The 72,089-nt window shown below is 39.6% G+C and overlaps 1 long non-coding RNA gene across 1 annotated transcript; it reads left to right on the top strand.

The window, feature by feature from the left end:
• Positions 1–27,943: 27,943 nt before the first annotated feature.
• Positions 27,944–71,206, top strand: LOC311433000. The gene is made up of 4 exons (XR_014690481.1): positions 27,944–28,150; positions 33,030–33,131; positions 70,073–70,259; positions 71,125–71,206. It is a non-coding gene; the product is annotated as an uncharacterized lncRNA (long non-coding RNA).
• Positions 71,207–72,089: the final 883 nt, after the last annotated feature.

Raw genomic sequence — 72,089 nt, 5'->3', positions numbered from 1 at the left:
CCTTCTTTGCCTCAGTCTTTAGCGGCAATACCGGTTGTTCTCTGGATACTCAGTACCCTGAGCTGGTGGAAGGGGATGGGGAGCAGGATGTGGCCCTCACTATCCATGAAGAACTGGTTGGTGACCTGCTACGGCACTTGGATGTGCACAAGTCGATGGGGCCGGATGGGATCCACCCAAGGGTACTGAGAGAACTGGCAGAGGAGCTGGCCAAGCCACTATCCATCATTTATCAACAGTCCTGGCTATCAGGGGAGGTCCCAATCGACTGGCGGCTAGCAAACGTGACGCCCATCTACAAGAAGGGCCGGAGGGCAGACCCGGGAAACTACAGGCCTGTCAGTTTGACCTCAGTGCCAGGAAAGCTCATGGAGCAGATCCTCCTGAGAGCCATCATGCAGCACTTGCAGGGGAAGCAGGCGATCAGGCCCAGTCAGCATGGCTTTATGAAAGGCAGGTCATGCCTGATGAACCTGATCTCCTTCTATGACAGAGTGACGCGCTGGGTGGATGAGGGAAAGGCTGTGGATGTGGTCTACCTTGACTTCAGCAAGGCTTTTGACACCGTCTCCCACAGCATTCTCCTCAAGAAACTGGCTGCTCTTGGCTTGGACTGGCGCACGCTTCGTTGGGTTAGAAACTGGCTGGATAGCCGGGCCCAAAGAGTCGTGGTAAATGGAGTCAAATCCAGTTGGAGGCCAGTCACTAGTGGCGTCCCCCAGGGCTTGGTGCTGGGGCTGGTCCTCTTTAATATCTTCATCGATGATCTGGACGAGGGCATCGAGTGCACCCTCAGTAAGTTTGCAGATGACGCCAAGTTAGGTGCGTGTGTCGATCTGCTTGAGGGTAGGAAAGCTCTGCAGGAGGATCTGGATAGGCTGCACCGATGGGCTGAGGTCAACTGCATGAAGTTTAACAAGGCCAAGTGCCGGGTCCTGCACCTGGGGCACAATAACCCCAAGCAGAGCTACAGGCTGGGAGAGGAATGGTTGGAAAGCTGCCAGGCAGAGAAGGACCTGGGAGTGATGGTGGATAGTCGGCTGAATATGAGCCAGCAGTGTGCTCAGGTGGCCAAGAAGGCCAACGGCATCCTGGCTTGTATCAGGAACAGCGTGACCAGCAGGGCTAGGGAGGTGATCGTCCCCCTGTACTCAGCTCTGGTGAGGCCGCACCTCGAGTACTGTGTTCAGTTTTGGGCCCCTCGCTACAAGAAGGACATGGAGGTGCTCGAGCAAGTCCAGAGAAGGGTGACGAAGCTGGTGAGGGGCCTGGAGAACAAGTCCTGCGAGGAGCGGCTGAGGGAGCTGGGCTTGTTCAGCCTGAAGAAGAGGAGGCTCAGGGGCGACCTTATCGCTCTCTATAGGTACCTCAAGGGAGGCTGTAGCGAGGTGGGGGTTGGCCTGTTCTCCCACGTGCCTGGTGACAGGACGAGGGGGAATGGGCTTAAGTTGCGCCAGGGGAGTTTTAGGTTAGATGTTAGGAAGAACTTCTTCACTGAAAGGGTTGTGAGGCACTGGAACAGGCTGCCCAGGGAAGTGGTGGAGTCACCATCCCTGGAAGTCTTCAAAAGACATTTAGATGTAGAGCTTAGGGATATGGTTTAGTGGAGGGCTGTTAGCGTTAGGTTGGAGGTTGGACTCGATGACCTTGAGGTCTCTTCCAACCTAGAAAATTCTGTGATTCTGTGATATTGTTCCATCTTCCTACATTTCTAAGTTTTTCCTCTCTTCTTATTTCTGTCCCAGTTTTTCTTGCTTATGTCTTGTTTGCTCCCAGATGTCATTGTAAATGGTTTTACCAGTATATTTTTCCTTTTATTGTGTCTTCCTATGTTGGTACCATCAAATATATGCACCAATACTTACTTTTTTTGTTTTTTGTTTGTTTGCTTTGTTTAAATGTGCTTTTCAGTCCCAAATGTAGTATGCAAAGTCATCTGGTTTTGATTTTTCTCCCAGTTCATTCAGTGTTTTGAGAGAGACTTTTTCTAGTTGTAGCATCCCTTACCAAACTTAAGCTGGGATGAAACATGCTCTGGAGACTGCTGTCTCCTCCTGACTATGGGAGGGATATAGCACTTCACTGACATGACAAGCGTTTAGGTGTGATGAATGGGCCAGTGAGACTGTAGCCATTTAATTAAATGCTAACAAAGAGTTACCTGTGTAAAGGAATAGTTTAACAAGTAATTTAAGCAAAGATTTCTTCTTAATATCTACACACACACAAAAAGCGCTCTGCATGCAAACATTGATGCTGGGAATGTTTCAATTTCATATAGAGCTGAAATCAGCACTGATCTTCCTAAATCTATCCCAGTAACAAGAGATATGTGTATCCATTGTATAAGAGATTAATCATGGTTCTAACAACATGATCAGGAGTTTCCCATCGATTTCAGTGAAGTCTGGGTCAAATTCTGAGCTACTAACTTAAGTTAAAAGCTTAGGTTAAAAAGCTACTAACTCAGGAACTTGATTTATTTCTTTTGGTTAAGTCAAATTTGATAAGGATTTAATCTGGTTTACCTTCTTCCTTTTTGTCATCCCAGCACTCATGCAGTAGAAATGAGACTATTTAGCTTGTACAGCACAACTTGTACAACATGTACTTGCCCACGTACACGTGGACAAGTAGAAGCAGTTTAGGGACTTCTCCAGATTTTCTATTAATTTATGTTAAAACTTTGGAAATACTAAAGTAGTTCTGGCTGAGGACTGACTGGCAAGTTTCATCCTGCTGTGTTGGTTGGGAAAGAAAGAGGAGAATACCATCTTCGTTTTCAGCCCAGGTTTGGTAGGCACCAACAGGAGACTTCCAGAATCCCCTCGAGGGTTTGAAATGTGTCAGCTCCAGAGACACTCAGCAAGACCTGCAGTCCCAATAAGGCAGTGCTAAAATGTCTCCTGAATGTCTGTTTCTTTTCTTCTAGTGATGGTGGCAGGTTGCTGATCACTTCAGACCAGAACCTTTGGTCAGCAAGGAGCTTCCTTTCCCCAAAGGATGAATTCCTGTCAACGAGGTGGTTCTTTGACATTCTGCTGTGAAGATGGAAGAAATATGCCTGTAGCAACATAGCAATGGCAAGGTCAGTGAAACCGAGGGGAGAAATAAGAGAGTTTGCAAGGCTTTTGCTCTCAGTGGGGGAAATTAAAGGTGGCTTATATTATAAAATATTAAATAGTGATTTAATCAGCAGTGAGATATGTAAGTGAGCTTAATTAGAAATACATATTATTCTTTGACTTTAAAGCACAAAATGAAAAATTAACGCAATCTTGGAGGATATGTAATCAGCGAGGAATAATATGTTGGAAAATGAGCCTGATGTTGTAATTGGTGTACGCAATTAAAATTAATTAATTTTAGTTAGCATACATGCATACAAATATGAAATCAATGAATTTCAGATATTAAACTCATAATTATAGCGATACTATTGCTAGAGCAAATGACAGAGGAATTGACTTTTCAGTGGTAAATACTTGCACTTCAGATTTGAGGTCTGTTCTCTTTGCTGTCATGTTAAGCTGAAATCTAATGATTAAGACTATCTGAACAACCATGATTTAAAAAAAAAAAAAAAAAAAAAAGTGTTTAGAATCCCCCTCATTTTGACTTTTACTTCCTAGAGTTTCAGCTATATCAGTCATGACCACCTATGGGATAACTGCAAGATACTTTTTCATCAAGTGCAATTTGAGTTTAAGAAGTTCCCACCCACACACTCACTGGTTGATGTGCTTCTCCCCCCACAGATTGCTCTCCTTGTCTCTGCTGATATAGACTTGCAGAACTGTGCTGTAAGCCAACTCACAAAATCATCCAGGTTTAAAAAAAAAATAATTAAATCCTTCTTCTGGTTTCTGTGCAGATTATTTCACTCTTTAATAGCTACTGACCACATAAAGCAATTTTATTTACTTTACCTACAAGTAAAACCTACTGTGTCAGCAATAGAATTGCTTCAATGTACAGAAATTATACAGAGTAGTAGCCCTCTCATCTCTGGTCAAATCTTGATTCAAGTCTTTTCAGTTTCTTGCTTTGAAGCCTTGACATATTGTTAGAAAAAGCTTCTGCTTCTCTGAAAGTCATCCAGGGTAACGTAGGAGCAATTTTAGCACATTATTATTATGTTGCTGTTGAAATGAATAAAAATTCTAAAACAGCAGAAGCATAAACCTGAAACTACAGCTATTGTTACATGTTAGATCAGGTATATCATGCTCTGACATTTTGGATCCACTTTAGCCTAGCAATCAGCACCACATTAATCCTCTTCAGATTATATATGCTATCCAAAACAGTAAGCAGACCTCCATTTGCTCAAAGTGTCATTTAAAAAAGAGGGGGAAAGAAGCTGTTAAAATAGCTTTAAAGTAAGCTTTCCTGTTCTCCCATGATATAAATGTACATGGAAGGAGAATTCAAGGACACTCTCCAAGAGAAACAGAAATGAAAGATACAATGATGAGTGAAAAGGAGGGCAGAGCTCTCCTGCTTCCAACCAAGTGTCCCCATGTACACAGCCTGCAGGGCTGCCCAGTGCCTTTGTTTTTCATTTACTTCAATATCCTCACCTCTTCTGGCATTGATATATTCACTGAAAATATATCCCCTTACCAAAGCTTCTAGCTACTTAAAAGCAGGCAGTTCTCATACATAAAGTATTTGTGAAGGGTTGCCCAGGTTGCAGGAATGAGGTCCGTGGGGAAGGTGTGGGAATCTCTGAAAAGCAATTACCCATGTGCTGTTGCTAGCACACTTTGTGTTATGCTCACTGCTTCTTGACTGAGTGAAGACAGCTGAAGCTGCTTGTACTCCAGGTTTCTCTGCCTCTTTTAGATACCTGCAGGTTTTTGTGTTGTTGTCCCTTTCCCCTCTTTTGCACTGTAGCATGTTTGTATGTGTTGTATATTAAATGCAAATTAATGTATTGAAAGAATGGTAATTAGGTGATGCAAGTAGCCTGTGTAGAAAGATCGCGTTTGTGTAAAAATGGCACCTTGTAAGAAGAGTTACACGGTCACCAGGAAAAATATCTGATTTGTCTAAACATTACCAGTTTTATCTGCTGCATGCAATAGCAACAGGAATCAAAGCAGCTAACTTTCCATCATCTCAGGACAAAGGTGCCTGTTTGATTCAGCTTCAAGGGCTGCATGCACAATCAGACCCCTGGAGATACTGAAAGGCAGGAACCAGAGAGATGCTTCAACACAGTTCAGAGGGAGGAAGCTGCCTGCCTGGAAAGAAATAGAATGAGAAGGGAAATGAAAAATGGGATGGGACATGAAGCTGCTCAGAGGTCACGGAAAGGTCTAAAATGAGATGACAATATTCAGAAAGACACTTAGAATGGAGGTATGGTTGCTATTAAAACAAAGCAGTCATTACTTAGGTTTAATGAAGCTGATTTTAATCAAGAACTAATCTAATTAATCTAATCAAGAACTGTTTGATGATTGCACATTGTAATGTAGTAGTATAGTGTGACAGCACTTTGCAAAATGGTGCAAATTCTGCCTCCCCACGCATGGAGGTGCAGCAGGCAACCTGCATAGCAGCACAGCTCCTTCCTCCGTATCAGGAGTCAAGGCTCTGGGGCCTTCCTGCCCTGGCAGGTGTAGAGCTCAGGTACTGGTATGGGGAGCAGAAGAGTGCCTTGGGCACAGTGTAGAAGTCAGCTAGAAGTGAAAAGAGTCAAATGGGGAGCAGCTGGGTGATTAAATCTCCTTTATTCATGAAGCTTCAGTGTTCTCAAATGATCTCTCTGCTTTTTTTTTTTTTTGCTGAGATGTACCACTCAGTCTCCCACATGTGCATTGGAAGACAAGTGTGGTCATCCCAAATTCTGGGTAAAGTGTGCCTGACCTTGTGCTGTAGAGTTCCTGGCATACAGAGGAGCAGACAGCTAGCTAAGAGGAAGTTTGGCACCCTGGCCACGTTGTTGTCACCTTTGACACCACAGAGTCACACTAAGCATCATCCTGGGAATCAGAACAGGGCAGACAGGAGCCCAGGGTGCACAGAGCAGTGGGGGCGGGCCTCAGCAGGGAGGTGCTTGAAAAATATGATAATGCAAAAGTAAACACACAGCTGCAATCCTCTGGGGTAAAAAGTCTAAGTCTGGAGGGGTTTTGGGGGCTGCTTGTTTCATGATAAAGATTCTTCAGTTTACTGCATTTGTGCTTACTTTAACTGCTCCCCTTCTAACAGTGTGGTTCTTTTTTTGCTGATACAAGGCATTGAAAATTATGTGCATCCATGAGCAAGTCCTACCTCCTGCAAGGTTACAGAAGGATTTGCAAAAAGTGTGCCTTAAGGCGGGAGGCAGCGATTCAGCTGTGCCAGTGCTACAGATTTGCTGCTCTGCCTCTTCAGGACTGGTCCTTGCTGCTGTGGGAAGGGAGTGTGTCCTGGTGCAGCTTGTCCTTTGGGTTAGCCTGCTGACATCTCTCACGGGAAAATAGAGTATATGAGGAGTGCCAGCTTGCACCATATTCCTGGGGCAGTAGCTTTTACTGATGCAAATAGATGGGTGAAGCTCCATGTTATATGGCTCAGCAGCCATGAAACTTGCATGACTGGAGTAAGGGAAAAAAGTTTAATTTGCCATGTTAAAAAAAATAGTGATTTTATTGTCTGTGTGGCTATACAATTTTTCAGATTTTCTGAAATTTCACTTTCACATGGCCCAAGGTATGGACACAGCTAGGTTATGTGGTTGTTGTTGATGTTTGTTTGTTTATTTGTTATTACGTGTTTGTTTGTTTGCTTGTTTACTAAGTGAAAACAAAGGGACCAGTCTCTGTTGGTTTAAGATGCAGATGTGCTACTCCCATCAAATGTTACTATCATGAGTCTGAAGGTAGAGTTTATGGCAGGCCATTATTCCAGTTTTATGCCCAGGTAACTTTTACATAGTTCCCTATGAAGGAATGCTTTTAAAGTCACCTTATTTTGCCCCCTCTTCCATCAACAACTGTTGTTGTTAGCTGCAATAAAAGCAAATTCTGATGTGTGAAAATAGCATGCTCTGTTTGCTTTTCAACATAGGGAGATTAAAGGAAATGGTGTGATAATTATTAATTTTGCTCTTTTAAGTGAATCTGCACATTTTTCATCTGTCCCCACTCCTCATTTTGTTGTAAAATATGTTTTCTTCTTAATTCACGTTCATCTGCAATCTATATTTTACAAGGCTGGGAATCCGTGTCCTGTTCCTTGAACCAAAGAATAAAATAAATGCAAGAGACAGAATCCTGCGTATCCATAAGGACCTGAGGAAGGAAGAGGTGGGTCAGCCCAAAATGTCCAATATCATAGCCTTTTATGGGATCACTGCCACAATTATATCAAGAGAAACAAGCTTTCCTTGCCATTTGTTGAGTCACCTGATCCCTCAGTCAATACCAACATTTTGTGTGTATGATCAGAAAATACTTTATTGTTTGCATCACATTGTGCTGTGACTAGTCATTGTTGAGTTTAATCATAAACTTCTAATGCTAGGAAAAAGATTATGTAAAGGCAGGACGCGGTGTCATTAGTTCAGTGGTATTCTAGGAATCTAGCTGCTTTTCTCCTGCAGAGGTTTTGTGTCTAAGCCTTTTTCTGAGGCCTTATTGCCATAACTGGGACTGAGGCTTTGGCAGCAACTAAGGATTGCTCCTGGAGTAAAAGGTGTCTCACAAGCAAGAGAGAAGTATTAGCAAAACAACATGGGGGAAATTTATATGGCTGATTGTACACTTATTCTTTGTGTATATCAAGAAGCCAGGTGATATATGTAAGTAGATGATGGATTTTGCATCAGTCAGGGATTGGAACAGACCCATATTTAATCACACTGTATTGTTACTTCTCAGAACATGAATCATGTAATGGCACTTTCCAAGCATATAGGCTGCAAGAAAAATAAGTTTCATTAAGTCCTCTTAAATTTGCATTTTGACCCTAGGTAATAGCGGAGAACAATGATGACCATAGATGTTGAAAAGCCAAACTCCTGCCAATCTAGAGATTTTCAAAAATCAGTTATCTTAATGTACTTTTCTTCTGCATATATAGGATTAAGTCTTCAAAGTTTTCTTTGTTTTCAGGACTGCTGGAGAGCTGCTTTTAAAAATGTGTTTAAATTAAAACTAAATGGATCATTTAATCAGGAGCAAAAAGAAAATGACAAGTATTATGTGACTAGTATTAAAAAAAAATAATAATAATCCATGAGTTGGCAGTTTAGTCTCTCCAGCCTGCACTTACTGAAATCCCTGGACCAGAATTGCCTTTTGGAGGAGGTACTTCCAAAAAGTGTCAAGAGTTGGAGATGAAGGAACACAAGTGGAATGTGTCTTGTAAAAGAAGGAACTAAGGATTAGCAGGGGAATTGCATTCCTACATGTATTACTGGCTGACTTTTAAGAGATTTGTAGGCTGGTTAACTAGTCTTGTGTGGTGTCTATGCCAGGATCCTAAATATTTTAAGCTATTCTGTTAATGCCACTGTTGATGAGAGGATGCATGCTTTCTTGACAAGTCTACATGCCTGACTGGACACACAACCTTCTAGTCCATGCTGCTGGAAGCCATTTATGCAGCTTTCTTGGGACAAGACCAATATGGGCCAGAATGCTTTACTGGTGCTTGAGGGAGTGTTCCAGCAGCTAAGTATTTCCAGAGAACAAAGGCCTTTTCTTTAGGGTGTGCTCTCTCACTAGATGGGCTTTGGGGCTGAGATGATGTTGGTGCAATATACCCCAGGATGCTGCTGAATGTTTTTGCGGGCAGGTAACAAGAGACAACCAAAGGATGCCTGGATGCATTTCAAGTGGCACAGTGCATCTTATATCTAAGTTATAGACAGGGTATTTTCAGCTGGTTAAAGCAGGTATACGGACCAGACTCTTAGCTGGGCAACTACAGGCTGATTTAACGTAATATAACTTCACTGCAGTTTTTGGGGCTGACACTACAAATTGTAGCTCGTGAGGATCTGGGGATCTTGCACTTCACATTCAGGGGTCTTAATAGCCTTGTATTGATTTAAGATGCACAAAATGATAGTAGTAAATCACTAGAAAGCCAACCAAACTGTACACAGGATTACTGCAGCAGTGATGGTTTATTTAAAGTGCATTATTATTGAACATAGAGGTGGCAACACATCCCTTTTTTTTTTTTTTTTTTTTTTTTTTTGTAATTTTGCCAATCTTCAGCAGTTTGGCAAAATTTTTTCATGCTGGGTGTCTGCCGCAGGGTGGTTTATTGATAATTTTGCTGGCACTAGGTTTTTGCTTTGTGTTATTTTTAAGAGGTTTATATACATTTTTACCTTCTCCTGCTGTGATGTTTCTGTTTGCATTTAAAGCTGAATTTCTTTTACTGTTATTATTGCATACAGAAAGAAAAGAAGGAAAGCCTTTCATTGTCACTTGAAGGTTAATTGGGGTGTTCTTTGGAGCATGCATCTTGGGACAGTGATGCCCAGATGACAAAAGAAAAATGTGCTCCTTACAAGGCAACGACCTGGTAAAACAACTGTTCTTGATTGAGCTGAGAATTTGGGCCAAATTCCCACTTTTCTTGAGACAAAGGGAGAATTCTCCAACTGCAATGCAGATTCTTTCTCATGTGTTAAATCCACCTCAAAGATCACATGCAACTCTGTTCATACTCCTGTTCCCATTTATCACCGCAGATCTGATCACTGCTACCATTTGGAGTCTTTAATGTGATAAAGCTGACAGAAGATGCTTATGCATACCATTAGGAAAGCAATATTCCATATGCTCTCTAATTGGTTTGGATTTATCCTATTATTTCAATATTTAAATGTTGTTGAACGTAATTTAGATGTGTCAGACTCATAAGTAAGCTCTGGTGGAAGTTCATTATTGAAAAAAGATGCATCCACCAAGACTTTATCTGGATCCAGGCCCAAACTCAGCATTTTGCTTACCTCACGTGTAGCTTTTGTCCATTCACTGTACTCCTATGTCCACTCATCTCAGACACATTTGTTTTATCATGTCCCTTTCATTATAATATCTTTCTCCTGTGTCACAGTGTGTGTACGTATATTTGTTTATTTGAGAGAGTGATAGCTGTTTCAGAGTGTGGAGTCATCATATGTGGAGTAGACAAAACACTTGTAAGGATGCTGAAAGATATGAACAGCATCATCCACTTTAGTGACTGCCAGTCTAAAGCTACAAAACTTTATAACTGCCATCTTCTAATCTGGCTGTAGGCATCAGCAGTAGTATCTAGCTAGGGAACCAACTGAAAAGTGAGCTCTTTCTTCCTGTAACTGCGATGCTAGATCTGTGGACGCTTCATGCTGAGAGCTTTTATTTCTTGTTAGTCCCATTTAATCTCTAACGTGAAGGGAAAAAATTGGATGGCAACATAAAGATTTGCAACTGGATATTTTTGTGACATATTTCTCTTATAACAGTAGAAGTCACCCCAAAGAAAGTCATGCACAATCACAGATCAGATGTATAAACTGCTAATGCTTTTGACATGTATGTACTCATATGACAAGGTGCATAACAAATGGCTTAAAATGCAAGGAATTCACTTATTCTCACCATGTATCTCTGTGAGAGAAGTTTTCCTATAGTTGTCTTACAAATATTAGTAAGCAGAATTTAATCCACAACTGCACTTTAAGGGTCCAAATGGTTTATACCTACAAGGCTTTATACAGCCTTCTCCGTTTATAAGGTGCAGAAATTCTGTCATGTGTTATGATCTTGCTTTGATCTTGGCCTTGGCCTTTGAAAGAGGAACCACTTTTCCTGTAGGCAGTTTCCTTGATTCCAGTAGGTTTGTGCAGTTTGTTCAGGACATGATCACAAGGCAAGCTAGCAGTAAGGGCAGCAATGCTATCTAAGGATGAATAAGTAAGAAAAGGTTTGTGTGTAGAGGTATGTATTTTACTAGACTTGCACAAAAAATGATTAAATAGGCAAGCGTGTGCCTGACAGCTTGCCTTGCTTACGTTGACTATCTGATCTGAAGGGAAGACACCTACAATAGAGGTGTTGTAGACATCTATAGAACAGTGACCTCACAGGCAGGCATGAAAAACGACAAATAGGACTTGTAAGCATGTTTCAGGCAATTGTATATGGCCTCAAACCTCACATATTTTTCTCAGATTTTTCCATTGGTTTAACCTTTTGAAGCGGGAAGAAAAGAGCTCTTGTTGGATGCTGAGAGGGAATATTTAACATACTTTCTGTCTTATCAGTGATCTTCTACCATACACCATATCAAGGAGTTACAATAATAAAAGCCTTTCTATGCATTTCTTCTTTTCTTGAAAAGGTTGATGTATTTCATAGCCTGCTTACCTCCATCTCTGGGCTGAAGTAAGCAGTCTTCATTGCTGAGTCTTCTTTTTCTCTGTCTTTGCTTCTCTTCAGCTTGACTCACTACTGTCAGTGACATTCTTATTAATATTTTACTTTCTTCTCTGGCTTGAAGCTCTGTAATAGTTAAATAGTTTCTCATTTTGTGCTTAAGAATAGAAAACCATCTTCATATTCAGGTAGAAAGCTTTTTCCAAACTGGTGGCCCAGCCAAGTCCTTTGAAGATAAACCCTTTGAAGCTGTTCACCTAAGCTGTTTCATCTTTGCCTGGTTTTGTTTATTTGTTGCTTGTTTCCTGAAGATTTCAACTCTTCCGTCCCTTTGGTTTAACTCTGGCCACACAGGTGGGATAATGTCACTTAGATAAATATGTGATATAGTTGTCCTCACCAAGTTACTTAGGTTCCACCAGTGAGGAGAAAAGATTTAGTACAAGTCTCCATAAGACTTCAATGACATACAGCCTTTTCTTTATATAAGATAGCAAAAAAACATTATATGATCTGTATTTGAAGTCACTTTGTATAAAAACTTTTGTTTCAAATGTCTTTTCTTACTGCTTGTATCATCATCTTTGACTAACCAATTTTATCTGCTTTATGCAAACTGCTTTTCTTTCCTTCAAATATATTAGAATGAAGTGCATTGCTTTTGAAAATGGAATAACAGAATACCACCACCATCATCCTTTAAATATTATATTTTAAAGGTTTTTCTCCCTCTTAGTTCATAACTAGGGCAATCTTTTATTTTTATTTTTATTTTTGTTTTTGTTTTTATTTTTGTTTTTATTTTTATTTATTTTTATTTTTATTTATTTTTATTTTTATTTTTTGGTTGGTTGTTTTTTTGTGTGTGAGTTTTTTTTTTTTTGATTGTTTCTTTGTTTGTTTTTAATTCTGAGAGGTGGATGTACTGGACATTTTGCAGGTAGTCATCATAGCAATAGTATCAGAAATCACAAGGAAGTGCAGGAACAACTCATTTTTCTCACCCTGGATAAATCTTCATCCCTCTAGATGCATTTCGTCATGTGTGATGTGTGTATATGAGTGGAAGATAAACCTATCAATAACTAGTTGTGATATATGGTAAGTTTGTAGTAGTAAAGACTGATTTGTACATTTTTACTTACATATAGCAGCATTTGAAAATCTGTTTTCCTGTGGGATATATCAACTGCTTAAGAATAAAATGACTTCTTCCTCAGCCATGGGGCAGGTTGCATGCTGCAGTAAATAATAGCAGAATTTAACTCAAGCAAATGGCTGGGAAAACAGATATTTTCTCCAAATAGCAACAGGTTGATCATAATATTCCAGGCTCATCAAGGAATTTATAACTCACTAAGATAATTAATGACTTTAAATGGGGGGAAAGAGCATTTCGATTTAGAACGAACCACAACTTAGATTTCAGTTTAAATTAATCACTGCTATTGTTTAAAGGTTTCAGTGACACTGGGGAAAAAGATGAACTTATTTGTGTTTGGAATTTTAATAGGAATTAGAATTATCCATAATAAACATAACCAAAATACTATCTCTTGTCAATCAAACTGACTAATGAGATAAGCAAGGGTGGATAGCCAAGGAACAATACCCTCTTGACTGACAGATGCCCACAAACTCTTTTGAGTATATGGGCAACACAAAGAGAAATTAAAATATTTTCTAATTCTTTAGGGAAAGGATTATAAGAAAATGTTTTCTTTATTCATAGTAGAATGACGCAAGTGAGGCTCATCTTAAACAGTGAAAGGTGCTTTTCCTATGGGCCTCCAGACATTTTGATCTCTTATATTTCAAGGATGTATTTTTGTACACTTAATCAAAATTCATCCATGGCAGAAGGGACAGCCCTCTAAGGAGTACTTACTTTCCCCATCAGCTTTTGCCCATGAGGTTGAAATGGCAGGAAGTTTTGTAGGAGCATGAGTAGAAAGGTGAAATACATAGGACCCCAATCATTTTGAGTGTACTGGCATTCCCAAAGTGACTCTGTGTGTGGCAAAATGTCTTTTCTAAATGTCATAAAATGGCTGGCTGGGCTTTGTGGTCCCATGAGTGGCTGCACAGCTCTTAGACAGTCCTGTATATTTCAGTCCTTGTGTTACCTTTCAGTTACACTGTTAAACACTCTAAACCTCGTAATGCAGCACAGGAAAAAAAAACACCCAAGCTGATGTATTCAGACAGCTCTATCTTCAAATAGTTCTGAATAAAAATGAAAATCAAAGCATTCCATTTTGCTTGGTGTCAAAGCAAATAATTTGCAGAATCATCAATATCACAGAATTTCCACAACCACCACCAGTATAACAGGAGCTGATTGAAATTTTTCTCAAGATTACTCCAATATCCTCAAAAACAAACAAACAAAACTACCAAAGTTGGCAAATCTGCTGTGACCTCTAAGATAATAAAAAATAATAAAATAAAAAAAGGATTTGACTTGTATGACACAGAAAAATCAAGAGCACCTGAGCCATGTGGTTCCAATCAAATACTGTTTTTTAATATAATCAGATGAAAGACCACAAAGTTGAAAATAAACATAGATCGACTGCATACTTCAGACTGTGAGCAAAGGGATGCACGTGAAGCACAGTGTAATGTCATAGGCAGAAAGATTGGATTTAATGTTGGTCTGTTTTATGATAGCACTTCTCAGACTGTGCATATCCTAGTAACACAGCCTCTGGCCCCAAATACTCATAATCTTAGTATAAAATGTGGGCGCAGTTCTTTGATTGCTGAGAATTGGAGTCATGAGCAGGGCTATGGAGGTGCTGTTCCCTTTGTTCTATAACATTTGTGAAATTGCTCCAGCGATCCAATCCCAGGTTAAAAAATGCAACTCTAATTACTCTTTCTATGTAAAAAGAAAACACCATAAATGTAATTGCAAGTAAAGCACAAAAAATTGAGAGCGAAGGTAATTAATCAGTGGGATGGATTGCTAAGGGCTGCAGTAGAATCTCCATGCTTTAGAAATTTTTCATCAAAGTTGCAGACTTTTAGGTATGTTATATTTGAGTTTAACTATGAAGCATTGGGCTTGATTATAGCAATTACTGGGAGAAATTTGATCTGACGCAGGAGGTCAGAGAAGTTGCTCTCAATAGTCTTGTCTAGCCTTAAATTCTGTGGCCCTATGGATTTTTCCACAGCTGCAGTGTGTGCAAACTGATGTAATCTTACTGATATTGCTTCCTGCATTCCTTCCTGCCACCCATGAATAAACATCTCCCTGACAGAGGATTTTCCAGTGCAACCAAATATGAGTTTATTTCTAAAAACTGAATAACTGCATGTGGGAAAACTGCTGTTTGGTTCCCGCTGGGAAGCTGTGACCACCCCCTTTCTGCCAGAACACAGGGTCCCGCCCTGAGGCTTATAAGATGCCAGCCTAGTGCACAACTGGATTTGTGTCTTTGTGAGAGCGGAGGTGGAGGAGAAACAGATCTTCATGAAGTTGCTCTGTAGGATGCCTTGTTCTCTCGGGAAGCGTGGGTTGGGAAGTGAGAATTAGTCCCATGGTAGATGGATTTGCAGCCCATCAAAGATTAAAGAAAGATGTGATACAGAACAGAGTTGTGCTGGCTAATTATACAGCAGTGTGATTGCTTCATCTCTCTCTCACTAGCCAGCCATTTGACATGTGTGTACATACGCTACCACGTAAATGCTTATTTTGTATGTACACTGCTCACTGGCAGAGGTAATAAACACTGACCTCTGTGTCCTCAGGTCACTCTTTCAGTGGACACCTAAGGACATAATATGGCATACAGCTTTGGAATAAGGCTAGCCTGTAAAAGCTGCAGTATAAAGCACATTGTGAATGTGAAATTAATTACCTTACTAAGGCTAATGCCAGACTTCATATTGGAAAGCTAAAGTAGGCCAAGGTGAGCTAAGGAAGTAATTACAATGGGGTTACAACTGCTGTTTAACTCAACAGTAAACCTAATAAGAGTCAAACTGCTGGTGCTGACACAACTGTCATAAGCAGTGTCCCGTTTTCTTAACCATGCATGAGGATGCAGTAGAGAATGATGGCTATAAATGAACAGATGAATTAAACATGGTCCTGGATTGAAATTGAGGTCTTCCTTTCCTGCAAACTTAATTCTTGTTAATAGTTTGCCATTTCTAAACTGTCATTGTTTCATTGTTTTGATGAAGGAATGCACTTGTGTTAATCAGGTTTCCAGTGTGTGTTTATGGCACGGAGGAAAACTCACTGTTTTGTTACCAGGTATGAGGTACCCTGGAGAACTGCAGGAGGTAGTGTGTATAAACAGATTTGATTTCCTCTTTTCTAAAAGAAAACAAAACAAAACAAACTATTGTTATTATGCTGTTTATTTATTCTTAATTTTGCTTTGTGTACATGTTCTTGCATTTCTGAACTTTAGTTGCAAATGTTACAAGAATATTTTTGGTGATAAGTTGCAGTTTCCAGTTCTTACCCAGTTCTAGATTGTCAGGGTATCTGTGGATGAACACGAGAATTAGGAAATGGGAGAGAAGTTTCTGAGAAGTGGTTTATACAGGAAAGACCATATTGGACTAACTGAGGTGTGGACAAAGACTTCAGCAATAAGGATATTTTTACATGATGAAACAAGATGCCTACAGATTCAATGAGATCTTAACTGAATAAAGCCTTTTCTCTGAAGGGACAAAATGTTCCTCTACACTTCTCCCTCTCTGTTAAGCAAAACAGTTCAGCTACTCTTTCAAACATTGGATTCTGGTTCACAATTTTAATACATTCACAGACCACTTAAGAAGATTTTCATTTTCATCCCCAACAGTTGCACAGATGTCATTGACTGGCGATACGAGGTTATGTCATTGCACTGTGGTGTTGCTTTTTGTCCTGCAAGAATGCCACTTACTTAAGCACAAAAATGTAACTGTTGTCAGGAAAACAACCATCTGCTATTCTGAGTGGATGTCTGGTGAACTGTTTGGTTTCTGTATGCCAGGAAAGGAGGATATATAGCCATGGATTTACTTGCAGGGGCAAACAATTTGCTATGTTGCAACAAGAAATAGAGCAGAGTCCTGCAAAACCAAACATTTGCCTGGATTAGTCTGTTGTGGTATTACTTAATGCATAGGTATAGTATACCTGGAAAATACATCATGTAGTCACTGTTGGAAAATGCTTCATTTCCAGTTGGTACCTCTACATAAATTTAGTCCAGTGCAGCATTTCCTGTGAATCCCGTTAGTCTTAATGTCCCTCCTCTCCTGTGAATAACATAATTTGTCAGGGAAAAATTGCTACGTCCTTCTGCTTAAGTGTTGTGAACAAAGACAGTACCTGCAGATTGTGCCCAAGGTCATAACGAAATGGTAGTGTCTGCTCAGGCTGCATTGAGTACCCATCTGAGGGATGTGCACAGGTAAGCTGCTTGTGACATTAACACCAAAAGTCTCAGTAGTGCAGTCCCCTAAGCATGTGAAAAAGCTCAGAGCTATTTTCGTTAGGAGTCATAAACTGAATGAAGTTTAGCCAAGCATATGCTGAAAACATTTCTACTCAGCCTGGACCATTATTAATTATGTGTATTTGAAGAAATGTGTTCATTGTACAACACTTGATAATAGAACTCCTGTGATATTTCTATACTGTTGAGCAAATACAGCTATTGTAGCTTCTCACTTGCATGGCTGACAACCAAGCTAAGCTGCCGTTGTCCAGTACTTCATGATATTTAAAAATAAGGTCCTAAAAACAAAACAACAACAAAAAAAGAAACAACAAAAAAAACCCCTGCTGCTCTGTCAGCAGAAAATTTTTCTTTGTGTGTAATGCAGCTTCCCAGAACAATGCAGCCTTGCTCTGCAATCACCAGAGCTGTGCTCATGGTTCTGGAAGATAGTCCTCCACACTTGGCATGAGTCCTCTCCTCTCAATATTTTTGCTTGGCAAAGTTGGAATTTTTCCAACTCCATAAAACCTGAGCCAGGAAGCTCTCCCCCCTGCCCCAGCTCTTGTCTCTGTGCATCAAATTATCATTTTTAAAAAGGCACAGTGAAGCAAGAAAACATTTGCTTTAGAATGTCATTCTACATAGCATTACTAACAAAGAGAAGTGCAAGCTAAAGATTTTTTTTTTCTCTAGGATTCATTCTGGGAAGGGGAGATTTTTATTTGGGGGGGGGGGGGTTATTTTATTTATTTATTTTCTTTTTTTAAAAAGAAATCAAAGTGTATGCTTCTGATGACTGCAAAAGAAACATTAAGTAAATGTCTCTTTTTTTAACCAAAACCTTTTTTGGTGCAAATTGCACATATGGTGTCAAAGAAATGTCAACTGAAAAAGTTCTGCTTTCATCAAGTTACAGGAAAGAATGAAGGGGAAGAGAAGGTGGTGCAGAGGGAAGGTTTGTGGTCCATGTAGCAACAATGCCAGGTGAGGTGCAAATTGTTTTAAGAGTTTATTTTTCAAGAGCATGGGTGTATTCCGCTTGCAGTAATGCTATTAGCTAGCAAGCTTCCATTTTTCTATATAGACATTTCTGCTGATGTTTTTTGTGCATTGACCTAGTGTGTTTCACAAGGGAGTAAGGAGATGCATTTGTCTTACATGATGCAATTTTGATCTCAGTGAGTGCCTTTCAAATTTGGGATTTAACTCAGGCACTTCAGCCTTGCCTAAAATTAAGTATAATTAGTGTAGCCCCACCAGCTGTACAATTAACTAACTAACACTTGTGACCTCTTCTCTGTCAAAGTTTGGGAATAAGTGTTTCTTCATGTGGTGTTCATGTCTGCAGCAAGTGGGTAGGAAAGAGCAGAGGAAAGTAAGGTTATCTGGTTAACAAATTAATGCTGCCCATGCTCTCAGCATCCATTCAGTGTGCATTGCAGGTTCCCAGCCAGCATTTAAAAACTTGCTTATCCTTTAAAAACACTGAGTACCACTGTTTGTTTCCCTATGGCTCAACTCGTGTTACCAAAACCCCAAGGAATTCCTGGCAGGAAGGCAAAGGCGCAGGCCGAGCAGCAGCCCTGTGCTGATGACATGGACTATACCTGGAAAACAGCCAGCGCGTAGGGTAAGCAGGAAGTCATGTTGACTCCCTGCAGGCTGGCTGCGGGTGGCTTGGTGCCCATTGACAGGCTGCCCTTACGCTGCCACTGCTGGGCCGAGTGACACTTTAGCAGGGCTTTCAGGTGCAAGAAGCAGAGCAGCAATCTGTTTCCTTCCCAGGCCCTCCTGCCCCAAGCAACCTGATTTCTTCTCGCTTGAGGCTGGAGCTCCTTGCCTTTGCTTTGTTTGCACATGTGAGTGTGCACTTCTTCCCTCTGTTATATTCTGTGACGTGTGGGTGGCACTGGGGGTCACCACACTAGCTCCTTCCCTCTGACACACACCAGGATGTGGCAATCCACCAAAAACTAGCCTGGCCAAAGTGTTCCATGGCCATGCTTCCTGCACCCTTCCACCTCTAGCATCCTCCCTGCCCCTGCTAGGAACCTAGGGCTACTTCCTTGGCCACTGTTGTCATAAAATGCTTGTTTGTCAAATATTTTGCAGAAATATTTTGCAGAAATGTAGCTCAGCCCCACTGTTGGTAGGGTGTTGTTTAGACGCAGAGTGCAGTGGAAGGAGGCTGATGAGGGGGCAGGCAAGGAGGTAAAAGGATGAGAGATGAGGGGCTTGGTGTCAGGAGATCTCATCCCTTCACCTTGCAGTTGCGAGTATGTGATTTTTTCAGGCACGGGTACACTTCATTCAAATACCTTGTGTCTCTGATTTTTAGTAAACTCTGGACATATGTGCATATGGACAAAGGAGGAGGAAAGGCATGGGAAATGATTCCTATTTTTTTCACAAATGTTTTTGAAAAATGGCTGTTTTTCTTTGCATCCCAGTAAAAAAAAAAATATATATGCATACATATACGTGTGTGTATATATATATATATTAAATATGTCCACTTACACAATAGGTATTGTGATAAAAGACCTAGCAGTGCACAGATAAAACCCATCATGGGTAGTCTGGAAGCAAACATCATCAGTCAAACACTTGCACATTGCTGGCATCCAGTTTTTACCATTGATATTAATGTCTGAAGTGCTGGATTGATGCTGTTTTCTTTGATTAGATATTATGTTGAAATTACATTTCCTAATCTAATTTTCATCGCTGAAGAGTATTTGAATTTTAGGGTTCAGGGTTTTTTTGGATTTTGTTTTTGTTTTGTTTTGTTTTGGGGGGATGGGAGTGGTCTTTTTTTGTTTGTTTAATCCTGAGATTATTACATTCCTGCTACTGCTTGATTTCACTGTGATCCAGGCTCTTTGTGCTACACCATTTTCAGAATTAAATTATTTAGGAATGTGCCTGGATTAGACTGCACAACTGCATTGTGTTACTCATTATGTAATTAATAATTGAAATTTCAGTCTTATTAATATTTCCTGAAATGCATTGTAAAGTTATAATTAACACTTTCACAATCAGTCCTGACTCCCTCTTTAGAACAAGTCATCAGGAGCATAGTGACACTTTCATTCTAATGACATATCAGGGGAAGAAATAGGCTTTTGGAATTCTAAAAGGACAGACTGTAGATATTAAATGCCTAAGATAATTGGTTAGTGCCATTTTATACATTGCATTATACAGGAGAAGAGGTGTACATTTGAATGGAACTTGCAATCAGAAAGAGAAGATGAATTCTGGGAAAAATATGTGTAACATGGAAACCTATATATTAGGGGATAAAACATTTTTAGGTCATCTGGCCCATCCATGAGATTAAGGTAGTTCTCTGCTGCACCTCTTTTAATGCATTCTGTCCTATACCTTACATATTTCCAGTGAGAGACTTCTCATAAACTTGTAGGGATTTTATGTGACAACATAATAGACAGCTAGGCTTCTATTATGCTGGTTTTCTAGAGAAATAATTTATGCTCTTACTGAAACAGTGGATCAAACTGTATAAAAATAAGTATGTGACTTGTTCTTCCCATGTGCTTCTTTGTTAAAGCTTTCTGATAGTCACTGTGCAGTGAAGAGCTGGGAAAAAAGCCATGAGCAATGAAGAAAAATGAATATAATCCATATATGCTAACTCCTAAAGATATTTGATGTAGTTTCATTGTTACATACTATTGATACTGGGCAAAGTTTCAAGGAATAGGGTTTCAGCTTCACATTTTGACATAGAGATTTTGTGTAAATCCTTGGACAACAGAGACATTTTGGAATATGTAAGAATGGCTAACATTCAGGAACAACCAGGAACAACCTTACTTATCTGTGCCTCTAGCTGAAAAAGGAAAATCAGATAATTTTAAGTGTACTATGACAAACATTCATCATAAAAATGACTGTAGCTAGCTTAAAAAATAATTGGCAGTTAATTTGTTCCCTGCTTTTTGTCATCTCGGTGGAGGTCAGGCAGCTGAGGGCAAACCACAGGTAAAAAATTATCTGTGTGGCTTGGAGATGGCAACAGTAGGCTGCCCTAGGCTGACGGAGAAACCAGGAAGTGACATCGTGTCCAGGGCTCCAGCCCAGTTTTTACTAAGTAAGTACCATGTATAGTAGTTACGTGTCTGCGTGGAAAATAAAATGACAGTTGACCCGAGGTGTCAGAAATGCTATTTCAAATGGCTTAGAAACTGCTTTTATTCCTGTCTCACCTCAAATGCCACCTAAATGGCAAAGAAAGTCTGTAACTAGATTCAGATAAACTCACTTTAGCAGTCTGTGCATCTTCTCAGTAACTGAAGCTGCCTTGTCAGATCGATATTCAACAGTAGCTCTTAGTTTGTTTAATAGCTCATTAAGTAAATCCATGTTCTTTTACCAGATCCTTAGTTCATTTCAAAAAACCTACTAAAACGACCACTGCTTTGACATTGCAACTGCCTCTGCATGGAGGCAGCAAGCAGTAGCCTCACAGCTATTTACAACCCAGTACAGCAGCCTTGTTCCACAGCATGCAACACACTTTGTATGCAGCATCGTGTTCCCAATCTTGCTTTCCAAACATGTTTCTCCAACAAAGTGCCCGGAAAAAATGGGTGTTGTACTGTACAAATAAAATGAAAAAACAACCTTGACTACTTTTACCTTCACCGGTTCTTAGTTCCTTTTCCAGTAGAGATCACCTTGCTGTCTAGCAACATGTTTTCATTTTTTGCCAGACCTGTGATTCAGCGTGTCTCACCATACTTGACATACCTGCTAAGACTGAGAGTTAAACGAGACATGTTTTGTTCTATAAATAAGAGCTAAACATTGCACCTGTGGACCTACTGTGTTTAGTAGCCTGCCGTTTTAGGGAAGGAGGCTGGTAGCAAGCATGGCTGGTTCCTTCTTTTAGGATATGTGACTGGGTGACCTGTGCTTCCCAAGTTATTGCTTCTCAGCTGAGGCATGGTAAATGGGCATGTCTGCTTACTGGCCAGTTGTGGAGTAAAACTGGCCTCATAAGCTATGCTAATGAGCATGCTGTGAACCACACCAAGGGAAAAGGTATTCTGCTTCACAGCTCAGATGAAAAGCACGTGTGCAACCAGTTTGTGTGTCTCAGCTGCTAAGCAAGGGCTCAGCTATTTTTGTTCAAATGCAGACTCTTTTCATCTTCTTCCACATAAAAACACTGATCTCTCCCAGTTGCAGGCAGTGTTTCTTCCTATACTATGTTATTTCTTTCAGACTAATAGAAGAAATATATACATGTATACGTACATACGTACATTCATACACATGCATACATTTGCACAAATATCTGTATTTAAATATATATAGGAAGTGTTAGGTGAATGTGGTATCTGAAAAAATCACATGCCAGATCAGATACTGGAACACTGCATTAATTGTGCATGCTTCTCTGAGTTTCCCTCAACTAGCTTTCCACACTGCTTTTGTCTATGAGTCAATAAAAGCTTAATTCTCCTGAATTTGATGGGTATATGGGAATGTGAGTCTTTTATCTGCAGAAGGCATGATGTACAAACAGCATCAAAGTAAGGATCCTTCCCAGGTTCTTTGAATAGGTGTGGCGTTGGAGCTGTATGGGGTTAGAATATGAGGTTGGCATTAACAAATAAGTTGTTTTTATTTTCTGCCTCAGCTGCTGAATTCCTCACAGCTCTCCAGTCCTGAAAGAGAAAGTAAGGTTCCAAAACAGTTAATTCTTTGGTTTGTTACTGCCAGCAACGCATAGTGAAGTCTACAGTAATAGATATTTACTCAGTACCATAGGACAGAGAGGAACAGTGGCATGTTGAGCCCCCATTCAGGATTAGGATGCCTGATTGCACAGATCCCAAGAGCAGAGCTCCCACATCTGTTTGTGCAGGTAGGAATGCTGTTTGACAAGGGCACAGAATGACATTACTGTCACAGGATTATTGAGTACAGCTTGAATATACTTGGCAGTATCCCATGACCTTCTCATCTGCTCCAGGTTCTCTCCTGATAGCAGAACTGTCTCTAGCTATACATTATTTTTTTCTGATGGTTTCTAACATTTCTGGATAGAGGATGTCATTGAAGATTGCTGAAGAAAATAAATAAATAAATAAATAAATAAATAAATAAATAAATAAGATTGGTAAGCACTGAATCATGGACAGAAACTTTTGTTCTTCTCTCCTCTTACGTGGACTACTTCAGCTGTAGCTCAGAAGACTGCTATAATCTCCTCTTAAATGGTTAAAATGTAAAGTTGATTTCCCATTGATTTCCCATAATATGCAGTTGTTCACACCAGGATAAAGCAGTCAGAAAGATGTGTCATTATAATTTGATAATTTTTTTATTTAATTTCTGCTAATTTTAAAGAAATTATGTAAGATTTGGGACAGAAGAAGTGGAAACTGTGTGTCTGACTGTGCCTACGACTGCCTGCTACTGCATACAGTAGAAATGCTTTCAAAAGTGTCTGTGTCTAATAAAAAGCCACCAATGATATTTAGCTGACAGAAGTCTGCTTAGCAGACTCTTGGTTCAGCAATGGATTAGGAGGTAGGAATATTAAGAATAAACTTTGAAATTGACAAAAAGACCATTAAGTATTTTTCATTTTCTCTAATTGTTTAATAAAAGAAAAATGTTAAAATAACAGAAAATTAAAATGGATAAATATAGTTCTGGTGTGACTTAGTATGCCAAGCTAACAGAATGAACAAAAGCCCTAAGGTTTTTGAGTTTTTGCAGAACTGAAATCCCCAGAGATCATAAGTGGGAGATTATTTAGTCCAATGTGTGGATTTTTATAGATTTTGGAATATCTGGAGGAGGGAAACTACAGCAAAAATTAGAGTTGTAGAAGCTGGGAGGTCAGCACCTGGTGTGCAAATTCACTGATTGCCTTACTCTGTTTTGTTGTTGTTTGTTTTTTGTAGCTGTTGTTTCTCTGTTCAATTTTAAATAAATGACCAGCTAACCAAGAAGGTTTATTTAGCCTGTTCCTGTATTCTTTCTTTAGGCAAAGCCACCAGCAAATTTTCAATATGGGAAGCAGGGAGGCTCTTAGCAGAAAAGCCTGTATGTTGCTATATGTAACCTCACAATCCTATGTGATAAAGATAGTCCAAGGAGATCAAATGATGGTTTTACAAAAATAGCTTCTGCCCTCTCTGAAATCCTATACTAGATTCTGACATGCTTGTCTCAAAGAATTCCACTGTAAACTGTGGGATTGTTTATGTAGCAGTCTGTAAGATTTCTCAATGTGAAGAGAAAAGTGGCAGAAAAATGCAGTCTTTACTTTGGCTTTATCAGCTTTAAAACCTCTCCTTATTTTGTAGAATAATGGGAGGATAGTATCTATTCTGCACATTCCCTTTTTTAAAATTTAATCTTGTTTCCATTATTGAATCAACTCTTTGTAGGGATTTATTCCAGAAAACCTGGAATTCAGATAGTCAGGGGAAAATTAAAATCCTGGGAAGCCTGGGAATACATAGGCAAGTCACATAAATGGGAGCAAAATATGTCTTTTAAAACAGGATTTCTGCCCATGTGTGTGCAGTGTGGAGTAATTTTCAGCAGATGGATTGGACAATGTGTGAAGGAATGGGCTCTTTGGTTCGACTCCAGCCCAAATCAGTAATTGTTGCTATTCTGATAGCAGCTAAGCAGTCCATGGGAAATGACTTAGTGGTCTCAGTCCAGTCTTATGAGTAGCTGTTCATTACATGAAGGCACTAATGAACTAAGCAAAGCAGAAAATGGTGGGGGGAATTGTGGAGACTGAAATTCATTTTACTCTTCATGTCAGGCAGAATCAGAGGTGATATAGAACCTGAGTGGGTTGATGCTGGGTATTATAGCTGAGATTCCACATCATGTGGGTTACTTAGGTATTATAGCCGAGAGTGATTTGGTACATCCCACGAGCATCAAAATCTCAGGAAGGGTAAAGAAAAGGTTTGCCTCTGCTATGTCTTGCCCTAGTTTTCTTCATCTGGAGCTAGGCTCGATGAGATGTGAGAAAGGGCAAAAAAGTATGTATATTTTCCTACCTTCCTCCTCCCTACTCTGGGGCCACCCTGCCCTCAAATTCAGTTATGATGTGATAGAGACTTCTCCAAGCTTGGTGGTGTCTCTGGAGCTGGACAGGCTGACATGGATGAGGATGTGACCAGCTCTGTGCAAGTCAGGGTGATGCTGCCTTAACCACCTGCCCCTTGAGTCACACACTGCTGCCCATGGCCAGCCCACGGATATCACCACATCCTGTGAGAGCAACGTGATGGGGCCGGGCATTTAAAATCAGTGCAGGTTGGCAGCATGAGCAATAGATGCAAAAAAAAAACAGAGGAAGATGATGTGAACCATATGCCCTCTTTCACCACAGGCTGCCACCAAGCTAACGGGGCTTGTGCTACTGTCTAGAGCTTCAAGCACAGCAGCGTTGGGGTCAGCTCTGGGGGCACCTTTCTCCCACCTCATTACAGAGCTTTTGTCTTTCTGTTTTCTCTCAGTTTTCAGCTCCTTGTGCTTCTGAGGAGGGTAAAGGTGAAGGTGAAGGTGAAGGACAAGAGGAGCCGCCTGGCTGTGAGCCACAGTGCCTCCCAGGGGCAGTGGTGGTGGCTACTCCCCCTGCATGAAATCCATGCAGGACTGGCTGTATCTCATGCTAGTGTTGCTTTCTATAGGGACTCGTTTGTGTTGCTTACGTCATGTGCTGGATTTAGAAGACCTACAGTGTTACCATGGCAACAGTTTCTGCTTAAGTATAGGTGAGAATGTAAGTTAATTTTAAATAAGGTGAAATGAAGGCGGGGAGTGAAAAAGCTCTCACAAAATGTCTGAAGCCATAGAGATGTATCTTGTCTAACATGTTTGGTAAGATAGTTTCTGAAGTTAATTCCCCATCCCTGAGGTTACATCCTTCTCATAACTAAAAGGTAGTTCAGGAACCACTTTTTTGAACGGTCAATATTTCTGGTGGTGGCAGTCCTGGGAAGCTGTCATTTCCATTTTTGTGTTCCCCGCATACATGTGCAAGCCAGAGATGCATTGCTGAACACTCTGTGTGCAGTAGGTTTGGAAGATGAATAAGCCCTGGAAACAGCACATCGAGCTGGATGTTCTGAGGATTCAGGGAGTGTGGGATCAATGCAATTTTTCTGCTGCCACTGGTTGTTAGCAGGAGAGTCCAATGAGACCTCCTTTGTGCGGTGGCCCAAACTCTGCCTTCAGCAGTAACCTCAAAATCTAAAGCTTATTTATATAAGTAAAATATTTATATCTATGCAAATCCGTATGTGTATGCGTGTGTATTTATTGCATTTTATTATTGGAAACTGAAAAAGAAAAAGAAAAAAAAAGAAAAGGAAAGAAAAGAAAAATCCAAAATTGAAATGTTCTTTTTATACTGAAATTATCTGGAGAAGAAAAAGCAATGTGTGCCTGAGAGGGCACAGACACGAGGAGTGCTGCTTACAGATGCATTGCAGGATTGGCCCTTTTTGCTTTTTACCAGCCCAATCAGAGCGCTCTTTCTCTCTCTGCTCTGTAATTGGCACTTATCGCCCCCATGTGCAAGTGTCTTGTCCATTAAATTAATACCAGCGTAAGAGTGAGAGATCTAGAAGCCACTTAAATGTTCACCTAGTCATTTAACTCTCTGTGATCCACGCTTTGTGAGAGTTACCTTCTTAATATACACAATTTACAGCTTAAGAGTGGGCAACTCAAGAAAAAGTGAAGGGTAGTTTGTGCGAACCCATTTGTGACACTGATGACAATTGCACGGGGAGAAAAGCTATGTCTTACATGACCTTACAGAAGCAGTGGGGGTTGAGTACTGTGTTCTGAAATCAGAGTTACAAAAGGATGCTATTCAGATTTTTGTAATAAACAGTTGCTTGGTAACCAGCTTCTGTAAATCTTCTGGCAGCACTGGTAGAAAAAATATCTATGCCCAGGTGCTTGTCCCTTCCATTTACCTAGAAGTGACAGTCACACAAACAGAAATAAGACTGCTGCCTCTACTGGTTCTTTCATGGCCAGCAATTTACCAGGCAGTAAGGCACAAAAGACTGAGGTAAAGTTATGGTGCGGATTAATAAATAGCATAACCTTTAAAAAATTCCCTTCCTTGCCATGATTTTCAGAGCTGCTTTTTCACTTTTTATCTCCATTTCATTATTTGTTTTGCCATGAGTCACTTCCGTACTGCTGCTGCTTAGCGCAAAAAAAAAAAAAAAAAAGCATCTCTTCTGGAGCTGAAAGACAAAATTTCTAGCATATAAATGCTCCAATACTACAGAGGAGCTGTGTAATGTTATGAATTCACTTGACATTTCCAACTTTTTACTCTGAATTTCTTCAGTTGCATTTGGTGAACTGATTTATGTTGGTGATGAGATCTTATGTCTGTATGCAGATAAGTGGTGTATGCAGAAGGCTTAATTAGAGTATCATGTGATTTCAAGCTAGTCACAGTTAAAATCACAAGGTAAGAAAGGAGTTGGCTGCTAACATAATGACTATTTTATTTCCAAAACCATCTGGATTACATGGTGCCTTCACGTGGGTCAGACTTTCCTGATCTGCAGAGACTGTGTCGTTTATTATGTGCTTCACAAAGAGACATTCCTAGATATTATATTAACAGGGGTACATGTTTCAGCAAGTATTCTTACAGCCTAAGCAGTCAATATACAACTGGAATATTAGGAATCTTGGAGCTTCTTTGTGTAGCAAAAGTATTATAAAAAAGGGAACTGAAGTAAGGAAGGTAAAGCAGTGGTGGGAAGAATAAAGTAGAGCCCCTAAACACACATATCTGCCTGAAAGAATAATGGGATAAACCAACGGGCTAGATAGCTCTGAGCGTCAAAAATAAAAGAGAGAATGTTTTCATGGAAATCTAGAAACAGGATCCTGTTTACAGAGAACTCTTGTTACATGGCATTGACAATGTCAATGGTGTTGGTGATGCTTTCTGAAATGTCTCACCTAGGAAGGATAATATTAGGGTTATTTTGTGCTGTGTTCAGAATACACATATTTTTTTGCTCTTACAGTGTTTCCTGAATGGGTACATCCAGATGCAAGGCTACTGCTATACCACAGCATCTGTCCTCAAGTCAGAGTAAGAGAAGAGGAACTCATCCAAGTGTGATGAAGGCTATCTGAAGTTTGGCAGCTGGACAAATGGGCAAGTTCCCTAAAGGAACCAATTTGGAGTTTCTTATTCACCTGTGACATAAGTGCGGGACAGGAAAGAAACCTGTGAATGGGGGTTTCAAGGTGTGTGTGTGTGGATCTCTGATGGCATCTGCCAATTACTTCCAAATGGTTGACAAAGGGGGACTAAGAAAAGCAAACGTGTTACAGACTCATAGTCTGTACCCACTGGTCTACAGCTGCAATAGAATAGCTGAGTCTACAGAAAGCTGCTAACATCTGCTGTAGTTATTTCTGCCCTAAAAAAAGATCCCAAAAGGGACTTTTTATTACATTCATAATTGCTTACATTTAACAGTGCTTCCACTATTAGCCACACTTACCACTTATTTTACACAGAATGTGCTATTTAATGGATATGTAATGGCCTTAGGTAATTTCTTTCACTGTGTTGAAGTATATGTCTCCTAAGTAAATGCTGTGTAAGCTAGAAAGAAGTCAGAATCCTTAATTTTTGGTTGCTGTTACTGGTAACTCATATAGTAACAGAATATAAACTGAAATTATGTCTTTCTCTCCAGTGATGGCTACCTCAAACTGCAGAAAAAAAAAAAAAATCTGTCTGGGGATCATATTGGAGAGAAGATAAAATTAATGTGAACAATCATCTGATGGGTGAGCTTGATGGCCTCCAGCCCAGGCAAGAATGGTAGTTGGGAAGAAAATAAGAATAGCTGTTCTTAAGAGTGAGGGTTGAGTGTCAGGGGTAGGAAGAAACAGGGATTTAAATTACTATCTGATGTAACAAGTGGAGAATAGAATGGTTATAGGAATAAAGACCACACAGAGTAAGGCTCAAGTATCATCTACATTTGTATTTTTTGTATAGGAAGTACTGAAAGAAGGAAAATGAAGAGGAAAACCAAACCTGCTGGCCAAGCTAGCAGAAAAAGAGAGACAAAATACTGCAACTAAAAGTTCGTGTGTCTAACATGTGGTCCCGCTTCATGGCAGGGGAAGAGAAGAGGTCTTCTACCAACCTATGTTTTGCTATTTGCTAGAATGAGCTGTTCAAAAGCATTTTCCATAGTACCAGACTACAGACAATCTTTGGGACAAGTACTGCCTTTCTTCTTCGGTAATTTATTCTGTGTGTAGGATTTTGGAAGAAGGCTGGAGCATATTGAATGATTTCCACACCACCTCTTTCATTACAGTGTGCTGAGACAGAGGAGAGAGATCAGCATGAATCTGTAGGAAGTGTCTGTATATTAAAAGTTGTCACAGAATATGGAGTAAAACATTAATGAACCAGGGGAGATGTAGTTTACTAGGAAAGTAGATTGGCAGGAGTACATGAAACCAGGAACCACAGCTCTCAGAGTGGTACACCAGTGGATACAAAGTAGAATATTGATCCAAAACAATAGGTTTTGTTCAGGTAATTTTCAGGAGGTAATGGTACAGAAAAATGTAGGTAAATTCTCATTTGGCATTCAAGGTAGGACAGTGTTATTGCTTATGCCAAATTACAGCATAGGATTTTCACAATTGAAAGTCCACATACGGAAAATGTTTTCTCAAGGAAAAGTTCTGTTTCATTTTCTGATGATAAATCTTCATTTTATTCTTGTTGAGCAGTCACAGAGAGTCCAGTTTCCTCACAGCTTAGTGCTGTGCAGAACTTTAATGCCTCAGACAACCTTTGTGTAAAGAATTTTTGTAATATTTCACAGGAACACTAATTTATATCCAGGATTAGAGTATACTTTTTCCTTTAATTCTCATATGATCCCCTGAGCCTATTACATATTTCCTTTCCTGCAGAAAAAAAAATCACATCATATCAGAGAGGAAAAACAGCTCTCAGCCTGTTGGAAAGGGCAGTAAGAGACTGGTGGCTGGAGCCCACCCTACTAATGAGACCTTGCTGCATTGGACAGAGTGGAATTATTTGCTCTGTTTGGAAGGATGCTCTGGCCCCTCTTGGCCAGAAGCCTGTGAAGAAATCCACATGTGCTACTCCAATACTGAACCAGTTTCCACTCATCTATGCAACACTCCCTTGTACAGTTTCTTGTACAGTTTGTACATGCATCTTCTTGAAGAACCTGGTGCAAGAATGTGTGGCTTGTCAGACTGCTGAGGGTTTTAAAAGCCTACACTAATTGTAAGCCTCTTTTGCAATATTTCTGTCTGTAGCTCTCCTTACATGCTAATGGAATTAGCAAATGTCTTGCTATGAGTCAGCAGAAATTACTCAGCAGCTTTAAACAGATTTATAATTCTTTTGAACAGAGAGACAGAAAAAGTGCTTGCCCCATTGCACAAGGTCAGAGACCTCACCTTCCTTGCTCTGTTGCTGAGCTGTTCTCAGTGGGTTTAACAGTGACTGATCTTGATTTGCACTACGTTTGTAGTGGACTTAAGCTTCATTTCCTTCTCATTGATTTTCAGGTCACCCACCCACTTTGAAAGAACCTTTCCCTTTCCTGAGCACCACTGGCTCCATTACTTAATGCTTTCATTCTGTTTGCTTCTCTAAACCCAAGGTGCAGCAAAAGGTTTTGATTTTTTGTGTGTTACTTCCTGGAGCAATTCAGACTATATTAATTGTACGCTTATTCCTCATAAATCACCTTTGGTTTGCAGTGCTCTGTGAGAGATAACTACTTCCAGCATCATTATAGCTTTTCTTCAGTGTAGGTTGTAAGCTTCCTTATTCAGGCCCATGAAGATACTTGTCCTTCCAACTTGCAGTCTTTTATTTGTTTTCCTTCCTCTGAGACACTCCTTGACTTCAAGAAATATACCTGTATGACCCAGAAAGCAAGAGGGGAACTGAAGAATAGCTTGCAAACAGAGAGACTGGGAAGGTATTTATTCTCTGTCCTCACCTGCTGACATTTGAGTCCTCCAGGACCAGGGGCAGGTGTCTTGAAGAAGCGAAACCTAAGGAGCTCATATTACTTTGTCTGAACAATACGGTAGGCTGGATACTAAATAAGGCTAGCTCCTCAGGCCAGTGGCACCAGGCCTGCCACTCTATCTGCAGCAATGTACCGAAGTATCTAGTGAAGCAGGTCAGCTTTCTTTTCTCTTGGCTTGTTCCCTCTTTACCAGAGACCAAAAGCTGGGATAACTTTAAATACTAAAGGTCTGACAAGAAAATACAAGCCTGAGTAAAAATGCATATGTTCTATTGAAACCTCCAGCCAAAAGTTGATTTAAGTCTGGCCTCTATATGAAACCAAAATCAGTGAGCCTGGATAGGCCTTCACTGAATCCTTATTTCAGCATGGACCCAGCTGCTTTTCATGTTCCCCTTTGGCCTTCCCTGTCACCATCAACAAAGAATGCTAAAATGTTGCAAAGTCTGCCAAACCTCAAATGTGTGGCACTGGGCTTTTCAGTGTGTGACATGTTCCAAATGAGGAGCTCAACTGAAAACTGTGTTAGAGAAAATTGAAAAATGATGTGAGGGTCTCTTTCATGTGATAGCATCTCTGCAATCTCATTTGAAGAAGAGGTGGGTGGGAACGTGTTGTTTTTACATCCAAATGTGTATGTATCCAAAGTTTTTGAGCTTGTTTTTGTATTTCTCCACCTTAAGTGTCCATAGAGACTGAATGCAAAAATTTTTGAAAAGCTAAAGTAAGGAAATTTAGGGAGGGAGGAGACTTGGGTGCAGTATTTTTTTCCTGATTTTTTGATTTTTTTCCTGTGATATATCAAAAAAAATAGAAGAACTTGAGATGAAAATTAGATTTGAAAATGGATAGTCAAACTATGCATTCCCAGAAAGCACCAAAATAAAATGTTCTAAAAATCAATACAGTTCCGTGCTGTGTTTAGCTATCCAAAAACTGGCATTTCCTGCTTAAAATAAATAAATGAATAAATTGCAGCTAGCTTTGTGATTGCATGAGATTCCCAAAGCTGCTGGGTGAATTATCCAGCTCCCAGGTTCATGTTTGTGCTCCAGCATAGCACCTTGTTAGCATAGCACCTTGAGCACAGCACACAACCATATTCCCTCCCCAGCACTCCTACTCTCCAGTTTTCATGGGAGGGGACTAAGATGAATCAGAAGAGAGCAAAGGCATGGCAACAGCCAGATCCCTGATGTGATGTGGAGCGTGTCTATCCCACTGTGTAAGAGGTGTGACAATAGGTGCTCCAGTGCTTTTATTATCAGAAGCTGCAGATTTCACATTACAGTACTGAGCTGAACAATTACAATAATGAGATGAGTCTAAATTTTGCTTGTAAATGAGCACTGTAGCTCATGACATCCAATTGAAAGAGAAATATTTGTCTTGAAATGGAAGACAACAGAGCAGGCAGGCATATCTATTGGACCAAGACGGGACAGAAGAAGGAGTACCTTGAGCCCCCAGTCTCATAGAGCTAAGAGTCCACACCTGATTTTTGTCATTGTAACCTCTTTGAAAGTAATGTGTGGGCTCAGTGTGTTTAAAGCTTATGTTACTCAAGAGCTAGCTCAGATTATGATTTGAGCACTGTTAAGACCTATCCACATCAAAAACCCACACAAATATCCCTTTGAGTGTTGAGGAGCATTTAACACAGGCCTAGCATATCGCTTAACAGATCCTAACAGTGTTATACTTTCCACACAAGCCTGTGGTTTTTGTATGGTCATCTGGTTGCCTTGTACCGCTTATGATTTATGTCATGTGTGTCTGCTGTCACCTTGATCTACAGTAACTCACATGAATCAACAGTGAAGACATATCTTTGGAGTCAAAAACTGTGGTGAGGAAAGACTAACCCAGACTACAGAAAACACTATAGGAATCAAAACCAAGCATTCAGTATTAACTCCAGGTGCTTCTGTATAAGGGCTAAGGATTAAAAGAAATAATGGCAAACACTCTGTAAATGCAGGGAACAACTGTAAAAAAGACAAGGTTGAGCACACAGCCAGAGTATTGATTGTCTGCCCCAGTCTCCACATTTGCTCTCTTTCTGATTTCAGTGTTGACCTTTGGGACATCAAAGAGAAGAAATTTCTCCTTCAGCTCCTCAAGAAGGAAAATCCTGATAGCAGGTCACATGACACATTTCACAGACCAAAAAGGTATCATTTAATACATCTTTTTCTTTCCTTCCTTCTCTTATAGGACCACCTAACTCCCAGTCTCAAGCCTTGACTCAGAAGTTAAGCTAAAAACATCCCAAAGAATAGCTTGTAATAGATGGAAGAAACTGTTTGATAATAAAAGTGATGTTCATTTATTGTACCAAAAAAAAAAAAAAAAAAGTTAACTCCTATACCATATCCTGTATTATTTTCCCATCTGAATCTTAGACATCAAAGAGAAGTTACTGATAGGAGCAGGAGCAGCAGATTAGAGGTTTACATAAATGGTAGTCGCTATATTACCTATCATTCATATTGGGTATAATCCTGATTCTATTAAAGTTAATGAAAAATTTGCTTCTGACTTCAGTGGGCCCAAGGAATCAGTCCTAAAACTTGGTGACCTGTTGCTATTTGTTTCAGTTCTTCCATGCTGTTGTTACTATATTTCAGTATAACGTGTATCATCATTTAGATCTATCAAATTCTCAAAAAAAAATTCTTTGGGCCTGATTCTGATTATATGAATTAGCATGATATATCCCACTCTGAAATAAACATTTTCTTTTAATCCCATGTTTTCAGGTATTGAGGTTATTAAAACCAACTGTGCACATGGTGCAACTCGTGTTTTTTTGCAGAATAGATGCTCCAATAGCATATTTCATGACTTTCAAGTGATTGTTCTGCACTGTCAGGGAAATGCTGGAGTCACCGTCCCTGAGGGTGTTCAAGGAAAGGTTGGACCTGATGCTTAGGGACATGGTTTAGTGGGTGACATTGGTAGTAGGGTGATGGTTGGACCATCTGATCTTGAAGGTCTTTTCCAACCTTAATGATTCTATGATTCTATGAAATACAATGGGTATTTTGATTAAAATGTTGTAGCCAGGAAGCTCTGTGACCTCACTTCTGAGTATGTCACGTCAGACTTGTTTGACAAAACCAATTTGGCATTGCATTCATTCTAGACACATTTTCTCTGTGTCAATTAAATGTAGTTAAATTTTTTAATGAGAAATTTTTCAGGTGGCTTACTATTCAGAGAAAATCCATTTAAAGACCATTTTTAAAAAATCCATTTAAAAAAAAAAAAAAGAAGAAGAAAGTAACTTTTACAGCTCACACACATATGGCTGAGTTCTTTCAGTGAATAGACTCCATGTAGTATTAAAAGTCCACTATCCTTTTCAGAAATCAAATCTGCTGTTTGAGAAAAGATGTCTGGATGTATTTAAAGAAGGATCTAGACATTCATTTTGATTGTCTACTTGAAAAATCACAGAACTGTTACAAAAAATGGAGTAGTATTCTTTACTTAAAAACTCAATGATACTCAAATATTCAAGCTTTCTTTAGAGATCATTAAGAAAATTTAAAATAACGAAAACCTTTACTTTCACACGTTTTCCCAATTAACATTTCACATATACATTTGTGTTTTTTAAAACAAATTGTTAATCATCTTACAGTGGAAAATGTATAAAAGCAATTGCTAAATATAAGTGTATTGCCTATTCAGTATGCCAAAACAAGAATAATTTATACATTGAAAGCTCTTCAAAACAGGGCCTGATAATTTCTCATTCTTTTGGTTGACATTTTAGAATCTTTCTTTATCATGATGGTATATAAAAGCCCTGTATCTGAGGCTGTATTCTGTTAGGCAGTACCATGCTTCTTCCTCACTGATTTCATGCTCTGAACGGATGTGCCAAAGATGTGCCAAGTATTGAGGGTTCAAGCAGAGATTTGATGTGGCTTTTCTGGACATAAAGTTTGAACTCTCACTCTGAGACAATGCTTATGGATAATCACAGAATCACAGAATTTCTAGGTTGGAAGAGACCTCAAGATCATCGAGTCCAACCTCTGACCTAACACTAACAGTCCCCACTAAACCATATCCCTAAGCTCTACATCTAAACGTCTTTTAAAGACTTCCAGGGATGGTGACTCCACCACTTCCCTGGGCAGCCTGTTCCAATGTCTAACAACCCTTTTGGTAAAGAAGTTATTCCTAACATCCAACCTAAAACTCCCCTGGTGCAATTTAAGCCCATTCCATGGGAGAATAGACAAACCCCCACCTCACTACAGCCTCCTTTAAGGTACCTATAGAGAGCAATAACGTCACCCCTGAGCCTCCTTTTCTCCAGGCTGAACAAGCCCAGCTCCCTCAGCCGCTCCTCGTAGGACTTGTTCTCCAGGCCCCTCACCAGCTTTGTTGCCCTTCTCTGGACTCACTCAAGCACCTCCATGTCCTTCTTGTAGCGAGGGGTGCAAAACTGAACACAGTACTTGAGGTGCGGCCTCACCAAAGCCGAGTACAGGGGGACAATCACCTCCCTAGCCCTGCTGATAAGAATCAGCTTTACTTCAACTAATCTCTGTACCTATTACTTTCACAAGGTGAAGTTTTACAGGGTTGGGTGTAATTACAAGTAATTTACACACCGGAACACCAAAATGATTCCTTAGCTATTTTAGTCTTTTGTGTGTGTGTGTGATTTACTTGTTTATTGGCATTTTCCATATTAGTTTTAATTGGAGAAAAGGATGCAGTACAATACACTAGAGTACAGTAGCTGGATGCTGAGTGATTTTGGTATCATTTGCCTAAGCTTAGCTACTTGCTTGTAACCTTAATAGCATTTGCGGCTATTCTTTATACATCTAAGCATTGTAGGTAGATGCTCTGTGGCGCCCTGCTGGTCAAAGAACACAGAAATTGCAGGTAATAACAAGAAAAGGTTTTGTTGTTGTTATTTCCAATCTATGGTATCTTTTAAAACAGTTACAACGTGTAATCTTATCTTTTGGTCAGTGAAAAATGCACAGAAACATCTCTAGAGCTTAGGATATCCATCTAACTATCACTGTTTATTTCTTTTTCCCTTCATCATGCTCTGGGTCTTTCAAGTGCTGTGCACTTGCATAGCTGTGCTCATTTCAAAGGAGAGATGCTGAGCAGCACTGAAGGAAAGCTTCACCTTATTTTCTATGCTTTCTTTCCTTTTCAGTTTGTCATCTTATTTCTTCTCTCAACTTTTTAAATAGACAGAGAAATTTGCACCTGAGAGATGAGAGCCATTTTTCCCTCTTATTTTTTTCTGAAAATTCCCATTTGTAATAAGTAGCTTATGGTCATGACACTTGTTTTGCATTGCTGGATTTAAGCTACTGCAAGCTAATGTGTGTGGTAAGCAGCTGCCTTCTGCCTGCATGCAATCAAAGTCGGTGCAAATTCCTAAATTCAAAGGGGAATTCACAAGCTCAAATACGCATTTGCTATCACTGTAATCCATAAAATGTGTTGCTAGCTTCAGTAAGTCTGTTAGTTTTAGGGAAAGTGGTTCATTTTAGACAGGTGAGAATCTGTCCCTGAGCACTCAATTGCTTCCTGAGTGTTGCAGTTATATGGAGGCATGTTACATCACTCCAGCTTGTAGCAGAACCAATACAGCTCACTTTTCTGACAAAGAAGTCTCTCCACCTGACGTTTGAAGTACATTGATATTACGGACTGTTGCAAACTCACTCTGCAATTTTGTGGGATTGGCAGTCACCACACAGAGATGTGAGATCAGGGATGCAGGAGGTCAAACCAAATGGCATTAGCAGAGCTGTGTGAGGGGGCTGGCAGGCTTCCCTGCACAAAAAGTTCAGATTCCTCTTCTTCTCTGCTTGAAAGCTGGGAGTACTGTGAAGCAGTTGCTCTGTGAACAAATAGATTGAGCATGTTCCTAATGTGAGTAGTATTCACCAGGCTCTCATGAAAGACATTTGCCCTCCCTGTAACTGGGTAAATGAGAGGTTGATTGGTGACTCAGAAGTGTATTTATTTGAACTTTCATTTACCTGTAGCTACACAACAACTTTCTGAACTTAGAGGAAATCAAGCAATTCCATTCTCTGTAGTTACAAAAGCACAACATGGCAGCGTGCATGTTGCAATGTGCTTATCCCATCTGACAGCATAAAAGAGCTTCATGATTTAAGCTTCCTTACTGCTGGAGTCTTCGGGTCCTTATGATTTCCCTCTTGAATAATTATTGCTTTTCTGTACCAGGGCACATGGTGGCATGCATTCTTCAACTTGCTGCATGTGTTTTACTCAATTATTATCATTATTATTATTATTTGCCTTGGCTTTAACAAAACAAGGCAAAAAAGCAGGCAGAGACAGTTTACCCCAGCAGCTGTGTGTAAATAGATTCTGGTTTTAGTAGCCAGCCTGAAAGAAAATGTTTCCAATATATCTCTTTGGCTATTTGTTGAGGAAATGTGTATCACCTCCTGAGAACTACTTTATGTATTCTCTTTACATTAACAACATTAGTTCCTGTTCCTTTTCTTGTATTAACAGGAATGTGGAAATTTCTAGATCATTTTAGTTTAAAGAAAAAAAAAAAAAAAGAGTAAATGCATCACTTGAATACAGGTGTTCATAAGCTACACAGGGCTACCTGTTACCTAGAAACTACAATATACTTCTGGTTGCAAACATTAGATATATGTGTATGTGTGTGCCTGCATATATCATGTGCATTTCTGTTGCCAGTTATTGCTGAAGTAACTGTCATTATTGGCATCTACTACTTTTTCTCTACCATGTAAATATCTACTTAGTGCTTCAGCTTTTCAGATCTTAGAGAAACAGGGTTTAACACAGTTTGTGCTTACAGAAATTTTTATTTGACCCTAAAAAAAGGTCCCACATGAAAAACAAAGAAACTAAAGTATTTAGGATATTGTAGTCATCACATACGTTTTAATATATGCAGATTGGACTGGTAGATAAATACATTAATTTGCAGATTTACAACACAGTCCATCTGTCTGTCTTTCAGAGCATGCCCCCATCACATCTGTAGAAGGACCAAAAAGTAGTTCTCAGTGCTCTGCATGTTTTCTTTTGTTCAATGTATCCTTTGCTGCTGATGTGTCTGTGGGTGTTGACTACTATAATTTTATCTCAGCAGTATTGTTAGAGATATACAGAAAACCATTAACACCTTTTGCTTACATGTGTTTTGAAGCACTTGATGGGGTGATGTTGGATGGCTTGCTGTCCTATAGAGCTGAGTCAGCGCAACCATATTCCTCACAGACCTCCAAGACATGACTTTCCTCATGCTTCATGTCTAGCTTTATTGCTAGGTGGCCCATGATAGAGTGGTCTTGCTACTCTTCTTTTTTTTTTTTTTTTTTTTTTTTTTGTGCAGTCCGGGAATAAATCATAACCAAATCCATCAGCTCCTCTGAAGTATTCTCTCCACATATCTCCTTACACCAACATGTATGATCTCTGTAGAAAAGCATGTCTCTGTATTCTCTCAGTAGTCAGCTACTGGAGAAATATTCATTATGAATCTTCCTTCCCTTCCTCTGCCCCTTCCTCTAAGATTGATGCTAATAATTGGTATACTTCACTGGTCTGGATTGTAACTGCACCTGACTGAAACAAAAGCACAAGATAGAAACCTGGAATGTGTTAACTTGGAAGTATTTTCCATAAATGAGCTGTTAAATGAAGATCATTTTTGACCATTAATGCAAACAGGGCAATCCAGTTCTGTTACAGCAGGCTGGGAAAGCTTGTGTCACTGCAGCACTACATTCTCAAAAGCCTTTGCACCCAAGTCAAAGTAGCACACCAAAAGTCAGTGCAGTGTCTATGGATGGCACTGCAAAGTGGCCTCAGCTTAGGTAGTCTGTCTCATATGGCCCAGCTTGGATGCTCAACCCAACATTAGTAAGTGCTGTCGAAGTAATAATGGAGAGAGCTAGTACACAGGCAACTCATTGGCTCCTTTTGTTTTTTAGTGCTTATTACCTTCAGCCTTGTTGTAGCACAGATGCTGAAGGCAGAACTTTTCTTTTTAAGCCTTCTTCCCTCTTCAGAGGAAAGACTATGACAGTGAACTGTGTAAATCAAAATGTGCCTTTAAAGCTTGATGGAGAAGGCATTCTCCTGTGAGTCATCAGGATTTTTGTCACGGATTTTAGAGGGAACAGTGCTTCGGCATGAGGCAGACCAGAGCTCTGCCCACTCACCTTGCATGTGACAGGTGAATGAAACAGGCCAAGAAGAGGAGACCAAGAGCTTAAGTTTCTTTGCCTTCTCCTGTCACAAGTTATGTGATTGTGCAAGTAGGTCGATGCCTTACTCATGTTATTACCAAGTTTAGGTTGTTGTTCTTTGGTTCAGTGAACTGATTTCTCGTCAGTGGATGCTCACTAACAAATTACTGTAGACAGGTTATGTAGCAACCCTTATCCATGGGTCTGTCTATGAGTATTCAAAGTCATCCTCAGGTTTCAGTAGGAATGGCATCTTGGAATCCAGGATCTAAAAATGTCCCCAAGGTTTCTCTGATCTCCCCTGGTCCTGGGATCTCATAACGACCCCTTTCATCAGGCTGATCCCCTAATGCTCAGTAGCTGCACCCTCAGCTGCTTCAGAGCATTCACACAGCTTTCTTCTTTGCTCCCTCTGCCTTTTCCTCCCTCTCTCTTTTAATAATAAGAGGCAAACAAATGGGATAATCTGGTTTCGTCTCTGAAAGGCATGTAAACCTTTCTTAAAATACAGCTCAACAGTTGTCAGCTGTTTAATTATAGGGATACTTCCTATTTATCTCCAGGTTTTTACTTTCACATTTGTTCCTTGTAAAAATAAATCTTTGGAAATACTATGAAAATATGGAGACCCTAAAACTTGATATTTTGGATTTTAAAAAGCATTTTCCATGTGGGAAGCCTTCTCTGTATTTTGTATGTCTGCCACATCCTGTCTTCTATATTACAGCCTGAGTTAGTACCAACCGTCTAGCTCAAAACACACTTGATACCAAACTAATATCAATGGTTTGATGCTACATCCCCCCCCCACTACTACCAAATCATAGGCATTTAATAACTCCTAGTGCCATGAAGTCTGAGCATGCTATCATTCGACCTGCACAGAGCTGCACGAAGTGTCCTCCTTTCGGACAAAACTCCACTCTTTCAAGAGATGATGTCAGCCTCTAAATGGAGAGCCAAATTGGCATCAGGCTGTAGGTGCACAGCCAATCTGCTTTCCATATTGTTCTCTTGGCTTTAATACATAATGAATAATCTGTTCAATACAGTCTGAAAACCTCAGCACAAGCAGGGTGCACTTTGTATCCCTAAAGTCACTTTTCATATTTGCATAGGCCTCCTGCCCAGTGAGGAGTCTGTATGCATGAGAGAGAGAAAATAGAGAGCAATCTCCCAGAAAACAGCTCTGTGATTTTATTTATTTATATGATACTTCTCAAAACCATGACTGAAGACTGTGATTTTTCCACTGACATATGCATGCAATTTTTCCTGAGATGCAGGAACTGAATCTGTCAGCCTCCTGATGAGCATTACGGAGAGAGAAACACCCAGGATAATTTAATTAGACCCCAAGAAATTACCCAAACTGAAGGACATTTTCTGGTTGTCAGAGACTAAATTCATCTTTATAACAGGCAAAAACACTACCCCGATTCAGAGACTCTCGTGCTCTCTGATCACCTCTGAATTGCATTTCCTCTATAGTATTGAGAGTTCTGTGACCCTTAGTAGAGATTTGCTTTAAGGTCTCAACAGCATCAGATCTATAGTGCACCTAAGAAAGTGACGAACAAAGTGACCTTATGCTATAGTGCCAAGTGCTATAAAGAACGATCCAGGTCCAAAGAATAATTTAGAGCAGCATCAAGATGTCTAAATTACTTTGACCTGCATTAACTATTGAGGAATAGATGCAATAATAAAAGATGACCTAGTTACTTGGGGACATCTGATTCTCATTGTCTCTATAGTTCCCAGCTCTGGAAGAAGTTATAATGCTGCTTTAGCAAGCATTTTCCTCCCTCTCTTCCTCCCTTCCTCCCTTTCTTCCTTCTTCCCTTTCTCCTTTCATTTTCCTGGAGGTGAATTTAGTGCAGGGGAAAAAAACACACAGCAGTCTGTCTTGGATAAAGTAGAGTTGGAGGAAAGGAATGGTAGAGATAGAAATAAACCTGGATAAGTAGGAAGATGTATTTTCCTCCCTTATCATGTCTGAGCTGTCAATTTTGCAAGCTGGGACTGATGGCGTACAACCCAGGTTTCTCATTATGGCTTGATCCCCTGTTGCATTGCTTGAGACCTGTGCTACTAGGTACAGATGCTGACTGAGCTCAGAAGAATAGGATCTGTTCATAGCTGTGCTAATGATTCCCTGTCTGACCTTTGCCAAAATTGTGTTTCCTTTAAAGCCAAATTTTCTGATCTGACTATAGTAGAAATAAGACCCTTTAAAAATATTTTGATATCTTCATATGCAAAGCTGTTGTAGAAGGGGCAATCTGGCATTTGCTACTCTTCTGAGATTCTTTCTCTTCTGAATAAAGCAAGATGTTAGCATGACCAGAGCCCTTTACTGAATATGAGAATTATGCAACTTGCCTACTCAGAATAATATACTGTTATTAATAATTATATGTAAAATAGTTCATGAAGCATCTATTTTACAAAAACTAATATATTAACTAACTAAAAGTCGAGTTCAATGGCCTATCTGTTAATTGTCAAAATCAGAATTCACCCTCCATCTGTTCAGAAACATACACAAAACAAGGCATTTAAGTCATCAAAGAATAACTGATCCAAACAGTGATGATGGATGTGGCTTTGTAAGCTGCTCAGGTTTATCACAAGTGGTGGAATCATATCAAATAAATGTTAATTTCTGCCAGGCAAAATTGATATACAGTCTGTTTCAGATATTTTTGTTATCATTACAGGTAACTTTTTATTCCCTGATGCAAGTGATTTACATTATATGCTGGTTCTGTTAATTTAAAAATTAAAACTCAGTCCTATGTTTTCAGCATTCCATTGATAGTACTGCATTTAGAAATCTGAGATCTGGGTAACTGAGATGACACTTTTAAAATGTTTAGTATAAATACAATATAAGGAGTACGTAAACCTATTATTCACCTATGCAGTATAAATATAAATGGCTTCCATAATGTCATAGGTTCTCAATTTTCTTTGTGTAGATTTACCTAAAAGCACTAAACTTAAATTTACAGAAGCTAGCTTTGAAAATGGATTTACTGATAGATAAAATGTTGACAGTGGTGAATATTTTTTTAAGAAATTTAGCAGGTAACATGAAAGGAAGTGTTTGATTTTATTCAGTGTTATTTTGTGAAGAAATAGAGCAGTGGTTGGAGGGGATGGAATGAAATACATATGAGGTCAAAGCTTATGGTATTTAGCACCATTTCAGAATCTTGGTGATCTTTCTATAGTGTAAAATGGGGTACATTTGGGAGAAACTGCACAAAGTTAATATGGTTTGGAGCACTAAAGAAAAGAAAACAAATACTCTTATTTACATTAGAAATATTAATGGAAGTGAAAATAGCTTTTTTTTTTTTTTTTTTTTTTTAATCCTTTCACATTTTTGCTTCTTTCAATACTTTTCAAGGATGTATACTCTATGTGGACATTAATGCTCATTCAGATTGAGCAGAAATCTGCTGTGTGTTGAATGTAGAAGCTGCAAGGTGACTCCTCAGCAGCTTGTAGGCATTGATGGACCGTAGTTTTTAACTTCTTGAGTCAAAATTTTAAAAGTGATTGGCATGTGTGAAATTAAATCAGCAAAAGCTTACAAGCTTATTAAATCACAGCTCAAGCAACAGGAAAGTGATCTTCTGCAAGTGTGATGTTTTGACAACAATTAATATCTGTCTATATTCTACCGAAACCAAGGAAAAAGAAAGAGGCTTTCATTCTGAGCAGCCAAAGCTCAGCTATAGATTAATATCTGAATTAGGTCTCGACAACAGTGCAATCATAAATAGGAAACAAATGAATGGCCTCAAATAGGGGTAGACACATAGGGTAGACACATTTTTTTCCTCTTGAGAATTACCCATACTTAACCTTTGCTGTTGGAGATATTGTAGATTTTATGATACAAAGCAGTTTGTCACTGTCTATGCATGCTGGCCATTTGTGCTTGACACTGTCATATTTCTCAGTCTTAGGCATTTCTTTGGCACATCAGAGAAATAGTTTGGGAGAGCAATGAAGGAAGTAAATAGGAGAGAAATTGAAGGCAAGTTCATGTCCACTTTAAGTAAATATGATCTTAATTTTTTAGGTTAAAGTATCTTTGATCAATAATAAACTGAATAATGAATTCCTTAAACTTTAAACAGTATTACTTGTAATTGCTTGTAGTATGATTTTTGTAATCCTCTCAAAATGCTAAATTTCTATATACATCAAAGGGGAGCCAATAAACATGGGAGAAGATTATTTATTATTTATTACTTCTGCATGACTCATGATATACATATGTGTTTATAATGTAGAAGATGCCCAGCATGTCTCTTAAAAATAGCTGGAAATGTAAATAATATTTTCAGGGGCATTTCAGTAGTACATAAAAATTATTTTATTTGAAGAATTAACGAGTAAAGATTAAACATACCTGTAACATATTAATTGCTAGTAATTTATTGCATGGACTTGAATATGTCTTAAGACAGAGCTTAACACTTCAGAATGAAAACTTCAGGACAGGACCTCTGCACACACCCAGAAAAGATGAAAAAATTGAAAATGGTTCCTTCTAATTTTTAATGTGATCTTTCAAAAAGTCAGTTCATGCAAAATAACTGTTAAGGCTGTTTTGATGACAGTCTAAATAAACTAGTTACTGTTTATTTTTATGAAACTTTTCTAAAATAGATAGTGCATTTGAAATCGCTCAAACTCCTCCAATTAACCTTCAACACAAGGAATTTCTCTCTTTGACCCAGGTCTAACTACAAACATCAAACTTTATATGTAAAATGGCAGTCCTAAAAAAGGAATCTTAAGAAAATATTATTTCTGCCAAGAGAAATCTCCTTATTTTAAATCAGGATGGTGCTGAATGGAAACAAATAAATGCAACCATGTGCATGACAGGTCTTGCTTAAATGTAAGTCTCTGTTTTTGAAGACTGTGGGGAATGAAATGAAAAATGTGGCTCACTTGGAAAACAGTTTTCCTGCATATATTTAATTATGGATGACTTTTTCCTGTCCTAGTTCTGTAAGCTAAATGATACTGTTCACCAAGTGCAAAACTAACCTGGTGATGATTATGTATATAGTTCATCTAATGTGTCCAGTCCTTCTGTTTCTGGGAGTCATCTGCTTATGACACCTTTTGCTCTGCTTTCTGCACTGGGCACAGCAGGGATTTAGAGGTGATTCCATACCCATACCGTTGAACTTTTGTTGGCTTGCCTCAATACTGCAATATTATCATGAATTTATTAGAAGTTAGGCAGTGAATAGCTTTTCTTCTAAATATGCTTGTTCATCTCCTTGCAGTATATGTGAAGAAAAAAACAAACAAACAAACAAACAAAAAATTACTTCTATTCTCATACAAAGGAGTTTATTTTCATTGATCCTTTTCTTATCTTTATATGAGAATATTTTATCCTAGAGCTTAACTGATAGCTGACCTTTTCTCCATCTGCTTTAAGCCAAGGAAATATGGTGTTTCTCTTGTAATTACATATCTGCCACAAGGTATTTTTCTTCTTCTACAAGATCAAAATGTTATTGACAGCAGGATGCAGTCTTTTCAATATTTTAATCAAGAAGCCCACTAAGTTTGTGTGATGCCTTTGCTTGCCAACAGGAGTTTCTTAGTCTTCTGGAGCATTAACAGCAACTGATTGTTGGTCGAAAGATCTAACTAGCTCCAGGTTATATCTACCTGACAGACAGGACATTATCTGAGGGCAGCAACTCTTCATTAATTGTTCATGCATATGACCCTGTGGTGGAAAGTTGGACATTTTCTGATTTGCCTTGGGCAGCATAAACAAGCCTGAAAAAGCCATTGCAATTAAAGGGTGTTAATGAGGAAACAGAGAGTGAGTGGCATGGAGAGTGCGTGGCATGGAGAGCGCTAGTCTGAGCACAGCAATAGCAAGAGTTTTTTCTATTCCCACTGCAGCCAATGGTCAAATCTTTATTCATGTGAAGTGGTAAGGGAGTAGCACTCCTGGCTAAGATCCAGCACAATAGCTTCCTGTATCTCATATAAGCTGCTGTCAGGGCATGATGGAATGATGTTCTGTCCTGTGTGAGGCTGACACAGCAATTGACTGTTCTTTCTCTAATTGCTCCTGCTTTAGACACTTGGGTCTCTGAAGATGCAAGGACAAACTGAATGCTTCTCTGCCCTGTAGTCTGCTAAGAGAGCCAAGGACTGAGAATATCAGTTGGTTCGTAGGTTGAGATCAGTAACGGGTGTTTTTTTCATCTTCTGGAGGAGATGGCTGTACTGGGTCTGGCTGGAATGTTAACTTTCCCGGCAGCAGCCCATACAGTGCCGTACTCTGTACTTGTAGCTGGAACAGCAGTGTTATCACACCAGTGTTGTGTCTACTGCTGAGTAGCAGTGGCACAGCATTGGGCCTTTCTCTAACCCTCCTAGGGAGTGGGCAAAAAAGTGAGGAGAGAAACATCACTAGGGCAGCTGACCTAAACCAATCAAAGGGATATTCCATACCATGTGGTGTCACACTCAGCAATAAAAGGTGGAAACAGGAAGAAGAGGGGGGGGGTGGGCTCTCGTTGAGAAGACGTCGGTCCTCCTCTTGAACACCGGCTGCGTGCGTTGAGGCCTTGCTTCAAGGACGTGGTCAATCATCGCTCATTTGTGGGAAGTAGAGAGTAATTTCTTTCCTCTGCACTTCCATATAGCTTTCATTTATTTTGTTTGTTTGTTTTCCTCCCTTTTTCCCCTTTCCCTTTTATTTCCCCTTAGTTAAATTGTTTAGTTCATGGTAGTCTTTATTTAATTGTTATTATTATTTCCCTTTAATTAAATTATCCTTATCTCAACCCGTGAGTTGTTCTTTGCTTTACTTCTCCCCCTCCTCATCTAAAGGAGGGGGAGTGAGAGAGCGGTTGTGGGGTTTAGCTGCCCAGCACGGTAAAACCACCACAATGGCATGTACTATTACACTTGAAAACCTCTAGTATCCATACCCAGAAGGGCTGAATAGCATGAAGTGAGTACTTCAACACTTATTGCAGTGAGCTGAATGGACTAAGACATCTGAATCTTCCCATTATGGAGGTTTTTTTAGGAATAGTAAGGAGGATTATCAGGAAAAAAAAAACATGTCAAGAGTAAGATCACCAACTGAAGGATCTGACTCCATGGGATCAGGATGATATCACTGTTGGTGCAACTGACAGCAGTGTAAAAACTGCTTTCCATGTTGTGAAAAAAAGAGTCCTTAATTGCTTTTCTTTCATTTTATCAGAGCAGAAAATCAAAGAATTACTGCCTGTTCTGAGCTCCATTCATGGTAAAGGTGATGACAAAAGGTGATGGCAAAAACTTTTGCTCCATTAAATAGTGTAAATCTAATAGTATTCCTTTCTGAAAGCAAAATCAAATTTATTTATGTCAGAGTCTGCTTTGGCACTAAAAAGGTGGTATTGTTCAATTCTAAGGACATGCTATCAGGAAGCAAATTATGGTCAGCTTGAATTTATGACAAGAAGAGTCTGGGAAATTAGGTTGTGAACTACTTATTATTTATTTTTAATATGTAAAATTATGATGCTTTTCTAGCTTACCTTACATTTTTAAAATATTCTTTTGGTGTTCCTTAAAAGGTATCAGATTGATAGCAAAGGAGATTAACATTTACTGGCAAAATCATTGGCAACTTCCTGATGTGTTTGTATCTTAATGCTCCTTGTGCCACATCCGGAAGGGGACTCATGCAAGTGAGTTTTGTGCCCTTGCAGTTATCCCCCTTTTTTCACAGATCTTTGAACTGTGACGATCCCTGTCCCTGCTCTATCTATGTAGGCAGTTCCTAATCCAGAGTAAGGCATTCCTAAACACCCCTTCAGTGACTCTGCCATCTTGTATACCTGCAGATCCTGAATCTCCAGTCTGGATGAGGATACTTCATTTTAGCAATAAAATAGGGGATTTGCTAAGGGCAGTTTGGCCGTGTTTGGATGAACTGGCTGTTAAGATCAAAACTGGAGAGTGAACTAGCTTCTAAAAATCACCTCTAGCAAATGGTTGCTTTTATCAGAAGGCTTTTTACCCGTACTCTGTACTTAGATCATGAATCCTTTCTTGGCAAGAGGGCAATCCCTCCTGGCCTATCCCCAGGCTCTGCCTGTGCTCTCTGGCATTGCCATGAGAACCAGCCAATACATAATGAGAGCACACTGACAGATTAAAAAAATGGTTAATTTAAGAGATAACATAAGTAACCAGTAAGACGGTTACTGAACACATATTATACAAAGGCTGAAATGGGAACAAGAAAAAAAAATCATACGTAAACAATGCCTCGCTGCTGAGGATGGAATGAAGATAGCTCTTCTCATCCTTCAGAAAATAATATTTTCCTGCTGCAGAAGCTGTCTCCCCCATTTCCTCTCAAAATCATGTATTTGTTTTATAAATTTTATTAATTAGAAATAAACAGTTGTGTTTTTCTTGCCTTTCTCCAATACCAATACTGAAGCTAGGATAAGACTTTTTTTAATTTATTTTTATTTATTTTATTTTATTTTTTTATTCTGCATTGAGCCTATCATCTGGCAACAAGCTACATTGTGTCTCAGACTGCATACCTGCAGAAGAGGCTGAGAGGGTGGAAAAATTCCCAGTGCATAATCCAGAAACACCAAAGTGAGACATTCAACCTGTTCAGATTGTTCCCTCTGTCTGTGCTCAGCTGGAAGCACAGCTGATCTGGTAGAGGGTAGATGAAGGGAGGTGGCTAATAATTGTCAGTACCTTCAGTAAATTACTGTGAGATGGAGCAATGAGGAAACATAAGGGAATGGTGACTCAGCCATGTGTGCCTGAGTCACAACGCCTCCTGGGTCTGCTCTGCCACCATCAGTTTAGTGCAGGGTTTTAGGGTTGAATTTTTTTTTTCCCTAGCACTTTTTCAGAGCTGGGCCTAGAATCATACTAGTGCAATTTATCTCCTAATGCTTCTTTTTATCTGATTTACAAATGAGTAAGTGGTGTAATGTGAGGTTAAGAGGTTTTTCCTTAGCATGGCAGCTGTAATACACCTGATTTAGATATGATGGCTTTATTTCTGTAGATTGAGGTTAAATGCAGTTGACTGGTTCAGTCAAACAAATGCAGGAATTAAAATAAATAGGCATCATAAATTGGATGTATCCTAATCTTTCATCTTTAAGGAGATAGTACATATGAGACCTATTCTCTGCCACTATAGCCTCTAAACTCTGGTCCTTAGAGAGCTAGAAAATAGTCTCAGATTCACCAGTCCAAAATTCTGTGTGTGCTTCTGTGCCAACTGTTTATTATCTCTTTCAGCTTGAAGAGTTTGAATGAGACAGCAGGAAACACTGTGCACAGGACAGGAGTTGGATGTAGGTCTATCAGAGCTTGACCTTGCTTCTGGATTCTCTTCTTCTGGTTACATTTCTAGCCCAAAGCCTTTTTTTCAAGCAAGTGCCTAGATGGTTATAAAAAGTATCTGGAAAGAAAAAGAAAGATCCAGTGTGTCTTTACTCAGCTACTGCTATTGCAGGAAAGGAAAAACTATAAAAATGCTGCTGGTATGACAGTTAAAACACCTGAAAAATTCTTGCATTTTCTCTGGCTGCACCTGTAATAGTCACCCTAAAATACCACACAATTATGACTGGTTGGATAGCGTGATTTTTTTAGGTAATGGGGAAAAGGTATTGTGGCCCATTTGTTAGTGCTTGTGTGTCTTTCAATCTTTTGCACATACTGCCCCCGCTTGCACTGTTAGCAGTGTACTTGGAAAACTCAGCCTGTGCATTTTCCTGTGACTTGCACGTAGCTGTCTGACACATGGAACATGGATTTGATGATACCGAAAGTGTCTGTGTTACTGTTGCTTTATACTGTTGCTTTATAAATATGCAATCACAATACATAAGTGTTCAAACCTATAGCATGTCTTGAATGCTAAGGCAGTGCTGGGGTAAAGAGGGATGTGATCTGCAATAAGGCTGTGGCTTTACTGTCTGTGGTTATTGCTACAATGGTGGCAAAATGGGAATCTAGAACAAACTCCAATCCCTGATTTTGTTTCCTGATTTCATATAAATTATTTATGTTTCTGCTATCTGAGCTAAGGATTTGGCCTCTGCCATTGCTTATGTGTGCTTGATTTAAGTGACAAAACAGGCTGCAGAGCTGGCAACTGTCAGAATAATCTTTCCATTAAACTGATGGTCCTTTTTAATACAGTCTGTTTTCTTTTAATGGTAGATGGTATAGCTGTGCAATGGAAAGCAAATTATTTTTTCTTTTTCATTTAATCTTCTTAGTGAAAGTGGTAATCCTCTGCTAATTTCCTCCATCAGAGCAAGCATGTGTCTCAATCACATTTGTAGTTGGAGCAGAACAGCACTCAGCTCTCAAATTATGATAATAACTATTTAGATTAGTTCTCTGGTATTTATTCATATTGGGGATCTAGCAAGTAAGTCTTTCCGCTACGTGATTTTATGTGTTAAATCCGCATTATTTTCTTTAATACTTCTGCAAGCTTTGGCATGCTACTGTCCATGTCCTTGTCTTCTTGTCAAGCAAATGTGAAGCAATGCTGCAGTCCCACCTCACTGTGTCTGAACCCTTACTTCTTGGTCTTTCATATTTTGACCTGGCAGAGACAGGGATCAGAGGAAATTCCAACTTTTACTTCAAAAAGGGGGCATATTTTATTTCAAATGTTGTGTAGGTAGATGAGGTGCAAGTCCTATTTGTATGGCATTCATAAGAGATAGTGTAGTATGTCATCAAAACTGTTAATATCATACTGGGGAGGGGGTTGGACTGTACTGTGTATATAGATGAATATCAAAAAGACAGAAGAAACCTAATAAAGCACGAGTTATAACCTGCAGTCTACAATATAGATTCCCGTGTATTCTGAATACTAGTTTTGGAGCACCATGTTTACATACCATACGACTTTTACAATTTCATTTGTTCCATGTCTAAACTGAAAATTTATCAGTTCTCCCTGGTCTTCTTATCGTATCAAAGTATGAGCACTGTTCTGTGGATGTACATACAATATAGTATGTGAAGAGTGATTGAGACTGAGTCAACAGGATTGTCACTCATGTTTTGATGTACCTCTCCCTTTCTTGTCAACTTTCCTCTTGGAGTACTTCTTGATGGATTTGTTCTGCTGCTGATAAGCACGGCTGAGTAGTGGCTGTGAGAGTAACACTAAATACAAATTTTTTTGCAGTATCTCCTTAACAATACAGAACAACAGACATCAATCATTTGTAATTGAATTCTTAGGATGAAAGATCTCCTTTTGCATCAAGGTGCACATGAATTGTCAAACTAATGTACCACAGTTGTAAGGATCAGTTGTCATAACCTAGCCATATTATGTTCCAGAATCTGATGGTTATTGTAAAACTAGAATAGAGCATTTCATGCAACTGTGTACACCTGTGAAAGGATAATTGAAACATAAGGAGGATTTTTCCTTTACTCAGTCTCTTCCAAGAGGTACAGTGAAGCCAGTTATAAGCTCTCCGTAGAGTGAAAGGTGTCTCGTTGTAGATCTATGTTTTGAGCTACATTTAAGTTTATGTTTGTACACATAAACATCAGTCCCTTAGTAGTTAAGCTTACAACAGAAATACAACATCTTTGACTAGAAGCTGGAGACTAGCTCTAACCAGAGAAAAGCATGTAATGATGTTACATCACCACCATAGTTAATATGAGGATCACCTGTGGAACTAAACCAAGAAGAAATTTTTGCAAATACATATTTTTTTTTATCTATATTCAATCTTCTCTCTCTCTCTCTCTCTCTCTCCCCCTTTTTTTTTTTTTTCCTTCCCAAAATCAACCATCTGAATTCTTAATTGAACAACTTTTTTTTTTTTTTTTTTTTTTTTTTTTTTTTTTTTTTTGCCTTTTTCTTGCTTAAATTTGAAGTTACTTTAAGCAGTTGAAAACAGTTGGGCTGTTCTTCTGCACATAATCTTTGCTTAGCCTTCTGTTTTCTGCATTATATTAAAAGTCAAATCTCTGGCAACATTAGGAAATATTTTCTTAATTATACTTTGAAGAAGACATTTGATATACTTTATTTTAAGTGCAGCAAAGCTGTGAAACCATTATGTATTTCCTACCATTGGAGCAAATCTTCCTCCAGGACCTAAGATCAACAAAACACTTAAGCATCTGCTGATGAGATGAAATGCCATCCTAAGGCAATTTTTTTAAATAACACTTTTCATCACCGTCTCTGGGATTCTCCATTACTGTTTTATTTAGTTTGCTCGGGAATTAAGGAAAATTGAGAGAATATTGTGACAGTGTTGTTCACAGATGGAAAAAATCCCTGAGGAGAGTCACAGCAATATTTTTTAGTTTTCTTCCAGTGCTGCAAGGTTTAGCTGAATGGATGTTGAAATACAGAGATGATTTACTGCACCAATTACTCTGTTCACTTTATTATCTTTTTCCAATATGCCATCAAGCTAGTCCACTAATAATTTCATCAATGGTGTTCTCTGTCACTAACCTAATTTTTCAAAAATTTGTTTTTACAATAGGAGAATTTGTATGAGGGATGCATTGTCAGGACTGATTTATGTTACTTTGGTATTAATTGTGACTGCTTAGATATTCAGCAGAATTTTTCTTTCTTTCTCACTTGCAGAGTACACAAAGACTCACTTTCTTTAAAACTCACCTGTTAACAAATGGTATACATGTAAATTATTGTCATTAATGACATTACCAACAGAAGGCTCTGTTTAATAGGAGGGGTGGTTGTGTTAAAACAATGTAGAAATACCTACTGAGAGATGACCATGGTTCTGAAGAACTTTTAACTTAAACTTATGGAAAGGGATTAGTGAAGTAAATTAGAGAAATGTCTTGTTTAAAGTTACATGCAAGTGGCAGAATTCAGGTTAGTATCAGCAGAGCCACCGAGTCATCCTGTCTTCTTGGGACGCCACCTATTTCAACAGACATGTATTTGTGTCTGCATACATGCTTAGTTTTTGCTAATGGGCAATCCTCTTTTTATAAATTGTTCTCTTTCTGAATATTGTAAAGATTATCACATCCTTAAGAGGATGATCTGTTGGGGGATGCCAATTAAAGTTTTAATGTTGTAACAGCTGTTGTCTACTTGTAAATGATTTCTCCTAATTTTGGGGTCTTCTGTTAGTACATAAAATGGTTTGTTATTAAATCTGAAAGTCCCCAAGGAATTCTTCGCATTAAACTTTAATAATTGAAGAGTGCAGAGGAAAAGCTGAAATAGAGATGACTCCATTCTAGAACAACTTTTAAAAGTGCCACGTCTACTGAAGATATAAAACCCCATGACACAGCATGTGTTTTTGTTTGTCTTCTTGAGGGACCAGCTCTCAATCCCTAAAACAAGTTGGCCAGGATAGATTATCTGGAAAATTAAAGTTCCCTTAAAATCTCCTTACACTTAGTAAGACATTCTGTTAAGACTCAGAACAGGTCTACTACCTTCAGCAAAACTACAGCTATTTACATCTGAAAATTTGGCTCATTGGCATAAGGCTATCTAACATCATACGATGGGTGAGCAATTGGCTAACGGGCAGGGCCCAAAGGGTTATGGTAAATGGGGCTGCGTCAGGCTGGCGGGCGGTCACCAGTGGGGTCCCTCAAGGCTCCATTTTAGGGCCAGTACTTTTCAATATTTTTATAAACGATCTGGATGTAGGAATAGAGGGTATTTTGAGCAAGTTTGCTGATGACACCAAACTTGGAGGAGTTGTGGACTCAAATGAGGGCGTAAAGGCCTTACAGAGGGATCTGGACAGGTTGGAGAGCTGGGCGATCACCAACCGCATGAAGTTCAATAAGAGCAAGTGCCGGGTCCTGCACCTGGGACGGGGAAACCCTGGCTGCATGTACAGACTGGGCGATGAGACGCTGGAGAGCAGCCTAGAAGAGAGGGATCTGGGGGTCGTGGTAGACAGCAAGTTGAATATGAGCCAGCAGTGTGCCCTGGCAGCCAGGAGGGCCAACCGTGTCCTGGGGTGCATCAAGCACGGCATCGCTAGTAGGTCAAGGGAGGTGATTGTCCCGCTCTACTCTGCGCTGGTGCGGCCTCACCTCGAGTACTGTGTGCAGTTCTGGGCACCACAGTATAAAAAGGACATGAAACTGTTGGAAAGTGTCCAGAGGAGGGCTACGAAGATGGTGAAAGGCCTGGAGGGGAAGACGTACGAGGAACGGCTGAGGTCACTGGGCCTGTTCAGCCTGGAGAAGAGGAGGCTGAGGGGAGACCTCATCACAGTCTACAACTTCCTCGTAAGGGGTTGTCAAGAGGCAGGAGACCTTTTCTCCATTAACACTAGTGACAGGACCCGCGGGAACGGGGTTAAGCTGAGGCAGGGGAAATTTAGGCTGGACGTCAGGAGGGGGTTCTTCACAGAGAGGGTGGTTGCACACTGGAACAGGCTCCCCAGGGAAGTGGTCACTGCACCGAGCCTGTCTGAATTTAAGAAGAGATTGGACTGTGAACTTAGGCACATGGTCTGAACTTTTGGGTAGACCTGTGCGGTGTCAAGAGTTGGACTTGATGATCCTTAAGGGTCCCTTCCAACTCCGGATATTCTATGATTCTATGATTCTATATACTATTTGACTGCTGTCTTGAGCCATTTCCTTGAAATTCTCACATCAAATCAAGCATGACACAGTGCTGTAAGATGTAGGCCAGCCAAATGTGTAGCCTGGAGATAATATAAAACATCCATTGTAGAGGATTACTGGGGGTTAAAAAATAAATAAATAAATAGATAGATAAATAAATAATCTATATTCTAAGGGGCATACTATAAGGAAGATTAAAACCTCAAATTTACCCATGATTCAGATGACCAGCTTTCCCTGAAAGTGTTTTGTACAGTACGCATTTAGCCAATTTTACTTCAGTATTTACAGGGGCTATAGAGGTATAAGGTGATGATGATAACAATAATAATAACAGTAATAACAATAGTAGTAGTGTGACAATATATATTACCAGAAGTAGTATAACAAGAAGAACAACTACAGAAAGATATTGAAAGTAATATAACCAGATAAGTCCTGCATATTCTAAACTAGTGTTAAAGTGTAGCCAACATGGGACTTTTGGGGGACTGATCAGATTAGCAGACTCTAACCTCATCCTGTAATACTGACATTCCTTTTGTTTTTTTCTATCAAGGCTGGCCACAATTATTTTTTTCCTCACAGTTTCATACACCTTGTTCTTCAGAGAAGTTAACAACACTAGCTGTTGCTCTAGATCATGCACTGCTGAGCTGTTACACAGGGAGCTCGGTATATAGCGTGTTCAGCAGTTGCTCCAGTATAATTTTAATTTAGACGAGTAAATCTGGCACATATCTTTTCCACTACAGCACTCATTTGTGTACTGCATCATCTTGGTCTCTATGCTAGTCACATGCATTATGCACATAGTACATGCTGTCAAATCATTGAAAGGCCCAGGAATAACCTCTGTCACAACCACTAGCAGATTTAAAACCATCCTTGCTTGCACACAAGTACTTTCTCCATCAGGATCAGTGCCGGGGTGTATCGCTGTAGTTCCCAACAGCTTTGCACCCAGCTGGACACTCAGGAGTAGAAATAGCTTGGGCTTCCCTAGCTGGGAGGAACAGTGGCTTTCCATTTCTGCTCCTTCAACAGAAAGTAGCCCAAGAGTTCTGCCACTAGGTTGCCCAGAAGAGTGGTGCATGACCAAGCTGTGGTGGTCTGGATCCATGTGCTTTTCTCTTGTTATCAAAAACAGAAACTTGAGGAACTGCATTAGCAGAGACCATCCAGCACAGTGGCTGTTCAAGTTTGCACACCACCAATGCATACAGGGAATTTTACCTCTCCAGAAGCTGTGTTTTGTGCTTTGTGAAATTCAGGCGGATGACAGTTTTCCAGTTTTGCATTAGAAGCACAGCTTTAGGGTTGTATGTTCTTGTAGGGGCTACACAGAGGTGCAGGGTCTTACAGAGAGTGATGCCTTGTTAAGAGAGACCAGCCTGAGTTGAGCACATGTCCAGAATTTCTTAGCATGAGATAGGGGATATTTGTTTGAGTTCAACTCTTTGGTTTAAGCACTACCGTTCCTTCTTCCTTCATTTAATTGCACACTTCAAAAGCTTTTAGTTTGAAAAAAAAAAAAAAATAGTTAAATAGCTTAATGAAGTAGGATTTATAGGACTTTTTTTTTTTAAGTTAGAACAAAAACAAATCAGCACAACAGTGTAATTATGAGTTAATTGTTCTAATAACTTTATCTCACTTTTAATTTTTATTTTTAATCTTGATTTCTCTTTCTGTGCTGAAGAATAGGAAACAATCCAAACAATAAATTAATTAATTACTCTCAGCTCCTTGATCTCTTCCTTGTTCTTCCCACCCCCTCTTTTCAGATCATTAGAACTATGAGATAATCAGGGCAAGATTTTATTTGCTAACTCCTTCCTTTCTCCCAACTCCTCCAGTTTTCCTTTCTCCTCTAAATCCCATTTTATCTCCTTTTTGTATGCACACCTTTCTATCAATTTTCCATTTTATGTGTTAAGTTATTTCAAGAGAAAATGAAGAGGGGAGTAAAAAAGACCCCTACCAATATTAGTTTCTCAGTGTCTGAATTTTGGCGGTTTTGCTCTAGCCTGTTGAAGTCAATGGAGCTCTACTGAAATGTCCTTGGGCATCTCCAGTCTCCACTGGAGTTGTCAGAGACATCACTGTGTTTTGCTATTTGGATCTGGAGCATAGGCAATGCACCGTTATGTAGTACTGAGTGCAAAAAAAATCCATGCCTCCCTTAGCATCACTGTTTTTTCCTACCTGCTGCAGCTCTCACCTTCAACTTCCACTCCCTGGAAACTGGGAATTAAACCTTGTAATGGAGGGGGAGGTGTCTGCTGCTGGCAGCTTTGCAGTGCAGGCTTTTTCAGACACACCAGATTCACAAAATTCTCTCTCCCAAGAGACAGCACTGGGGAGTTTCTGTTGGTGCTGTGCAGGACTGTGGGGTCCAGACAGGATCCAGGGATCTGTTCTGCTCAACACTGGAAGAAGCAGATGTGAGAAAAAGTTGTTGTGATGAAGATCTCCTGGTACAAATAAACTGGACCAATGAAGAGTGACAGAAGAAAAAGAGAAGCGTTGCCTTCTGTAGGCAGACATAAGCATGGTCTGTCTGTGCTCCAAGTGGCCTAGAAGCTAATATATTTGATGTCTCAGTGGACCAGTGAAGTTTTCAGGGCTGACTGTTGCTACTTGCTTCTGTTCATAAGTAACTTACAGTCAGGGGCTAGGAGTTGCTTGGACAGAGCAAACTCATGCCTGCCACCACAGTAGGGACCTGAAAACCTTTGGGACTTGAAAATACTTGTTCCTCAGGGTAGTAGTGGCATCAGGGCTAATGCCTGAGCTCTTCTGATGCAAAATTCAGTTATTTCTGCCATGCACATCATAAATAGGTAAAGATGTTTCTCCTCCATTGTTGTGACATGCCATTTTCTATTGGTACTTATACCTCAAGACCACTTGAAAAATTACGTCCTGATCCCTCTGCCCTCACAAACAGAGTTTCACAAGCACTTTAAGTTGTAATAAGTCATCATTTATACTAAAGAAGAAGTCCTTTCCTCTCCTATGCAGACATTCATTCCTGACTCGATGGTCCTCCCTCCCTTCAGCTGCCCAAGCACTGGTATGTTAATGCAGCAAGTTGAGAACCAATTCACATTAGAAACTGGCCAGCAAAAACAGCTAGGTTGACTTCTTTTGGCAGCAGCACTAACGTATGCCATCTGAAAGTGTACATGAAAATATGGTTAGTTCTTCTAACTAGGAAACTGATTAAAGGTCCGATAAGTCTTGTGGTTCCTTCTAGCTTGTGCTTTTACTGTGTACATTGAAATACATATATTTAAGGTGCTAAGTTATACTCCTGAAAGCTACTTAATATATGTAGTCGTACCTAATGATGCAGAAATTCGGAGCCCATTATGGTCAGAGACTTTTGGCATTAACTTCAATAAAGACAGGATTTCACATGGAATATCAGTATTAATGAAAAACAGATGAGAATAGTAACTATAAATTCTGCTAGTAAATGGTGAAATCAACAAATCCTACTCAGCATTTACTGTAATATATATTTTGCCTGAGTAAGATTTGCAAGATTTGACTCAAAAGAGATGCATATTAACTTTTAAAGTTTTTTGAGATATTTTCATGGTCTTAAAAAAGCTGTCATTATGCAATTTTTTTTTTTTCAGATCTTGTTCTTAGCATCTTTCTCATTTTCTTGTTTAAGCCTGTTGTAATAGTCTTTCTCTCTTCTTTCTCTGCTCTCCTTTCCCTTTCCTTCTTCCTTATCTTCACCTTCTCCCTATCCTTCTTCTTTTCTCTCCTCTCCTGCTAGTCAGAGAACACTCGTGTTTGTATACTAGCCATGCTGTCATTTCCACTATCTGAATACCCATATTAACTATGAGAGCTGTGTTTTCTAAGGCACAGCTCTGATATGTGCTCTGTGAATAGTTACCCCGTTACAAAGCAAATTGACATGTACTCTTTAAACATTGGCTTATCAGTGTTTCTGTGTATTGATAATTACACCAAAGGGCTGCACATCTCCTCCAAGTGGCTGAGCATTACAACTCCCATAGGTGTTGAAGAAGAGACATAGAATATCTGTAAGTAACCCAAGACCACCTCCTACTCCTAATCTGGATGATGTAGAAAGAATAGATGGCATGCTTATCAGCTCTAGTAAAGTTGTCACATTTAAATTAAAATGCATCTGTAGGTGGTCTTGTGCTTGTTTGTGTTAAAAATTAGTCATGAACTAATGAGTCAGGGTGCTCTATGTAGGAAATGAAAATGGCAGGTGATTTTTTGTTATGTTTGACTTCAGTCTAAAAGTATGTATTGAATAATGACATGTAAGTTTTTTTTCTCCAGTTCTGCTCTACCTTCTTCCAACATACTTCGTTGACTAACTTCTTCAGTTTCCCAAACTGAATCATAGAATCATAGAATGTCTCAGGTTGAAAGGGGCCTTAAAGACCATCTAGTTCCAACCCCTCTACCATGGGCAGGAATGCCACCCACTAGATCAGGTTGCCCAGGCCCTTATCTAGCCTGGACTTGAACACCTCCAGGGATGGGGCATCCGCAACTTCTCTGGACAACCTGTTCCAGTGCCTAACCACTCTCTGAGTGAAGAATTTCCTTCTAAACTGGTTCTACAGTGAGTAGACTCTATGAAATAAACATTGAAGAGAGCCTGCAATTGCTGCTTACACAAGTTATATCTAATCAAAAATCGATTTTAAAGTGAGAAAGAGTTAGCTAAGATGACAGATAACTGCAGTTTGGCTTCTGAGCCCTCAGATACTTCCCATTGCTCTCAGCAACCAACACTCTGACAGAGGACAAGGCCATAGAGTAGAGGATGAGTCACATCACAGGGGAAGAGGTCATAGGTTATCTGATAGGAGATTGGCAGGGTCCTGACTTAAAGCTTCAGCGTTTGGTAACACACGTTCTACAGTAGCTTCTTGGAGCAAGAAAACCTGAAAGAAGAGGACCACTGTTTGGACCAATGACATGTATCAGATAGCAGAAGGGACAGAATGCAATGGTCCAGAAGTGAGATTATAGCCCTAGCTGCAGGGAAGGTACTACCTTTAGACTTCTACTGTGTTGTAGATAAAATAATGATTATACTAGGGAAAGGTATCCATCAGGAAATGGAGACTGCTAATCAGAGTCTATGTACATATCTGGGGCTGAGAGGGTCTGGAGTATCATGAGCTAAAGGGTGAATCCATCATGGGAGGTGGATTTGGAAGTGGAACAAGTCTGTAAAATAGAGTAGATGGTATCATGGGGACAAAGGGGTCAAGGAACTAACTCAGTTTACTCACTTTACGGATAGAAAAGGGGATGCAGGGACACTGGAAAGTCATAGCCAGACTGAAATCATGGAAGGCAAGTCTTGGGGTCAGGAACTTTTGAGCACTGTTTGGATAAATTAACAAATCATTTTATCAGTCTTTTAAAAAATGCTGCTTTTTAGGAAGTTACAGGCAATGACTGAGGATGTTTTGGGTCTTGAAAATCAGAAAAATGTGCACATTAATGCTGAAAATAAGCTATTTTATCCGTGTCCTGTCAAATTAAACATAAGGTGATATTTTTCATATTTGAATCTTGACAAATTGGTATTTTGGAACAATATGTGGAACAAAAATATGTAGCATAATAAATCTCGGTGTAGAGTCTTTGCTCTTATCAAAATAAATAGATAACTAATTTTGGATTGTTTTCAGGCAGTTGAAGTAAATATTTGTTTCTGAAAAAGCAGTTATATTTGAGCTTAGCTTTTCTACTGTTACTCTGAAATACTTTTTTCTATAAAGAGAGTATCTTTTTCTATAAAGAGATTAGAGTTTACCTTCATAAACCTGTGGAGGACTTACACAAAAAGTGAATAGTTAAGGATTCCAATGACTTCAATAATTTCTTTCTCGTTTTTAGTTTAACATTAGTGCAACAATGAGAAGTGCAAAGTCCTGCACCTGGGGGGGAATAATCTCATGCGCCAGTACTTGTTGAGAGCCACTCAACTGGAAAGCAGATTTGCAGAAAAGGACCTGGAGGTCCCGATGGACACCAAGCTGAATACAGACCAGGAATGTGCCTTTGCAACAAAGATGGCTGCACCAGGAGGAATGTTACCAGCAGGCTGAGGGAGGTGATTCTTCCCTCTCTGCTCAGCACTGGTGAGGTCATATCTGGAGTGCTGTGCACAGTTTTGGGCTCCCCAGTACAAGACCTGGACATATTGGAGAAAGTCCAGCAAAAAATCACAAAGATGATGAAGAGCCAGGAGCATCTCTCCTGTGAGTGAAGGCTGAGAGAGGTGGGACTGTTCAGCCTAGGCAGAGGTTTGAGTGCTGATGTTATCAATGCCTAAAAATACCTGAAGGGAGAGTGCAAAGAGGCTTTTTCCAGTGATGGCCAGTGCCAGGACAAGAGGCAATGGACACAAATTGGAACACAGGAAATTCCTTCTGAACACCAGGAAGCATCTCTGTACTCTGTGGGTCACCCCCCATCATGGAGAACTGGCACAGGTTGCCCAGGAAAGTTATGGAGTCTCCCTCCTTAAGGATATTCAAAAGCCTCCTGGACATGGATCTGGGAAACTAGCTGTAGCTGGCTCTGCTTGAACAGGGGAGTTGGACCAGATGTCCTCCAGAGGTCCCTTCCAACCTCAACTCTTCTGTGATTTTGGAATTGTGAATTTCATGTAGGCTTCAAATCATTGGATTTTACCTTTGCAAACAAGAGTAGAGCATGATCTAATTAAGACATCTATATTCACTTACTCATATCTGATACTATGTTAATATTTGCACATTTTAGGGGAGAGATATCTAAAATTTGGGGCCTTGCTTTCCCTCCCCCCAATTTATTATTATTATTTTTAAATTTATTTTTGGCTTTTGTTCTATCTTTTTTTCTGCCTGAATTGTGAAGCCTTGAGGTCCCATCTCTTCCTGATGACTAGTAGGGATGTTTCAAAGTGTCTGTCATATGTCACCACACTCGGAGAAAACTGCTAGCCATGGACAAGCAGCAGTCACTTTTACTGTGAGTGCTGCCAGTTCTGTTGGAATTTTCTGTCTATGAGCGATGGTACTATTGTCAAAGTCGAGGGCTCGTGGTGGTATCTGGCAAGGAAAGACCCATCCTATGCTTCACTTCAGTGTGACTATGGACAAGTCATCTGGCCTGTGTTCCCCAGGTGACAAAGAGAAGCATAAGCCTCTCTACCCCATAGATGGTTGTGAAGATCATAATATGGGAAACCTATTAATATGCAGTATATAACATATTCCATTTAATATTCTTTTTATCCATATTATAGAAATATATGCGACCTCTAACTGAGTTCAGTCCCATCTTGTTGAACACATCTGCCAAGGGAGCCAGTCCCTAGGAACTGAAGCCATGAATGCTGACTCTGCCAATACTGTATTCTGTCTTGGCAAAATGACAGAAATTGCAAGTGCTTGGACATAGACCAATTCCTCCTGGGTTGCCTCTAAATGAAAATGACTTCATATATATAATTGAAAAGGTAAAACAAATCAAACAGCCGAACAGCCATTCGGAGAAATGAAATAAAATACATCTTTCTCTTCTCTTTCATATGCTTACATTGCTTTGCTATAATGATGCCACCTGCTTCCTTTTAGGTGAATATAGCAGTATTTTATTTGCAAAGGTTTTTCTTAGACATATTCCAGTTCAGGAAGACCACGTTCTTATGCCTTTAGTAAAAAAAAAAAAAAAAAAAAAAAAAAAAGGACAACAACAAAAACCCTCTAAAACCCCAGACTTACATATGTACATATGTGGACAATCTGTCTGTCAATATGTACCAGATGTGTTAACTGTAAAGTTGATTTAGTATTCTGCACCCATATTTTCTCATGAGGCAGACTAATGAGAAAGGAAAATAGATAAGGAAAATATCAAGGTGAATTGCAATGAAAATTTAGATTGTTTTACAGACAGGTAAATAGAAACGGGGATAAAAAGTGGGAACTTTCATTCTGCCACAATTGCTTCTGCTGTACAATACCACACACTTTGAAAAAAAATAATAATTAGGATGGAAAAAAAGAAAACACTTTTGTTACAGACACCTAGATGTCTCCATCATATCTGTAGCTAAACATGCTTGCACTATGTTTGGCAGGAGAGTTAATCACAAACATGACTTGTAGTAAATATATGTTATTATCAAGTATATTCTAGTTTGCTTATGATGGGCATCTATGAAAACTTGCCCAGTTTTAAAGAATCCATTGGTGAAGCACAATTCTTTATTGCTGAAATACAAACATTGTGTGAAATAGCAACATTTTCAGTGATTCAAAGAAGAAACATTACTGTTGCAGGGTCCTGTAAGCTGACTGACGTCCAAATTCCTTTATCAATAACCTTTCAAATTAAATTGTCTATTCAAACTGCACATGCTAGTGAAATTATTTGTTGCCAAAAAATTATCCAGTAAAACTGATCACTTTATTTCCTTCTAAATAGCTCCCCTCTCCTTTTATTACTAGCTTCAAAACAGTTGTTTACAAAAACAAACAAACAAAAAACTTCTTTCAACTTTCCATTATAGGAAGATAGTGTGGAGCAAAGGAGAGAGCAGTGAACAAGGATTCAGGTTACCTGGGGTTTATGTTAAGCTCTCCCATCCATCTGGTGACTGATACGGGCAAACTCAGGAATCTTGATCTCTCTTTTCTGTTTCCAAGAGGGTGATGATGATACTGGCCTCTTTCAACAAAGTCCCTTGATACCTGCTTGCTGAAGATGTGCGTTGTGTGAAAGTCAAATATTTCACCAGCTATGCAGACAAATGGTGAGCTCCTGCTGCATTCGATCCCTGCTCCCTCTAACTTGAGCTTATTAAATTAGATAAAAACACATGACAGTAGAAGATAACTAGTTGACCTCTGCATGCATAGATATATAGATAATCTGAATCAGATGGAACAAAGAACAGATGTTCTTTAAACATATGTGCAAACAAAAAAATGCAAGTGTGAACATTCATAAGCAGTGAATATAACAGGAGAACTGAATAACATACGATTTCAGGAAGTAAGCAACTATTTTTGTGGAATGGTTTGGAAATTTTCAGCTAGCTCTAAAAATGGCACATGTTATAAAATTAAAGGATTTGGGGATTTTTTGGGGAGCTTTGAGCCATAAGGACATTTATCTAAGTGTCTTTGGTCTTTTCTCAACAAGAATAAGATGGCTAAATGGATGACATCCAAGGATATGCATCTGTTTGTGTCTAGACTTCTTTTTATATGGTTGAATTTGTAATGTAGACAATTCATTAACTTTCCTTTCCAGACTCTTTCAGTGCTCAGTTAATTTCTTGTGGTTCAGTTTTAGTCACCCTACAGCCTTCCAGAACTTTTGGTTTTCTCAAAGTGAGCACTAAAACAACTGATTAAAAAAATAAACTGTTCTGTTACTGTTATATTTTCTTTCATTTGAAATATCTTCCTACATTTGACTCCAAATTTCTCTTAGCCCAAGCCCACTTTTAAGTTATTATGTCATAATGCCATTGATTTCAGTGCAGATCTGCAACATCCTGTAGAAGAAAATTAGGTTGAAGTCAAGTCTGTAATTGTAAAGATATTTTTCTACTACCTGACAGGCTACTTATTAGTGATATTACAAATAGGAGACAGGTTGTTAAGCTTGGATTAAATGTCTTAAATCACTACATGCTATCTTTTTTATTGTTGAATGGGAAGAAAAAGACAACTGTGAGCTTTCCAAAGATATATAGGAAATATAAAATACAAAATAAGTAAAAGATATATATATACACACACACATATTCTTTCTCTGTAAAGAAATTTGTGCTTTCACTGTTCATGCTTCTGGAATTTCAGAGATACTGTGTTTTTGTTCTAAATATGCAAAAGCAAACCAGGAAGACATTGTTTTTTCTCAGAATATACATTTATGAAGTGTCATGAAAATATGACTCTTTTCATTTTAGAAGATATTGAGGACATAAGTGAGAGAGAGACATGTTAAAATATATGTAGTTCTCCAGATCTTTTCATACAATTATGCTCAAGAAATCCCATATACCATGTGAAACAGAAACATTTACAAGGGTTTTTCTTTGATGTATACTGACCTAAAATGTATTTCACTCTTGACGAAATACATGTATATGTTTTATACACCATCAGTAGCAAATTCATCTTGGTGAAAATTATTCTCTCTATTTGGAAATCTTCATGTTTAAGTATGTCATCTGCTTCCTAAGGTCAAAGACATCAGTTCTCTTTTTCACACTAACCTGAATAAAGCAAAGGGGAAAACTAAAATATCTGCAAGTTTGGTTGGTACCAGATTAGCTCTGATTTACAAGGATGTTCATGTTACTGTTAGTGAATTAATATATTTGTACTAGCTTGCTTTAATTTAAATGTGTTCCAGACCAGTTAAGTGGAAGAGTTAAATAGATGTTTAGTGTTTAATAAATATGAATGTTAGTTTTATTTAACATATTTAACATATTAGTAGAGCTGGGTATAAAATAGTTTTCCTCCACCTCTAGAGTTTTTGAGATTTAGCAAGAATGTTTCTATGCCACATGAGCAAAAAGTTATATAGTCTGTTGGGGTTTCACACATGTGCCCTCACACATATACAGGGCCCTTTTAAGTAAATAAGTTTGTTTTTGTTTTTGTTTTTGTTTTTGTTTTTGTTTTTGTTTTGTTGTTGTTTGTTTTGTTTTGTTTTGTTTTTCTATATAGTCTAGTGGTGAAGGTGCACAATAAAAAATCTAAGTCCAGAGTGAGTAGGCTGAATGGCTGAATTTAGGTAATTTTTATGTTTGCAATACTAAGTACTGTGGGATGGCTTTCTCTCCTGTTACCTCAAGAATTCTGCACTGTACCTGATAGGCCCTACCTGAGAAATGTTTAGTCATAGTCATGATGTGAGAGGTTTGCTTTCTGTGAATCCATGAATCACTGAGAAAGCATTTGGTTGAAAAAAAAATAATCCCAATAATTTCCATTTAGTCATTCTGTCTGCTGTTGGTTTTCTTCTTGCATCTTCCCTTCTTTTTCTTCTCTCAAAACATATTTTGCAAAGATGGTCATTTTCAGATAAATCTGTTGAAATTTTAACAACAGTGATTTCTTTGAACATCTGGCACATCTGGGGTTGGAGTCCTGAGAATAACTATCACCCTCCCTCCTGTCCTCCTCATTCATATTTAAAAAGCAAAACAGACATCTTGTGTTTTTTCTGTTACCTTTGTTAGCATAGAACAAGCAAGAGACTCTGCAGGAGGGGAGCCTTCATACAGAGAGTACATAACCCTCAGAGGTGGTCAGAGCAGTTGGCAAGCGGAAGCTGGGATGCTGGGTGCTGCCTTTGCCTCTGCAGCAACTCAGTTTTCTACCCTTGCTTGGCTTCTCTCTTGTTCCCTTGTGGTATTTCCAGATGCTTTTTCCTATCCTCATAATTGCAGTCAATTCTTGTGCTCAGATTCATCTGATTTTTCAACACCAAGCTGCCTCTGATTGTTTAAAGTGGCTTCAAGCTTCTGTTTCTCTGCTTTTTCTTCCGGATTCTCCTGTTGTAAAGCTACAGGACATTCACATGAAGGTCCAGATTGCCAGATGTGTCCAAAGCAGAGTGTGTCCCAACAGGCTTTTTTTTCACTCATGCTAAACTAGATATTATTTTTGTTTCCAGCTGCATCAGCTCTTCTGGCTAGGCCTGAAAACTTCAGGCTGGTGCATCATATAGCATTTAGCGAACTTTTCAGTCATTACTCAGCACACACTGCCATAAGGTCCTAAAATGATGGCTGCTTTTCGAAGCTGAACATTCAAATCTACTTGGATCAACCAACTCAATTTCGAAACAGCAATAGCTTTATATTCAAGAAATATATTGGGATGTTAAACATCAAGGAAAGAGCTTGAACATAGTAGTCCTATAGACCACCCCACTGTAGTTGCTGAAGTCCATACCATTAGCTAGCTATCTTGAAATCACCTTTAAACCACTCAAAGGCAAAACTGGTAGAAGAGTGTATTTATTAAATGGGTAAAAGGCTTTGAGGTTTACAGAGGTTTATAATGGCACAAGACTTGCAGACAGGTATGTTTTTTTCTTAAAAAATAAAAATAACAAAAAAAATAGAAGGGCTCTAGAATTTCATCCCATACTCAAGTGACAAAGCATTAGATGTTTACAACCTCCCAGCTATGGATCTTGTTCTTAAGAACCTTTACTGCTTTTATGAGAAATGTTTGAGCTGGGGACACATTTCCTCAGTTGTTTACCTCCCCTTGCTTGTTCACGAATGGCCTGACCAATCCGGTGGCCTTCTATCATGGAGTGACTGCATCAGTTGACAAGGGGAAGACCAACTAATATCATCTATCTAGACTTCTGTGAGGCCTTTGACATGGTCACACATGACATCTTGTTCTCCAGATTGGAGAGAGATGGATTTGAAGGGTGGACCATTCGGTGGATAAGGAATTGACTTGAAGACTGTACCCAGAGAGTTGTGGTCAATGGCTCTGTGTCCAGGTGGAAGCTGGTGATGTGTGCTGTCCCTCGGGGGTCCATCTTGGGACTGGTTCTGGTTTTGTCAGTGACATAAACAGTGGGATTGAGTGCACCCTCAGCAAGATTGTAGACAATACCAAGCTGTGGGGTGGAGTAGATACTCCAGACGGAAGGGATGCCATCCAAAGGGGCCTGGACAAGCTTGAGAAGTGCGCCGATGTGAACCTAATCAGGTTCAACATATCCAGGTGCAAAGTGTGGCGCCTGGGTTGGGGCAATCCCACACATGAGTACAGACTGGGAGAAGAACTCATTGACAGCAGCGCTGCATGAGAAGGACCTGGGGATTCTGGTGGACAAAAAGCTTGACATGAGTCAGCAGTGTGTGCTTGTAGCCCAGAAGGCCAACTGCATCCTGGGCTGTATCAACGGATGGGGGGCCAGCAGGTCAAGGGAGGGGATTGTGCCCCTCTGCTCTGCCCTCATTAGGCCCCATTTGGAGTGCTGCATCCAGGGCTGAGGCCCCCAGCACAAGAAGGATGTGGAGCTGTTGGAGCAGATCCAGAGGAGGGCCACAAATATAATCAGAGGGCTGGAGCTCCTCTCCTATGAAGAAGGTCTGAGGGAGCAGGGGCTGTTCAGCCTGGAGAAGAGAAAGCTCAGGGGAGACCTCTTTGTGGCCTTTCAGTACTTAAAGGAAGCTTATTAAAAACGATGTAAAGGGACTTTTTACTCAGGCACATAATGACAGGACAAGGACAATGTTTTTTAACTAAAAGAGGGGAGATTTAGATTAGATGTGAGGAGGAAATTCTTCACTCTGAGGTGGTGAGGCACTGGAACAGGCTGTCCAGAGGTGTGGATGCCCCATCCCTGGAGGTGCTCAAGGCCAGGCTGGATGGGGCCTTGGGCAACCTGGTCTAGTGAGAGGTGTCCCTGCCCATGACTGGGAGGTTGGAACTGGGTGATCTTTAGGGTGCCTTGCAACCCAAGCTGTTCTATGATTCTGTGATTCTATGAAATGTTAAAGGCAAAGCAAGGGCAGTCATGGCATGTGCTTGGCTAAACTATTACTGAACAGTTCCTTAGTAAGGGATAAAGAAACTTTGTCTGCTTGGTGAAGCAATGAGCAAGTCCCAGTGAGGAGCCTTTCCATATACTGAACATTGTATTTCACATCCGTCTGTGAACTGACAGCCATCTTCTGTGCTTATGTACAGGGCTAACACATACTCATAGTACCATGACATTGCCCATTTGACAAATTTTTGGATGAACAGTGTTCCACATTTTCACAAAGAGAAAGGGCAAAATTCAGAAGGCTTCTATGTACATTAAATAAATAAATAAATAAATAAAAGTATACTTAATAAAAACATATGTGCTGTTGAACCAACAAAGAATTTGGTAAGTTACTTAGACACTGGTGGCCACTGCTTAGTCCGGTATTCATTGTTCCCTTGTGCTTTCGCTTTCACCATCTGTTTGACATTTGTTCATAGACTAAGTTTAATGGTGGGCTCTTTTTGGTGTGGTAACATTTTCACTGCTGCTCTTGCACAGTTTATAACCTCAGCAGGGTTCTAGGTGCTAACACAGGGATATCTAGGGGCACATTTTTTCTTAACACTGCTGATCTAGATTAAGACCCACACAAATTTTATCATGTTCCAAGAATTAGGTTTGTCTCTCATTCTTCTATCTGCATAGGAATCAGTGATTTAAAAATCTGGAAAATTTTAAAAGCTGGAATCAGTTTTTTAAAATTTAAATTTTTTTTTTTTTTTTTTTTGGGGGGGGGGGGGGATATATTTCCCACCTGCCCTTCCACCTAAGTCCCGTATTAAGCCAAAGCTACTTGGTCTCTTTTGGCTACTGTACATTAAACACATTAACATAACATCTGTTGTCAGTAGCTGACACATCTTGCTGTGCTGGGATGGATCACAGTGCATATGGATGGTATTTACTGCTGAATAGGTAGAGGGAGAGAAGGGGATGAATGGACAGAAAATTGTGAGCTCTCCAGCTCTCAAAGCCAGAGGATTTAAAATCAGTAATTCTTTTGTCTTCCTCTGCCTTTTAAAATGCCTATTGACAAGTCAGTGAAAAGAGTGACCTTGACCTCCTATTGTCCCCTTGCCTTTGTGTTTAAATATCTGAGGACCTTTCTGTATTGCACATTGTTATTTAGGCAGAAGTAAGCTTTTTGTTGGGCTTTGTGAGGCCCAAAACCACAGCCTGTACCAGGCCCTCTTTCACAGCCTGGGCCCCATGGGGCTTGTCTTCAGAAACATCTCCTCAGACAGATCAGAGATCTCTGCCACTTACTCATCTGGTGCCCCCAGCACACTGTAGCATGGTAGATTTGCAATGGGGCTTAGCAGAAGGCTGGGATCATCACCAGCTGGACACTGCCTGGGGCCAAGGGCAGTTCCTGTCCTTGGGATCAGCTTGTACACCTCCAACATACAGCCCTCAGTCGTGGGTTCAACCTTCTTCACCATGATCTTCAGCCTCATTGGTGCTAGCCAGCTTGCTTCATGCTTCAAAGTCTGCTATCCTCATATGGCTCTTCCTGCATAGCCCTGGGTAGGAAAAAGCACAGACTCCACACATGAGCCTTCACATGGTGTTTTCAGGGCCTCAGTCTGAGAAGAATAGCAGGCAAGTGTTGCCTGTTGCAGTTGTTGCTGTTTTAGCCATTTGTTTCTTTAATGTCCTCTAATAATAACTGCTAGCTATTCCTACGAAAGAAGCAGCGTGAAGAAAGGGGTGAAAATATAATTGTTTGCTAGCACATATTTACTCTTCACTGGAACTGTAATGTAGGTTGATTACTTCTCTTGTTGTTTAGTTTGAGGCTACTTCAAGTTTCCTAGCAGGTTGTATTTTATTTCCTTTTGGCTCTCAATAGTGTGTGCGGGTCTGAAGCATCTTTAAGAAAAAATTCATTTTGTTTAGCATATTATATCCACCCCATGAGACTTTAGTCACTGTGTATATACTAACAGTTAAATGGAATACAGAGAAATCCCAAGTAGTGTAGACATTCTTAACACATGCATTAACCAACTTCTACTAATGTCCTTTCCAGATTATTGAGAAAGAGATGTAAAAAATTTAAGTCAAACAAGGGAATTAATAAATTAAATACTCTACTATGAAAATCCTAATTTATGACAACCTCTGTTCCAGAGGGACTGTGGTGAAATGACCACATGGACACCAGGGTATCTTTAGGGATCAATAACTTCAACACTTTATTGAGGGCAGGCTTCCTTCTTATACCAGTAGTTCTACAAGCGGTACTTTCCCACTAGCTATTCATTGTCCGGCGACAGCAAACTTTTAGCAACTCCAATGTCTTAAGGGTTGGAGAACAGGCAGTTTGAGACAGCAAGGCATCTCGTGAATCAGCCTTCTTTGTTCCTTCCAACTTGTTTACATTCCTCATGGCCTCCTCGTTAAGAGTCTGATGGTATCACCAACCACAGCGCTTGTCAACCCCCATGGCAATACTCCCACAGGAACCTGTTTCTAATGGCAAGTCCATCAGAATCAGTGGAAATGACTAATGTGTTAGGTCATATTTTTCTCTTTTCCAGGAAAGTCACCTTATCAAGAGAAACCTGAACATGTGCTGATACACTCTCCCAAACCGGATCTGAAGTCAGCCAGCCTGCACTTTGCCTGTAATTTTGAGCACTCATTATCATCCTATCAGAGTTTCTGCATGTCTGAAGAGGAGAAGTTGAGGCAACTGTGCAAAGGGGCAGCAAAGAGCAGAACCAGGTGAGGAGTCTGTCCTGGTTTCAGTTAGGACAGAGTTAATTTTCCTCCTAGTAGCTGGTAGGGTGCTATGTTTTGGATTAGGATGAGAAGAGTGCTGATAACATGCTGATGTTTTAATTGTTGCAGAGCAGTGATTACACCAAGCCAAGGACGTTTCAGCTTCTCACTCTGTCCTGCCAGTGGGCAGGCTGGGGGTGCAGCAAGAGCTGGGAGGGGACAGAACCAGGACAGCTGACCCAAACCGGCCAAAGGGGTATTCCATCCCATATGGGATCATGTTGAACAATATACAGGGGTGGCTAGCCAGGGTGGGGAGGCTGGCTGCTCGGGGTTAGGCTGGGCATTGGTCAGTGGGTGCTGAGCAATTGCATTGTGCATCACTTGTTTCGTACACATTAGTAGTAGTAGTACTATTATCATCATTATTGTTATTATTATTTTCCCGTCTTAATGAACTGTCTTTATCTCAACTCACAGCCTTCACTTTCCCGTTTCTCTCCCCCATCCCAGAGAGGGAGGGGGGAGGGTGAGCAAACAGCTGTGTGGTGTTTAGCAGCCGGCCAGATTAAACCACAACAGAGACAAAGTGAGATGTCACGTGGGAATGTTGGAGGTAGCGTTTTCATGACCAGCTCTGGAAGGATTTTCAGACAACTTAGTTTAAGTGCCTAAAAGCTTTACTGAACTGTGTCAAGGAGAAAAATCAGTAAAGAATGTGTTAAAAGAGAAAGAAAATGCCTGAGCAGTGTAGTGTGACCACACTATGGCTCTGTTGCTGGGTCAGGAGGGTGTCTACATGAAATTTCCTATTATAGATTGCCAGGCTGGAATGACAATTTGTTTGTAAATTATGTTTTCATGCCAGATTAAGCCAGACTGAAGCACTCTGATACAAATTGTGAAGAATAGTCTTGTAATACCTCCAATTCAGGCAACACACAAAAAGGCAAGTCAGTTTCTGTATTTTTATTTGATTGTGTTTAAACCAGTATTGACAATATCGAGTCACAGATTTGCAGCCGTTAGGATTGCCAGTGCTGAATTGGAGACCTTCTGCCTTAAAAGCACATGTATGGAGCTAATCAGATAGGAAACAATATGCACAGGCTGTGTTCTGCATTCTTAGCAGAAACCAAAGAGGATGTCTTCAAAGTACAATTAGCACAGCATGTATATTATGCCTCCTGGACTATTAAATGTTAAATTCTGTAAGAGCTAGACGAAGCTCATAGGCATATATATATGATATAAACATCACAGTAAAGTAGATTTCTCTTTGTCTGGATATAGTGAAGAAATTTGAAGTTAAGGCATTATTAGTGCTGGTTTATCTTTTTTTTTTTTTTCTTTCTTTCTGTAGGATTATAATTTGATGTTCATTTAGCATTTTCTATTCAAATCTGTGGAGAATATCAGACCAGACAGTCCTTTATATTGTAATTTCCTGGAGTATTTAAGCTGCTGTCTACTGTTGCATTACTTTTCTCAGAGACAATGTAATTTACATTATATAGCAATATAATTATTAGAGTATAGAACTAAGTCTGTTTAGTGAAACATACAGGTCTTTAATGAACACTGGATTTTTACTTCATTAGAGGAGCAAAAGTGGTTCTTACTTTAATTAGGAATTTTTTTGGATACTAGAAGGGCTTTTAACAGAGGCTACATTTTTGGGGACCTTTGAACTCCAGTTAAAGACCATTATTTTGTGTTACCATTTCACCCGTGGAGAGGTTATCATCTTATCATCTTGGCACAAACACTGTGAATGTCCTGAGGTATTTCCAGGGAAACACTTTGGGAAAGTCAGAGCAGCTGTAAAGAAAT

The sequence above is a fragment of the Aythya ferina genome, assembly GCF_964211825.1.
Source record: "Aythya ferina genome assembly, chromosome: 2".
In the NCBI taxonomy this organism is placed as follows: domain Eukaryota; kingdom Metazoa; phylum Chordata; class Aves; order Anseriformes; family Anatidae; genus Aythya; species Aythya ferina.
The sequence above is the reverse complement of the archived record's forward strand: the minus strand, read 5'-3'. Positions and strand labels throughout refer to the sequence as shown.